Source organism: Aplidium turbinatum, chromosome 4 (assembly GCF_918807975.1).
Source record: "Aplidium turbinatum chromosome 4, kaAplTurb1.1, whole genome shotgun sequence".
Lineage (NCBI taxonomy): Eukaryota > Metazoa > Chordata > Ascidiacea > Aplousobranchia > Polyclinidae > Aplidium > Aplidium turbinatum.
This window is the reverse complement of record NC_137475.1, coordinates 20,364,403-20,436,491: the sequence shown is the minus strand read 5'-3', so window position 1 is coordinate 20,436,491 and position 72,089 is coordinate 20,364,403. Positions and strand designations below refer to the sequence as shown.

Here is a 72,089-nt window from a genome sequence, read left to right as displayed (position 1 = left end):
GTACGCGTCATTGAAATAAATTGACGGCGTCAGCGTCAGCGCAAATTGCCTAAAAACTTTACGGCGTAAAGTACTGCGTAAGCTCTTAAAGAAATTGACGGCGTCAGCGTCACCGCTATTTTTTGCCAGCGTCTCATAAAACGGAAATATTTCAACCAAGTTTAGGCTAACAATAGCTAAAAATAAAGAGCAGATATTATGTTTTGAGACTGTATTGTAATTAGCTGCTTAGCCTATTAGTTATTTCCTTACAGAAAAAGCAAGCATTTCAAAACGTTTGTCTGACAATTTGCTGCGTTTGGGACGCATAGCCTAGGCTATTGTCCTTTCCAAGTGAAAACATGCGTTCCACAGCAGCGCTGGTTGGTATTGGTGTGTTGTATTTCAAAAATAAATTGAAAACGTTTACTCGGAAAGGTATCACTGTTCCTAACGTGCTGTGATAGTTTAGCATGTATAAATCTTTTAACCAGGTTCACTGCACCAACATCGCTCTTTTCAGAGGCATAAAGCTCTTGAAATGAAGTATCTTCAACGTTCCGCGAAGCCGATCATGGATTTTTCGCTTTCTGTCTCTGATCTCTCGTTCTCAATACATGGGTGATCACTAGAGGGCCCGCAAAAGTCAATAAAGTCAAAAATTTTTAAGGACCTCGTCTATCCACGATCCAAGAATAAATTTATTTTTAGCACCTAGGGGACTGTTTCTAAGAAGTTTATAGGTCAAAATAAAGTCAAAATTGACAATAAAGTCAAAATTTTCAATAAAGTCAAAATTTGTCAAATTATGGCTTTTGACAAACTTTTTGTGTTTCTTGATAGTAATTGTTGTCAAAATCATCGTGGAAGCATTGCAAATCAGGAACTGCGACACAATTAAACCATATTAACCCATGAAAGCAGGAAATATGTCACAATCCTGACGGATCAGCAGTACCTTTTATCGCAAATTGCCCATTGTTTATTCATTGTTACGTATTTAAATATTTTTTATAAAAAGCTCCATCTTCAGAAACGTAGTCTTTTCGAAAATCAACAGTTTGGATTTTAGGAATAGCCAAGCTAAATCGTCTTCAGCAAAAGTTAGAAAGATTTGTAGAGATTTTCCTATCGCCGAAAAACACGACGCACTTTTTATAATCCATAAAAACCTTGACTTTTCGACAAAATATTACGTTTGGGTCTGAAATCGACAAAATATTATGTTTGAGTAACTGGTATCAATTCAAGGAAGAAATGTGACCTTTACAAATAAGCAATTTCGTTAGGTCAAAATAAAGTCAAAATTTGATAAAAATAAAGTCAAAAAATTTTTTTTTTAGGTCAAAATAAAAATGGCCCTAGACTGATCACCATTTGGCGAACTTCTTCCGCGTGTATTCCAGGGAGCCATTCCAACCAACGCAAAAGCCGGTAATTCGGATGAGTCGCGCTGGCCAGAATACATTGTGAAACCATAGGTGAAACTCTAATTGTGAAACGAGATTTTTCATTTTTTTTCCATGAAAATAAAAAATGACGCATAGCGCTTGACGCTTAAAATCGGCAAAATATTTGACGGCGCTATCACTTCCGTCAACTGAAAAATAAATTGACGGCGCTAGCCTCAGCGTCAACAAAAAGTTGACGGCGTCAATGTACAACACTGTAGATAGGATTATTTCAAGGAAGATTTAGCTTGTTCATTTTTGATTTAAAGCTTTTTACAGTTTTGCATTCATTTCTTATAGTAGGGGGAAGCTTGTTCCAAACTGTTGGCCCCATGTACCGTATTGATTGTTTGCAAGTGTTAATTCTGCAATATATCGGAATATAAGGAGAATTAGGGGAGACTGGGGTTAGTTGGAAAGCGGGGTTAGTTGAAAAATCAGCATTTTTGCAACTCCCGAAAACTTTTTAAAATATTTACTGCCACCATGTGATGTAGTTTGTCAAAACACACAATCCATGTTAGTTTCGATTTGCTGAGTCCAGTAAGGTTGCCAGATTGGGCGCTTTTACGCCCAATTGGGCTACTTTTGATTTCTCCAGGCACCAAAAATTCGCGTTGGGCGCGCTTTTTTGGTTGGCGCCCAATTGGGCTACTTTTTTTTACAAATATAATATAACTTTTTATGTAAAAATTGTATTATGTTTAGGATTTTTACCTAATTCATAGTTACTTCATTGAGAAGTAGCGTTTTTGGAGGCCTCGGTCAGGCGGGGTTACCAATTTGGTACGTATAAAGATGCTAATTTTCAAAAGTGTGCATGTTTAAGCTTTAATATCTGGCAATCCTGGCAACTTAAAGTGATCCAGATTTTCATGAAAATGCAGTGGACATCAGTTCAGCTTGTTTTTATTTCTGACGATCACAACGAAAAACAATATATTTCAAACATAGCAAGGTCTAGAAAAAGGTAGAAGCAACAAAACACGGACGCTATAACGTGCATGACGCCAAAGCAGGACAATCAGTTATGGCATGGTCGCAACACCTTAATAAAGTTTTTACAAATGTAGAAAGATGAGAAAAGAAAGGCTAGTGAAATTTTTTTAACAATTTATATGAGTAAAAAAAAAGATAGTTTCTACGTTAATCGACCAAGGTGGGTTATCAAAACTGTTGATGGTCTTGAGGGGAACACTCTTGATGCGTTAGCTCATCACGAAAAGCAATTAAACCATTTTTTGTGTTGCTTGGTGTGAAACCGGTACTTGTTTGTAGTTATTTTAACAAACAGTTGAGTGAATGCATGGTTGCCAATCTGTCTGAAAGATGTGAAGAACTGGAAAAACACTTATAATTTGGGACTGATGATCAAGCGTTCTTGAAGAATTTTGTATAATAGCCTATTTTTTTGCTTGGGCTCCAATTTGGGCTCTATTTTAGAACCCCCCAAAAAATTGGGCTACTTTTGGGCTACGTTTTGCATAAGCTTGGGCTCTTTTTTATATTAACCTCTGGCAACCCTAGAGTCCAGGTATGCCTGCTTGAGCGAACATTTTTTATTTTTTTAGCTATGAAGTAAAATTTTTGGCTCTTTGGGAAACATCTTATGCGTCCATGGCGTTAAAGATAGACACACGTTTTTTGGTGTGTGTTAGCTGTAGTTGTTCCACAATACTGAGAAATAAATAAATTTTGGTCAAATGAACCATGCTTGAATATTTTAGGAAAATTGTTAGTCATGTCCTGATGGGGCTAGTTGGAAAATTGTAGATGGGGTTAGTTGGAAAATGTTTTGAATACTTTTGAATTTTTAAATTGTGCTTTTGAAAGTAGTATAAGCTCTAATATACTTGTTTTTAGCACATTGTAAGGTTTTAGTTTGAACTTTGAATAACTTGGAAAGTACAAAGGACATAGAGTACGGTAAATAAATTAAAAAAATTATTTTTTTTCAATGGCGCCCTTGAAAAAGGCTCATGGCCTACTAGAGTCCATGGCCTCCAGGATGAGAAACCCTGGTTTAAAGTAATTGGTTGTTGAATTTATTGCTTTTTACTTGAAAGAAAGTAATTTATTTGCTTACAACGACATGTAAATGTTAACCTCATGACGTTTTCCAACTAACCCCATGATGTTTTCCAACTAACCCCAGACATGGGGTTAGTTGGAAAATCAATTGTATGTTTGTTTATTTTAAATTTCCATTAAAAGCTGAATTGACTCAATACTTATTTTTGGTTGTAAGATACAGGACACCATAGGTGATAATTTAAGCCGCTTCAAGTTGTCAGGTTATGCACCAGTTGTTTTAAATTTCACTTTAAAAGAAAAACTTTCCAACTAACCCCAGTCTCCCCTACTTCTTGTTGTTAGGCTATTTGATTGTTTACACATAACTATATCATTAAACGTTGTGGGAAGTAGGTTTTTTGAATATTTAAACATGAAAGTTGCGGAATGGCCCGATTCGGTGAGTCCGATTCGGTGAGTCCGATTCGGTGAGTCCGATTCGGTGAGTCCGATTCGGTGAGAGCCTTTTTCGGTGAGAGCCTTTTTCGGTGAGAGCCCTATTCGGTGAGATTTTTTTTTTAAATTATTGCGCGCCGTAGCCTAATTATCATTGCCGTTATAGGGTTAGGGGATAGAGGTTAGGGGGTTGGGGGTTTTTGGGGTTAGGGGATAGGGGGTTTTTGGGGTTAGGGGGTTGAGGGTTTTTGGGGTTGGGGGTTTTTGGGGTTAGGGGGTTGGGGGTTTTTGAGGTTGGGGGTTTTTGGGGTTGGGGTTTTTGGGGTTTGGGGGTTTTTAGGGGTTGGGGTTTTGGGGTTAGGGGGTTGGGGGTTTTTGGGGTTGGGGTTTTTTGGAGTTTTTTGGGGTTTGGGGTTTTTTGGGGGTTAAGGGATAGGGGGTTTTTGGGGTTAGGGGGTTGGGGGTTTTTTGGGGTTGGGGTTTTTGGGGTTGGGGTTTTGGGGTTGGGGGTTTTTGGGGTTGGGGTTTTTTGGGTTTGGGGGTTGGGGTTTGCGGTTTTGGAGTTTTTGGGGGTTTGGGTTAGGGGTTTTTGGGTTAAGGGGTTAGGGGTTTTAATTAGGCTACGGTATCCGATAATTTTCAAACAAAAATTAAAAAAAAAACACAAAAATCCCCAACCCCAAAAACCCCCAACCCATATCCCCTAACCTCTATCCCCTAACCCCTATCCCCTAACCCCTATCCCTAACCCTATAACGGCAATGATAATTAGGCTACGGCGCGCAATAATTAAAAAAAAAAAACTCACCGAATAGGGCTCTCACCGAAAAAGGCTCTCACCGAATCGGACTCACCGAATAGTAGCAGACCCTGAAAGTTGCAATCTCTGTATTTTTCATGTGGTTAATTGATTTTAAATTATTGAGTTCCATTACACCTTTTATGCTTTCTCTGCGGTCAATGTCAAATACAATACGAAGAAAGTTATTGCATGTACGTTGCAGCTTTTGCAATGAAGTTTTGTTTTCATGACACCATGTTGAGATACAATATAATATCTGACTCTCAACTAGAGAATGGTAAATGGAGAGAAGTGCTTGTTTGTTTAGGAAAAGCTTGATTTTTTTGTCACGCAGAGTGTTGATCTTATTTTTTGAAGCAAGATTTCCATGTGAGATTTCCATGACAAATGCTCGTTTACAATTATTCCCAGAAACTTTACTGAGGCAACTTGTTCTATGTTGTTTTTTCGAATATTTAAGGGTGGGTTGCATGATAGTGTCTTGCTTCCTTGACTTGAAAATAATATATGTTTGGTTTTGGTGACATTTAGAGACAATCGATTTGTTGATAGCCATTGATCTATGCATACAAGCTCTTGATTTGCCAAGTCATATACAGCAGAAACAATTTTATTTTTATATATAATGGTGGTGTCATCTGCAAACATAATTGCAGTTCCGTGTTGAAGGCAGTTAGGAAAGTCATTTACATAAATCAGGAATAGAAGAGGGCCTAAGATAGACCCTTGTGGGACACCCAAAGATATGTTGTTAACGTTAGAAGATAGTGTGCCATTGAAAACAACTCTTTGTTTTCTATTACTCAGGTAACTCATGAACCAATCATAGGCCACGCCTCTTATTCCGAAATGATATAATTTAGCTAGCAGTATTTTATGGTCGATGGTGTCAAATGCTTTAGATAAATCAAGAAAGATTCCTAATGCAAGATGGTTGTCATTGAGTATACTGGTGATACCATAGGCGCCTAACTATTTTTTTGGCCGTGGGGGCGAAAGCGTGTTTCACCAGCAGCAACGTAAATTCAGCGAAATGTCATGCAGATGGATGACGTAATTATGTCGTCACACTAGAATTGCTTTTATTGCCACACTCGGAGTTATCGCTACGTTCGACCTACCGTTAATTATTATAAACAAAACTCGACCAAAACACATGCTATGCGTCTGCGTTGGCTAGCGGTTGATGGACTGCGATTCTTTAAGCTAAGCACAACATAAAGTTTAGCAACGAACTAGATTTATTAGCATGAAACAAGAGACGAAAAGGTTTACTAAAAGGTATTGTCTGTAAATGGAATGAAAATACTAACTTGATCATACGCTTGAAAATATACCTGTTGAAAGCAAAACCATTCATGTTTACATCAATTCAACAGCACGTCACCTTGAATAAATTTAAAAGTTTCTGACATCCGTAAACAGCCCTTGAAAAATAGTTACGGAGAGACGTTTGATTAAGTTTTCGACTTGACATTGCTCCCTTTTCACTACAATATCGCAACTTATCGCAGACCTGCTTTCAAGTTTCAATTCGCTGTGATACGCCCGTTTTCGTGTTGCAGATGAAACAAAAGATGCGCATATTCCCCGCCTTTGATCGGGTTTCTATGGCAACGGTCGTGTGTGCGCCATGCAGTTTGCGCGAGTCCATTGTTGCGTTGATTATGCCACGTGTGCGCAATGCGGTTTGTACCAGCCCTTGTTACGTTGGTTAGTGGTTACCTCGGGCCGAGACTTCAAGTTCATTTTCACAGCAAGCGATTCACTGCCGCGACAATTCTCTGCAGAGGTTTCGACTTTCGAAAGCGACATCGAGTCTGTTTGCATGCGCATAAAGCTAAACGCACGCTGCGTCAACGTAGCAAATTATGTTGTTTTTGGGTGCATTCAACATCTGATGACATTGAATCGACGCAATATGGTAGATTCTTGCTATATCTCAGGCAGCAAAATCAGTCATTTTACATTGATTCAACGTCTGCAGACGTTAAATCAATGTAAAAATGACAGATTTTTTTGTTTGGTGTGGGATTGTAGCATCGCTACTCGTTCTAGTGATTATTTAGCGCGAAGCTGTTGCGGTTTGCATTTAAAAATGTTTTCCTGCTGCCGATCGCTAGTTCATCTATTGTTTTATGTATCAATGCAGCATAAAAAGTTGCTCCCACGCATAAATATGCGTGGGGGCCTGGCCCCCACGCCCCCACGGGTTAGGCGCCTATGGGTGATACTTTCTATTAGCATTGAAGCAGCATGGCTTGTGGAATGATTTTTTCTGAAACCAAATTGATTGTTATAGAAAAATGTATGTCTAATTAAAAACGAGTATAATCTGTTGTACATGATTCTTTCTAATATCTTTGAAAAAACAGGTAGTATAGGCTGACTGGTCTGTAGTTGTTTGAATCTTTGCAGCTACCCTTTTTAAAGATAGGTATCACCTTCCCCAACCTAAATGAATTTAAGAATTTTCTACTTGTTAAAGATAAGTTAAATATATGAGTTAAAGCATGCAGTATATTGTTTTGGGTTGACTTTACAACTATGGATGGTATTTCATCGATGCCACTGCTAGTTTTTTCTGGCATAGCATGAATAATATTGTTAATTTCATCCAAAGTAGTTTGAAAAATATAAATTGTCTCAGAGCATGGAGAATCAAGATATGTTGAAAATATTGTATTTGATTTGGGAATTTTTTTTTAAAGGGAATGGGCAGCACAGGAAAAGTGATCATTGAAGTGATTTGCAATAGTTAATCTGTCAATGACTGTACTATCATTTATTTTGATGCCATGGTTAGTCTTAGACTGGGATTTACCTAATAAATTGTTGATTGTTTGCCAAGTAGCTTTCACATTAAACTTTTGCTTTTCAAATTTAGATTTATAAAATTCCTTCTTTTTTTGTTGAACTGTATGGAAGTATAAGTTTCTTGCAGAGGTGTAGTTCTTTTTGGAGTGAATAGTTTTATTTGATATGTACTTTTTAAACAAACGCTCTTTTCTTCGTAATAGATGTAGTAGTTCTCTATCAAACCAAGAATTATTCTTTTTTAAAGGTGTTTTTTGTAAAGGAAAATGCTTATTAAATTGACTAGTATATTCTCCTATGAATGACTCATAAGCTTCATCAGCATCAGTTTGATTTAAGCAACAAGTGATGTCCATATTTTCCAGAGCATTTGAGAAATTTTGTATGTTTGAGAGATTAAATGATCTGGTATATTGATGACATGTAACTGAGGGTTTTCCAATATTTGTACAACGCATAACTGGGAAATGGTCTGAGATTGCATTAATTAGAATTCCACACCGACTTTCATTACCTGTTTGCACATTGGACCATATTTGATCTAAGACTGTTGCACTGGTGTCAGTTATTCTAGTAGGTTTATTAATTAGTGGGTAAAAAGAATTTGAGAACATCAAGTCTGTAAAATTGCCTACATTGATGTTTTCATAATCCAGTAAATTATAATTAAAATCTCCCATTATGTAGCATTGTTTTGATGTACCTATGTTATTTGTAGCGGACGCTGCTTTCAGCATATCCACCCATACACAGCCATCAGTGGGATGGCAACATTCCTGGACAAAGTCGGCAAGGAATGATAGGACACGAGGTCGATTACGCTGCTGTATTGTTTACTAACTCAACTCAGAAGATCAATGCTTGCTCACAACGTAATTGTTTATAGTTTCTAATCTTCGATCCAGCAACACAGAAAGTAAAGGAAAACACCGGAATATTAAAGCTCCACCACCAACAACTGGATACGAAATGCCGTCGCTGCTACATTAACAATAAACTGATCCAAACGTCATCCTAGCAGTGCCAAAAATAGAAAACGGTAGCAACAACGAAACTGATATATTGCTTTAGAATTACCAAGACTGATTTCTTGATACCGGTTTTAAGTTCTGACTTTTGATATTGCATTCAACTGATTTCCATATTGAAAGAACCGACTTTTCATATTGAACAAAAACTCAACAAACTATTGATTTTCACATAGCAAAAACTTAACACACTCTGATTTTTACATGTTGTAGAACTCCACAAAAGACTAAACTTCACATAGCAAACGACTGATTGATTTTAAAATCATGAGCTTAACTTCTTTAAGAAGGTACTGGTGTGAGATTGCGAGTTTTACATATGATCACACAACGCAACACGACTGCAATTCTACATAACGATGAACCAAGGTAGGAATTCGGCATAGTGACGTTGATTACAGAAGTTGAATTCCCGATTGCTGAATTGAATTCCCGAGACGTGCGGTTATGCGCTCAAGGCGGAGTCTTCTGGAAGATTCTAGTGACGTGTACGCGTGACGTCAGAGACGACAGAGCTCTCTGGCGCTACATTATTCATGCACTCACTAAGCAAATCAAGAAATTCCAAATTTGACTTAGCATCCAATGCAGGTGCTCAATAAATGCTACCACAGGTCACTTGTTTACCACCAACAAAAATATCAATAAAAATAGACTCAAATACTTTTTCTTTCATAATGGTTAGGTCACCACGCTTGGTATACATAATATCACTTTTTAAGTATATTCCTACTCCTCCGCCGCGACTGTTTATTCGAGCATTTGATATGAATGTATAGCCCGGTAGGTTTAAGTAAGGACCCTTTGAATTAGGCTGAATCCATGTTTCGACTACAGAAATTAAATCAGGGCTGATATTTATAGACATCAGCAGGGCCTCAAGTTTGGTGAAATTTTTTACATTAACAATAGACCGAGCATTGATACATAATGAAGTGAAGACTGGCCCTAGTGAGCAGTCCACTTTTAGTTTATTGACAGTTGTTGAGTCTACATATGTTGCAGATATATTAGGCATAAAAACTTTCTTAGACAATTTTTAATGACGTTAGTTCCAAACTAAAAGAATTAGATAGTTTTGCAAAAAAAAATTATTTTTTACTCCATGAAATATCTTGGAAAAGTTTTTGAAAAACTTTTGAAAAAGACAATTTTTTTCAATAATGTTCACTTTTAGTACGTAAAAAAACTTTCTTAGACAATTTTTAATGACGTTAGTTCCAAACTAAAAGAATTAGATAGTTTCGCAAAAAAAAAAGTTTTTCACTGTATGAAATGTCTTGGAAAATTTTTTTGAAAAGACAATTTTTTTCAATAATGTTCACTTTTAGTACGTAAAAAAACTTTCTTAGACAATTTTTAATGACGTTACTTCCAAACTAAAAGAATTAGATAGTTTCGCAAAAAAAAATTATTTTTCACTGTATGAAATGTCTTAGAAAAGTTTTTGAAAAATTTTTTTGAAAAGACAATTTTTTTTCAATAATGTTCACTTTTAGTACGTAAAAAAACTTTCTTAGACAATTTTTAATGACGTTAGTTCCAAACTAAAAGAATTAGATAGTTTTGCAAAAAAAAAATTATTTTTCACTGTATGAAATGTCTTAGAAAAATTTTTGAAAAATTTGTTTGAAAACACAATTTTTTTTCAATAATGTTCACTTTTAGTACGTAAATAAACTTTCTTAGACAATTTTTAATGACGTTAGTTCCAAACTAAAAGAATTGGATAGTTTCGCAAAAAAAAAAAGTTTTTCACTGTATGAAATGTTTTTGAAAAATTTTTTTGAAAACACAATTTTTTTTCAATAATGTTCACTTTTAGTACGTAAATAAACTTTCTTAGACAATTTTTAATGACGTTAGTTCCAAACTAAAAGAATTAGATAGTTTTGCAAAAAAAAAAAGTTTTTCACTGTATGAAATGTTTTTGAAAAATTTTTTTGAAAAGACAATTTTTTTTCAATAATGTTCACTTTTAGTACGTAAAAAAACTTTCTTAGACAATTTTTAATGACGTTAGCTCCAAACTAAAAGATTTAGATAGTTTGGCAAAAAAAAATTATTTTTCACTGTATGAAATGTCTTAGAAAAATTTTTGAAAAATTTTTTTGAAAAGACAATTTTTTTTCAATAATGTTCACTTTCAATACATAAATAAACCTTCTTAGACAATTTTTAATGACGTTAGTTCCAAACTAAAAGAATTAGATAGTTTCGCAAAAAAAAATTATTTTTTACTGTATGAAATGTCTTAGAAAAGTTTTTGAAAAATTTTTTTTAAAAGAAAATTTTTTTTCAATAATGTTCACTTTTAGTACGTAACAAAACTTCCTTAGACAATTTTTAATGACGTTAGTTCCAAACTAAAAGAATTAGATAGTTTCGCAAAAAAAAATTATTTTTTACTGTATGAAATGTCTTAGAAAAATTTTTGAAAAATTTTTTTGAAAACACAATTTTTTTTCGAAAATGTTCACTTTTAGTACGTAACAAAACTTCCTCAGACAATTTTTAATGACGTTAGTTCCAAACTAAAAGAATTAGATAGTTTTCAAAAAAAAATTATTTTTCACTGTATGAAATGTCTTAGAAAAGTTTTTGAAAAATTTTTTTTAAAAGACAATTTTTTTTCAATAATGTTCACTTTTAGTACGTAAATAAACTTTCTTAGACAATTTTTAATGACGTTAGTTCCAAACTAAAAGAATTAGATTGTTTCGCAAAAAAAAAATATTTTTCACTGTATGAAATGTCTTGGAAAAATTTTTTTGAAAAGACAATTTTTTTTCAATAATGTTCACTTTTAGTACGTAAATAAACTTTCTTAGACAATTTTTAATGACGTTAGTTCCAAACTAAAAGAATTAGATAGTTTTGCAAAAAAAAGTTTTTCACTGTATGAAATGTTTTTGAAAAGTTTTTTTGAAAAGACAATTTTTTTTCAATAATGTTCACTTTTAGTACGTAACAAAACTTCCTCAGACAATTTTTAATGACGTTAGTTCCAAACTAAAAGAATTAGATAGTTTCACAAAAAAAAATTATTTTTCACTGTATAAAATGTCTTAGAAAAGCTTTTGAAAAATTTGTTTGAAAACACAATTTTTTTTCAATAATGTTCACTTTTAGTAGGTAAAAAAACTTTCTTAGACAATTTTTAATGACGTTAGTTCCAAACTAAAAGAATTAGATAGTTTTGCAAAAAAAAAGTTTTTCACTGTATGAAATGTTTTTGAAAAGTTTTTTTGAAAACACAATTTTTTTTCAATAATGTTCACTTTTAGTACGTAACAAAACTTCCTCAGACAATTTTTAATGACGTTAGTTCCAAACTAAAAGAATTAGATAGTTTTGCAAAAAAAATTTATTTTTTACTGTCTGAAATGTCTTAGAAAAATTTTTGAAAAATGTTTTTGAAAACACAATTTTTTTTCGATAAAGTTCACTTTTAGTACGTAAATAAACTTTCTTAGACAATTTTTAATGACGTTAGTTCCAAACTAAAAGAATTACATTGTTTCGGAAAAAAAAATTATTTTTCACAGTATGAAATGTCTTGGAAAAACTTTTTTAAAAAGACAATTTTTTTTCAATAATGTTCACTTTTAGTACGTAAATAAACTTTCTTAGACAATTTTTAATGACGTTAGTTCCAAACCAGAAGAATTAGATAGTTTTGCAAAAAAAAAGTTTTTCACTGTATGAAATGTTTTTGAAAAGTTTTTTTGAAAAGACAATTTTTTTTCAATAATGTTCACTTTTAGTACGTAACAAAACTTCCTCAGACAATTTTTAATGACGTTAGTTCCAAACTAAAAGAATTAGATAGTTTTCAAAAAAAAATTATTTTTCACTGTATGAAATGTCTTAGAAAAATTTTTTTGAAAAGAGAATTTTTTTTCAATAATGTTCACTTTTAGTACGTAAAAAAAATTTCTTAGACAATTTTTAATGACGTTAGTTCCAAACTAAAAAAACTAAATTGTTTCGCAAAAAAAAATTATTTTTCACTGTATGAAATGTCTTAGAAAGATTTTTGAAAAATTTTTTTGAAAAGACAATTTTTTTCAATAAAGTTCACTTTTAGTACGTAAATAAACTTTCTTAGACAATTTTTAATGACGTTAGTTCCAAACTAAAAGAATTAGATTGTTTCGCAAAAAAAAATTATTTTTCACTGTATGAAATGTCTTAGAAAAATTTTTGAAAATTTTTTTTGAAAAGACAATTTTTTTTCAATAATGTTCACTTTTAGTACGTAATTAAACTTTCTTAGACAATTTTTAATGACGTTAGTTCCAAACTAAAAGAATTAGAGAGTTTTGCAAAAAAAATTATTTTTTACTGCATGAAAATTCCTTGAAAAGTTTTTGAAAAACTTTTGAAAAAGACAATTTTTTTCAATAATGTTCACTTTTAGTACGAGTCATTCCATTATAATACAGCAAATTTTCAAAAAATATGCAACCATGGTATCCCACTTTTTGCTGCATTTTTGATATGTTACTCTCTTTTAAATTTGCTTTTAAATCTTTTAAAAATCCAACAAAAAAAAATTTTCAAAATCGGACAAGCGGTTACCGAGTTAAAGACTTTTGAATTTTTGGACCGTCACTAGGTGGCGCACTCTTTTGTGTAACCAATTTTTGGTTTTGGAGGGTATACTCAAACTAGAACGATGGTTGAAGTGTCTATTCTACCATTTTCGAGGATGCAGAATCCAAAAATGGCATTGTTTTTGGTCTAAACCAATTATTTTAAGAGTTATTGGACTTTTTTATGTTTTTGGGGTAAACCCCAAAAGCCCCATGTGGGAAACGAGATACTAAAAAAAAAAAACTTTTTTACGGTTGTTCATGAACCACATTAACTATAGATAAAGTAATATAAGATGACAGTTCTACCCTTTTTGCAATACAAGCTGCAGATGTTGAACTTTGATTAGTAAAAGTCATATCAAATTCTGCTCTTGATGATGAATACATCATTATTATCAAAAATGATGAATTTTCAAGATTATTGCCAGGCTCCAAGGATTTTGTTAGTGTGGGCTACAAAGTTCATCAACAAAAGAGACTTCTTCTGTGTAACTTGAAAGAGTTGTTTGTCGAATTTAGAAATCTCAACCAAAATGTCAAAATAAATTTTTCCAAATTTTGTTCTCTCCGGCCTAAGTGGTGTGTTATATTAGGATCTTCAGGTAGCCATGCAGTTTGTGTATGTGCTCTTCACCAAAATGCTAAGTTGTTGGCTATTACTTGTGAATCGGATTATAAAGAGATGATGCAGATTATTGTTTGTGACATAACTAACAAAATCTGCATGGTCCATCGATGCCCTGATTGTCCTGGAAAAGCAACACTGACTTCCAAATTGAAGCAACTCTCGAATGCTTGGAGGAAAAGTCTGAAATAAAATTCAAGCAATGGCAGTCGACTGACCGGACATCATTGGACACTCTGACACTTCCCACTGATGAATTTATTGAATTGGCTGTATCAAAACTGGACAAATTAACTTCTCATTCTTTCATTGCTAAAAGCCAGGCTCAATATTTGAAAAATAGAAAAGAATCCATTCAGTTTGAAACTGCAATCGTCCTTGGAGATTTTTCAGAAAATTATTCCTTTGTTGTTCAGGATGAGGTACAAGGCTACCATTGGAATAAAGATCAATGCACTCTGCATCCTGTTGTTGTTTATATTAAAGATCAAAATGACCAATCATCGAATCCTTACTGTTTCTGTTTCATCTCCGAAGATCTCAATCATGATACTGGCTTTGTCTATGCTTTGCAACAAATTCTAACAAAGTACATCAAAGAAAATTTTCTTTCAATCAAACGTTTGGAATACTTTTCAGATGGCTGCAGCGGGCAGTACAAAAATTTCAAGAATTTTCTCAACTTAACATATCACTTGCAAGATTTCAACTTCGAAGCTTCGTGGTCATTTTTCGCCACCAGCCATGGCAAGTCTCCCTGTGATGGAGTGGGTGGAATGATCAAACGAAAACTGGCCCAAGAAAGTCTCAAGCGACCAACAAACAACCAAATTCTTTCAACAGAGGCAGTTTATTCATTTTGTGAAGAAGAAATTACAAGTGTAACTTTTTTTTTAATTTCCAAGGATACACTCCAAAACACAAGAGATTTTTTACAAGTAAGATACGCTGCAGCTGGCACTGTGCCTGGAACAAGATCATTTCATCATTTTGAGTCTGATTCAGTTGGAATGCTCAAATACAAACGTGTGTCAGACGATTTAAATTTTTGTGGAAGTCACAACTTTTTAGGCAGTACATCTGCTTTCAATGCTGCAGATATATCCATGATGAGCTATGTTTGCTGTGTCTACGATTCTCACTGGTGGATTGGACTTGTAGTTGAGATTGATTCCCATGAAAATGATTTTCAAATCAACTTTCTTCATCCTTGTGGACCTTCTAAATATTTTTATTGGCCTTCTCATGAAGATATTTGCTGGGTCCCTTTATCACATGTGCTTTGTAAAATTGATCAACCAAAATTGGCTTCAGCTGCTGCAGCTATACGCAGCACCAGCTTAAAGTATGTAATTCTGGAATCGGAGCAAAAACACATCAAAAAATGCTACAACACTTTCAAGCACTAACAATTTATGTTTTTTTTTATGTACACATTTTGTAGCTGCAGTTTTTGGCTATAGAACAGTTAAAATTAGCAATCCTGGGTTAATTTGAGCTTCAAGTTGTGTCCCTGTTATAGTATTGTGTGATGTTTTCCTGTCAAGTGTCCTAAAGTTACAAATCTACACAACTACACCATAATGTCTGTCAACTGTCAATAATAATACAGGTGCCACTTAATGTGTTGCACATCACTTTTTCAAGACTGGGTGTGTTTTTATTTATATCGTTGTCATAAGACTATAATTATAGTGCTAGTCATTGTGTTGAATGTTTAGTATAGCCTTTCAAAATCAAGATAAATGATTCTTTTTCTTTCAGCAACAGTTGAATAATGTAGTTTCTGAACACAACATAGTCATGGTCATCATAAAACTATAATTAACAAACATACGTGAAGAATTTATTATTTCTGCTAACAACTGGCATCATTTATTCTGAAAATATTTTCTTTGAAATTGTGCCTTTTGTTTCTGTTTATTATGATTTTAGAAAGCTATGCTTTTCAAAGTTCTTTAAACGTGCTCGATAATGTGAATTAAAGGACAGTAATGCAGTTTATTTAAGCACCTCACAGATATGGTTAAAAGCCCAACAGATTACCTTTCATACAAAAGTTTTGGGAGTAATGCTGGTAACTCATAAAACCATATGGTTTTTATGGCATCTCCAGTTACCAATGTTTCAATAGTACGGTAACAAATATTTAAATGAACCTATGTAAGCCATATCAAATTGAATCTATATGGGGTGAAATAGTCTGTGAGGTTTCTAATCATATCGAAGATATATCAGTACCAGTGAATGTGGTTCTCATTGTTTGAATTTTGAACTAATATTGAGAAAATTGCTAGCCAAGCACTACCTTTCAGTTGGAGATAAAGGAAATCTATAGAGCAACTTTTTTTTCGAGAGCAACTTTGCAATGCAATAAAACGAAAAGGATAGAACTGTCATCTTATATTACTTTATCTATAGTTAATATGGTTCATGAATAACCATAAAAAAGTTTTTTTTTTTTAGTATCTCGTTTCCCACATGGGGTTTTCGGGGTTTGCCCAAAAACATAAAAAAGTCCAATAACTCCTAAAATAATTGGTTTAGACCAAAAACAATGCCATTTTTGGATTCTGCATCCTCAAAAATGGTGGAATAAACACTTTAACCATCGTTCTAGCTTGAGCATAGCCTCTAAAATGAAAAATTAGTTACACAGAAAAGTGCGCCACCTAGTGACGGACCGAAAATTCAAAAGTCTCTAACTCGGTAAGCGCTGGTCTGATTTTGAAAATTTTTTTTTTTATGTACTTCAATTTTTGAGAGCTACAACATATGTTTGAACCATCTTATTCTGAAACCTAGTGGTTGCATTGATTTGTTGTATTATAATGGAATGGCTCGTACGTAAAAAAACTTTCTTAGACAATTTTTAATGACGTTAGTTTCAAACTAAAAGAATTAGATAGTTTTGCAAACAAAAATTATTTTTCACTGTATGAAATGTCTTAGAAAAATTTTTGAAAAATTTGTTTGAAAACACAATTTTTTTTCAATAATGTTCACTTTTAGTACGTAAATAAACTTTCTTAGACAATTTTTAATGACGTTAGTTCCAAACTAAAAGAATTAGAGAGTTTTGCAAAAAAAAATTATTTTTTACTGCATGAAAATTCCTTGGAAAAACTTTTGAAAAAGACAATTTTTTTCAATAATGTTCACTTTTAGTACGTAAAAAAACTTTCTTAGACAATTTTTAATGACGTTAGTTCCAAACTAAAAGAATTAGATAGTTTCGCAAAAAAAAATTATTTTTCACTGTATGAAATGTCTTAGAAAAATTTTTTTGAAAAGACAATTTTTTTTCAATAATGTTCACTTTTAGTACGTAAAAAAAATTTCTTAGACAATTTTTAATGACGTTAGTTCCAAACTAAAAAAACTAAATAGTTTCGCAAAAAAAAATTATTTTTCACTGTATGAAATGTCTTAGAAAGATTTTTGAAAAATTTTTTTGAAAAGACAATTTTTTTTCAATAATGTTCACTTTTAGTACGTAAATAAACTTTCCTAGATAATTTTTAATGGCGTTTGTTCCAAACTAAAAGAATTAGATAGTTTTGCAAAAAAAAAAGTTTTTCACTGTATGAAATGTTTTTGAAGAATTTTTTTGAAGAAACAATTTTTTTTCAATAATGTTCACCTTTAGTACGTATCAAAACTTCCTTAGACAATTTTTAATGACGTTAGTTCCAAACTAAAAGAATTAGATAGTTTCGCAAAAAAAAGTTATTTTTCACTGTATGAAATGTCTTAAATAAATTTTTGAAAAATTTCTTTAAAAAGACAATTTTTTTCAATAATGTTCACTTTTAGTACGTAAATAAACTTTCTTAGACAATTTTTAATGACGTTAGTTCCAAACTAAAAAAATTAGATAGTTTTGCAAGAAAAAATTATTTTTCACTGTATGAAATGTCTTAGAAAAATTTTTTTGAAAAGACAATTTTTTTTCAATAATGTTCACTTTTAGTACGTAAAAAAACTTTCTTAGACAATTTTTAATGACGTTAGTTCCAAACTAAAAGAATTAGATAGTTTTGCAAAAAAAAAAAGTTTTTCACTGTATGAAATGTTTTTGAAGAATTTTTTTGAAAAGACAATTTTTTTTCAATAATGTTCACTTTTAGTACGTAAAAAAACTTTCTTAGACAATTTTTAATGACGTTAGTTCCAAACTAAAAGAATTAGATAGTTTTGCAAAAAAAAAAAGTTTTTCACTGTATGAAATGTTTTTGAAGAATTTTTTTGAAAAGACAATTTTTTTTCAATAATGTTCACCTTTAGTACGTAACAAAACTTCCTTAGACAATTTTTAATGACGTTAGTTCCAAACTAAAAGAATTAGATAGTTTTGCAAAAAAAAATTATTTTTCACTGTATGAAATGTCTTAGAAAAATTTTTGAAAAATTTTTTTGAAAACATAGTTTATTTTCGATAATGTTCACTTTTAGTACGTAAAAAAACTTTCTTAGACAATTTTTAATGACGTTAGTTCCAAACTAAAAGAATTAGATAGTTTCGCAAAAAAAAAAGTTTTTCACTGTATGAAATGTCTTGGAAAAATTTTTTGAAAAGACAATTTTTTTTCAATAATGTTCACTTTTAGTACGTAAATAAACTTTCTTGGACAATTTTTAATGACGTTAGTTCCAAACTAAAAGAATTAGATAGTTTCGCAAAAAAAAATTATTTTTCACTGTATGAAATGTCTTAGAAAAAGTTTTGAAAAATGTTTTTGAAAACACAATTTTTTTTGGATAATGTTCACTTTTAGTACGTAAAGTTCAGTTCAGTTCAGTTGTTTTTATTTCTGACCATCATATCAAAACAATACACGTCAACATAGCAAAGGTCGAGAAAAGGGTAGAAGCGACAAAACGTAGACGTTAAAACGTGCTTGTCACCGAAGTAAGTTATTGAGTTGAAAAAAAATTTGGCACGGTCGCAACACCTTCAGAAAAATTTAAGATATAAAGGGAAAATAAAAAAAGAAAATGTTACAAAACAAAAACAATTAAAATTTAGGCTATAGCTTTATTAGCCCACATAGCTTTAGCTGATATATTTTAAGATTTGTATGGACAGTTGCTATGAAGATCGGCCATGGTGCGTTATCAAGAGTGCTGATGGTCGTAAGGGGAACACGTCTTGATGCGTTTAGCTCTTAGCAAAAAAGAGCAAGGCAGGCAAAGAAAACCCCTCAAAGAAATCCTACCACGGGCAAAGCCATTTCAAGCGCAACGCACCATAGGCCTTGCACGACTCACAAAATAGATCGGCTATAACTTGACGACATTGAAAACAATGACAAAAACAAATAAAACAAACTAGCAAGAACAACATCATCATCTTTCGGAAATTCAATTATACCCAGGGAAGTTATGTCTTGAAGATATCAAGCGTGCTTTGATAAAAGTTGCGTTGATAAAGCGATAATTTTAGACCCCAGTCAGCTAAACTCGTCACCTCCACACTGATTTAACGTTGGCAAACGTTGAATTAATGCAAAAACGACAGGCATCGCCAGCTGGGATGTAATAGTGGCATGTCACAGTAATATGATAAATTTGGGTTACCGTATGTTTTACACGTTAAACCATAACAAAATAGAAAAAAAAATCCAATTCGGCATGTTAGAAAAATAGATAAACAATCAGACAATAGCATGACGATCCAGTCCAAGATATTGATATAAAAACAACTGGTTGGAGCACATGGCCATCGCTTCACCGAAAGATGGCGATTGGTCGGAGTGGATGGAAAACTTCTGAAGACTCTGTAGAACTTCTGTGGACAAAAACCACAAGAACCAGAAGGCCAGTAGGTGTACTAACATTCTAACAACCTTACTATTTTGCTAATGAATCTACACACATTGGCCTATCATTTCTGGGCAAAAAAAAAATATATATATATATATATATTAGTATGTTTGGTGCATGTAATACTTAGATAGGATCATTTTAAGGAAGATTTAGCTTGTTCATTTTTGATTTAAAGCCTTTTACAGTTTTGCATTCATTTCTTATAGTAGGGGGAAGCTTGTTCCAAACTGTTGGCCCCATGTACCATATTGATTGTTTGCAAGTATTAATTCTGCAATATATCGGAATATAAGGAGAATTACTTCTTGTTGTTAGGCTACTTGCTCGTTTACACATAATTATGTCATTGAATGTTGTGGGAAGTAGCTTTTTTGAATATTTAAACATGAAAGTTGCAATCTCTGTAGTTTTCATGTGGTTAATTGATTTTAAATTGTTGAGTTCCATTACACCTTTTATGCTTTCTCTGCGGTCAATGTTAAATACAGTACGAAGAAAGTTATTGCATGTACGTTGTAGCTTTTGCAATGTAGTTTTGTTTTCATGACACCATGTTGAGATACAATATAATATCTGACTCTCAACTAGAGAATGGTAAATGGAGAGAAGTGCTTGTTTGTTTAGGAAAAGCTTAATTTTTTTTGTCACGCAGAGTAGGGTGCACCATTTGCCCCAACTTTTTACAAGAAAGCCTAACTTTTTTTTGCTTGTGAGGTTAGCTTAAAAAATAACCATTCCAAAATTTTGAGTTGATTGGACAAGGTTTGACCCCCCCAGCCGGCCATTATTTAAGGCCACCTACAACACTTTTTGGCGATTTTTACCACTAGAGGGCGATGTGTAAAATACACAACTAACAATTTAGTTTCAACAGATGCCTCTCTTCTTACTAAATCATTTAAAAAAAGGTTGGTCAAAATTGGATGAGAGGATGCAGAAATATAGGCAACTTTATACATTCTTATGCTTAAGAGCACCTCTAGTGGTGACAATACATTATCAAATATCTTGCTTTTTTCTCATCCAAATCAAATGAAACTGGTGTTTAAGCCCTATTTTTGAGGGTGGAGAATTCATTTTTAATGCTTATTTTACAAATTAGTCACTATAGAGCACTATATCCTCATTCACTCATATATCACTATATCCTCCATCACCTTCAGATCTTGGTGGAATCTTTCTCCATACTCATCCCTGACCACACCAATGTTTTCCTGGAAATTAGCAAGATGGCAATGCAAAAAATGCATCTTGATGCTCATGTTGCAGCCAAGTTCTTTGTAGCTTTCCAATAGCCTCTGAACAATTTCAATATAATTCTCTGCCCGTGTATTCCCAAGACATCCCTTGACAAGGTTTTTAAATGATAACCACGCATTTTCTTTCAATTCTGACATTGAACCACAGAATCGTTCATCTTTGATGAGTTGCCGAACTTGTGGACCATCAAATACACCAGCCTTAATTTGTTGTTTTGACAGGCCAGGAAAAGCCAAAACGAGGTGATTGAAACAGTTGCTTTCAGTTGACAATGCTTTAACGAATTGCTTCATTAGGTCGAGCTTTATATGCAGTGGGAAAATAATTTTTTCTTTGTCAACAAGGGGCTCATGTATAATATTGGGATCACCAGGTTTAAGGTCAGATCTCGGAGGCCAATTCCTCTCCATCCAGTGCTCATCTGGGCTCTGCTGTTCCACATACACAAATAGCGGGGGTACTTTGTGTATCTGTGTTGCTGACCAAGAAGAAAACATACAATTTTAAAGTCAAAACATATGATCCAATTGTGCTTGTGATATTGCAACGATTCCATAACTCTTTTTATGTTTCCGTATTCTTCACGAAGACTAACTGAATGTGCAATTGGTACTGCACCTAATAAATTGACATTATGGAGAAGGATGTACTAAGCTCCTCTTTGAGCTGTCAATGAACATTCGCCATTCAGTTAAGTTGTAGATCGGAATTCCCAACTCCTGTAGTAAACCTTTTACATCATGGCAATACACAAAGCCACTGTTACTACAGTACGGTAAAAACACACTTTCTCTCGATCGAAAGTACGATACCGTCGCTCCTTTTCCAAGTAAATTTTTCTCATTTAGACTGGATGCTAAGTTCCGAAGCTTTTTTCCTAGTCTCAAATCATTCAACTCATGCCGATGGAATACTCCAAGTTCTGAATCATCTTCAATTTCAAAATCTTCATCATTAGGCCTGCCATCAATAAGACATTCATCATGATCCAAATCTTCGAGCGTAGGTGTTTCGAATACCAATTTGAATACCAAACTCTCGATACACTGCTTGCATACCTTGTGGGGTGCTCAAGACTTATCTTTATCACCAAGTTTTATTTTAAAATATGCAAAGTAGGCTTATTTGACAGATGCACTGACATGTTTTCTTTGGCTAGGAATAGCAAAACTGACGCAAATATATATAGCAAAGGAAACCAGGTTATTTACACACTGACGACGAGAAACAGCAGACGCAGTAGCAGACATGATAGTATTCTAACAAACAAACGGTCTATATACATGGTTGAAAGTGGCAAGCAACTAACTTCAATTTTACCATTCTAATCTAGTTTTGTTGGATGATTGCATCCTCCAACCAAAAATGTGGGAAAAAGCATCGACCTAAATCGATGCCTGTGCCTTTGTTGCTTAATAATTCAGTTGACCCTTCTTGTATATAACTTACTATATGATTTGCTTGTGCATTCCTATTACGTACATATAGAAAAGCTATATGGCTAAAGTCGTGTAAAGTTGCATATTTTGGATGTATGCTGTAGACCAAAAACTTAGCGTGATAGAAAAAAACTGGCCACATTTTTGAAATCAGCACACCGGAATTAGCCTAAATCAAGTGTGAAATCAAAGTCAACAAAACTTTTTTCAAAATTGTTCCCCAGTGTAATTTGCCTCAATTGAAGTGACAATGATATAGGCAAATTCTTTTGTAAATTTATTAGGCTAGTTTATTGCAATAAATAAGCCATTGCTTTAGTTCTCCATTAAACATCTCATTTTGTGTAAGCTAATATAAAAAACCGCAATTCTCCGTAATAACACAATTTCATCTTTTGCATACAGTAGTGTAAAATAAAAAAATATGATGTTTTATCATTCAGTACCAAATCTGTTAAAACCAAGCATCAAAAATAAAATCTCCACCTATGTTTTATGTAGTAGATTATGTAGTATCACCACTAGAGGCGCTCTTAAGCATAAAATTATATAAAATTCCCTATATTTCTGCACCCTCTCATCCTATTTTGACCAATTTTATTTTTAATGAATGAGAAAGAAGAGAGGCATCTGCTGAAACTAAACTGTTAGTTGATTATTATCCACAGCGCGCTCTAGTGGCAAAAATCATCAAAAAGTGTTGTAGGTGGCCTTAAATAATGGCCGGCTGGGGGGGTCAAACTTTATCCAAACGATACAAAATTTTGAAGTAGTCTTTTACTAAGCTAACCTCACAAGTAAAAAAAAGTTAGGATGAAATGACAGAAGTTTTAAATTTTTTGGGGCAAATGGTGCACCCTAACGCAGAGTGTTGATCTTATTTTTTGAAGCAAGATTTCCATATGAGATTTCCATGACAAATGCTCGTTTACAATTATTCCCAGAAACTTTATTGAGGCAACTTGTTCTATGTTGTTTTTTCGAATATTTAAGGGTGGGTTGCATGATAGTGTCTTGCTTCCTTGACTTGAAAATAATATATGTTTGGTTTTGGTGACATTTAGAGACAATCGATTTGTTGATAGCCATTGATCTATGCATACAAGCTGTTGATTTGCCATATCATATACAGTAGAAACAGTTTTATTTTTATATATAATGGTGGTGTCATCTGCAAACATAATTGCAGTTCCGTGTTGAAGGCAGTTAGGAAAGTCGTTTACATAAATCAGGAATAGAAGAGGGCCTAAGATAGACCTTTGTGGGACACCCAAAGATATGTTGTTAACATTAGAAGATAGTGTGCCATTGAAAACCACTCTTTGTTTTCTATTACTCAGGTAACTCATGAACCAGTCATAGGCCACGCCTCTTATTCCGAAATGATATAATTTAGCTAGCAATATTTTATGGTCAATGGTGTCAAATGCTTTAGATAAATCAAGAAAGATTCCTAATGCAAGGTGGTTGTCATTGAATGTACTGGTGATACTTTCTATTAGCATTGAAGCAGCATGGCTTGTGGAGTGATTTTTTCTGAAACCAAATTGATTGTTATAGAAAAATTAATGTCTAATTAAAAACGAGTATAATCTGTTGTACATGATTCTTTCTAATATCTTTGAAAAAACAGGTAGTAGGCTGACTGGTCTGTAGTTGTTTGAATCTTTGCAACTACCCTTTTAAAGATAGGTATCACCTTCCCCAACTTAAATGAATTTATGAATTTTCCACTCGTTAAAGATAAGTTAATATATTATATGAGTTAAAGCATGCAGTATATTGTTTGGGGTTGACTTTACAACTATGGATGGTATTTCATCGATGCCACTGCTAGTTTTTGCTGGCATAGCATGAATAATATTGTTAATTTCATTCAAAGTAGTTTGATAAATATAAATTGTCTCAGAGCATGGAGAATCAAGATATGTTGAAATATTGTATTTAATTTGGGAATTTTTTTTGTAAGGGAATGGTAAGCACAGGAAAAGTGATCATTGAAGTGATTTGCAATAGTTAATCTGTCAATGACTGTACTATCATTTATTTTGATGCCATGGTTAGTCTTACACTGGGATTTACCTAATAGATTGTTGATTGTTTGCCAAGTAGTTTTCATATTAAACTTTTGCTTTTCAAATTTAGATTTATAAAATTCCTTCTTTTTTTGTTGAACTGTATGGAAGTATAAGTTTCTTGCAGAGGTGTAGTTCTTTTTGGAGTGAATAGTTTTATTTGCTATGTACTTTTTAAGGTGCTGGTTTAGGATCGGCCGCCTTGGTTAGTGACGTCACGAAAATATGTGACGTCATGCAAAAAAACGCAACTACTTTTAGGAAGGGTGCAAAAATGCGGAATAGAAGTAAAAACGGAATGACTATTGATTTTTAAATATTTGTAGGCATTATTATTGATCTAGCGCTAACTTAAACTGTTACTATTTTGTACCAATTCTCAGCAATTCATTTTTACAATAAAAATACTTGCTTTATTAACGTAACAACTTTCACGTTTATATGTTATCTACAAAATGAGCAATAATGAATACTGCCTCCACCAAATATGCTGTAGCTTTCTCATTTCTGCTCGGATTTAATTTTCCTATCGTTGGATGGCATTATGCTTCATCTACTCGAATGCATTAATTGCCCATCTAAAGTAGGCATTATATTTATGTAGCGCTAACTTAAACTTTACCATTTTGTACCAATTCTCAGCAATTCAATTTTTACATTAAAAAATACCAAACCAACACAAATTAAAAGAGTATGTCTTGCTTTATTAACCTAACAACTTTCACGTTTATATGTTATCTACAAAACGAGAAATCGTTGTTCAAACGCAACCGCTCGACGAAGCTTTTTTCCAATGCATTTTTCAAGGCGATTCGATCGTGGTTCAGCATAAGCCGCCCACAGTTTGCTGTGATCGATGAATACTGCCTCCACCAAATATGCTGCAGCTTTCTCATTTCTGCTCGGATTCTAATAATTTTACTATCGTTGGATGGCATTATGCTTCATCTACTCGAATGGATTAATTGCCAATCTAAAGTAGGGATTATATTTATGTAGCGCTAACTTAACCTTTACTATTTTGTACCAATTCTCAGCAATTCATTTTTTACAATAAAAATACCAAACCAACACAAATTAAAAGAATATGTCTTGCTTTATTCATATGTTAACTTTCACATTTATATCTAATCCACAAAACGAGCAATCGTTGTTCAAACGTAACCGCTCGACGAAGCTTTTTACCAAAACAATGCAAACACAAAGCGATCAGTTTCGAGTGTTCATTACAAGCCGCCCACAGTTTGATGCGATCGGTGAATAGTGCCTCCACCAAATATGCTGTAGCTTTCTCATTTCTGCTCGGATTTTAACAATTTTCCTATCGTTTGATGGCATTATGCTTCATCTACTCGAATGGATTAATTGCCAATCTAAAGTAGGCACTATATTTATGTAGCGCTAACTTAAACTTTACTATTTTGTACCAATTCTCAGCAATTCATTTTTTACAATAAAAATACCAAACCAACACAAATTAAAATAGTATGTCTTGCTTTATTAACCTAACAACTTTCACGTTTATATGTTATCTACAAAACGAGAAATCGTTGTTCAAACGTAACCGCTCGACGAAGCTTTTTTCCAATGCATTTTTCAAGGCGATTCGATCGTGGTTCAGTATAAGCCGCCCACAGTTTGCTGTGATCGATGAATACTGCCTCCACCAAATATGCTGTAGCTTTCTCATTTCTGCTCGGATTTTAACAATTTTTCTATCGTTGGATGGCATTATGCTTCATCTATCCGAATTCATTGGTTGCAAGTTTAAAGTATGCATTATATTGATCTAGCGCTAACTTAAACTTTACTATTTTGTACCAATTCTCAGCAATTCATTTTTTACAATAAAAATACCAAACCAACACAAATTAAAAGAGTATGTCTTGCTTTATTAACCTAACAACTTTCACGTTTATATGTTTATCTACAAAACGAGAAATCGTTGTTCAAACGTAGCCGCTCGATGAAGCTTTTTTGACAATTTTACTGACGTTGGAATGCACGATACTGCATCTACCCGAATCAATTGGTTGCATGTCCATTGTCCAAGGCAGTAGCGTATTTAGGGGGTAGGATAAAGGGCGATGGCCTCCCCCTAATGATCAGGTAAAAAAATAAAATACAAATTTTGCAAAAAAAAAAGTTGTAGCGCAATAATTGCTTGGATGATTCATCCTAGCGCGGGGGGCGGGGTATACTTTTTGCAATGTAATTTATCAACAGTTTTTCTTCCTTTTCTTGACAATTGCATGGCACAAATTTTTCAGTAAAATGTGCAAAAAACACTTCTTTAATAATCAAGAGTTATAAAAACGACATCCACTACCTGACTTTATGTCCATTGTTCTTATTTTTTGTATTTCTTGCGTCTGTATCTGTATTTGTTTTTTTTTCTGTTTTTCCTTCCTTCTTCTTTTTTTGTGTCAATTTGCTATTAAAAAACGCAATACTTTCTTTCGTAAAATTGTTTGAATGAGAGAGTGCAGACTCGACGACCTCCTACGCCTTCAGGGCTACGGTCTTTCGCACTCTCTCATTGGATGCACACTGTACGTTTGTGTTTTATGTACGTTTCGCATCCAAACAAAAATAAAATGACCATCCATCCATCTTTGACACTTAATGTATAATAATTTTCGTTGTTGCTGTTAATAAAAACAAAATTTCTTTGTTTGAGATCTCACGCGTGGAATTTGCTCAGTTCTCATGTTGCGGTAACCTCTCCAATATAGCTGTAAAAATATTTGGTGGAGGCAGTATTCATCGATCACAGCAAACTGTGGGCGGCTTATAGGCTACTGAACCACGATCGAATCGCCTTGAAAAATGCATTGGAAAAAAGCTTCGTCGAGCGGTTACGTTTGAACAACGATTGCTCGTTTTGTGAATTAGATATAAATGTGAAAGTTAACATATGAATAAAGCAAGACATACTCTTTTAATTTGTGTTGGTTTGGTATTTTTATTGTAAAAAATGAATTGCGGAGAGTTGGTACAAAATAGTAAAGTTTAAGTTAACGCTACATACATATAATGCCTACTTTGGATTGGCAATTAATCCATTCGGGTAGATGAAGCATAATACCATCCAACGATAGTAAAATTGTTAGAATCCGAGCAGAAATGAGAAAGCTACAGCATATTTGGTGGAGGCAGTATTCATCGATCACAGCAAACTGTGGGCGGCTCATACTGAACCACGATCGAATCGATTTGAAAAATGCATTGGAAAAAAGCTTCGTCGAGCGGTTACGTTTGAACAACGATTGCTCGTTTTGTTGATTAGATATAAATGTGAAAGTTAACATATGAATAAACCAAGACATACTCTTTTAATTTGTGTTGGTTTGGTACTTTTATTGTAAAAAATGAATTGCTAAGAATTGGTACAAAATAGTAAAGTTTAAGTTAGCGCTAGGTCAATGTAATGCCTACTTTAAACTTGCAACCAATTTAATCGGATAGATGCAGTATCGTGCTTTCCAACGATGGTGAAACTGTTAAAGTCCGAGCAGAAATGAGAAAGCTACAACACATTTGGTGGAGGCAGTATTCATCGATCACTGCAAACAGTGGGCGGCTTATAGGCTACTGAACCACGATCGAATCGCCTTGAAAAATGCATTGGAAAAAAGCTTCGTCGAGCGGTTACGTTTGAACAACGATTGCTCGTTTTGTGGATTAGATATAAATGTGAAAGTTAACATATGAATAAACCAAGACATAATCTTTTAATTTGTGTTGGTTTGGTATTTTTATTGTAAAAAATGAATTGCGGAGAATTGGTATAAAATAGTAAAGTTTAAGTTAGCGCTACATAAATGTAATGCCTACTTTAGACTGGCAATTAATCCATTCGGGTAGATGAGGCATTATGCTTTCCAACGATAGGAAAATTGTTAAAGTCCGAGCAGAAATGAGAAAGCTAGGAGGCACTATTCACTACAAATATTAAAAAATCAATAGCCTTTCCGCTTTTACTTTTGTTCCGCGTTTTTGCACCCTTTTTAAAAGTAGTTGCGTTTTTTTGCATGACGTCACACATTTTAATGACGTCACTGACCAAGGCGGCCGATGCTAAACCAGCACCCTTTTTAAACGAACGCTCTTTTCTTTGTACTAGATGTAGTACTTCTCTATCAAACCAAGAATTATTCTTTTTTAAAGGTGTTTTTTGTAAAGGAAAATGCTTATTAAATTGACTAGTATATTCTCCTATGAATGACTCATAAGCTTCATCAGCATCAGTTTGATTTAGGCAACACGTGATGTCCATATTTTCCAGAGCATTTGAGAAATTTTGTATGTTTGACAGATTAAGGGTCGGATGCACCAAACGTGGTTAAATTAACCGGCGGTTAACTTTAACCGGTGGTTAGCTGACCACCGGTTAACTTAACCGCCGGTTAAAGTTACCACCGAATGCTCCAACCGCTGGTTAGGTAACCGCGCGAACAGTCGGAATTTGCTGAGTCATCAACAGCAGTCAACCAGAATACAGTTTGTTATTGCGTTTTTAGAGGCATTACGTGTTTTGTTAATATAATTTTAAAAGTTACACAGTCACTTTTATCTAGGGACAAACTTTTATCAAATACAAGAAAGCATGGCAGCGAGTCGTTCCGTTTGATACCGTAGGCTATGTTCTTACATTTAACATGATGTAGTAGCTTTAACAATAGGCTAATTCATTTGCACAGCAGACCTAAGGCGTTCACTTCTCTTGTCTACAGCTTCACATTAGTCTAACTGATAGTTGCATACAGCTTGTACGTTGACAGAAAATAGCCTTTTCTGTTTCTGAATAGTTCGGCTTGCTCTCCACCAGGAGAAACAATTGGAACATGAGTTCCATCAATGCATCCGACCACATTGGGAAAGCCTGCAACTTGGAAAAAATCTTGCTTTACACCCATCAGCTGTTCACCACTCGGAAATATCATGAAGCTTGATTTACGTTTGGCAATTGCTCTAGACACTCTGTGAACAATCCGACACGCAGTTGACTGTTCAACCCCCACTAAGTGGCCATCTGTCCTTTGAAAATTACCAGTTGCGTAAAAGCGGAACGTAGTGATTAATTGCAGAATAGGAGGAACAAACTTGTTTCGTTTGGATGCAAACTGTAAATCGCATTCAATAAGGTGTAAAATACTCAGTGTACATTCCTTGCTGAATCTAAATCGTTCAAAAAACTCAGTTGCATCAAATTCTTCCATGGGATTTGACCATGGATTTGACCGATCCCGTATAACACGTTGTATGATGGTTGTAACGTCATTAACTTCTGCTATGTCAGCAACATGAAGAGCATTCATGATTAACTTCAGAGCGTACCGGTAGTCTTAATTTTGTATGAAGCTGTAATGCAACAACATTATAGTACTACAGCAATGCAAAATACATGTCTTTAAACACTCACAAACAGGGAGGTAGGGCAAGCCAAGATCTTGTCCATAATATACAAAACCTTCATATTAGCATTGTTTATAATTGTTTTATAAATATATAGTATTGTTTATAAAGGGGGCCAGAAAATGAATTGGCACGACCTGGAAAATTCTGTCAATGTCCCTGCTCACAAACTCAGTACGTAGATCCTAACTACTGTACTAAAGTTTCACCCTATTAATCTAACACACCACATCGAATAGCAAAATAACATAGGATTGCTTGATTTCTTATTGTTGCGCTATACGACAGAAGCTTGCAATTTCAAAGAAAGACAATCGATAGCACACCCGACTTGTTAAGTTGTTATTTTTGGTGAACTTTACTTTAACCACCAGTACTGTACAATGTACATAGGCTATTTGACAAAGTGAAAAGTGTTAAGATAAGCTTGCCAAGTATTGCCTTCCCTATGCTATCAAAACAGCTAAGAAACAAACGCTTTCATCAAGTTAACCAATGGTTAACCCAGTTCGTCTGTTGGGTTAACTTTTCGGTTAAGTCAGCCAAGTTAACCTGCGGTTAACTCATTGTCAGCGTTGGTGCATATCACATTTTGGTTAAATGAAAGTTAACCGATTGGTTAACTTAACCAGCAGTTAACCACGTTTGGTGCATCCGACCCTAAATGATCTGGTATATTGATGACATGTAACTGAGGGTTTTCCAATATTTGTACAATGCATAACTGGGAAGTGGTCTGAGATTGCATTAATTAGAGTTCCACACCGACTTTCATTACCTGTTTGCACATTACCTGTTTGCACATTTCATTACCTGTTTGCGATGGCTGCTTGAATATTCATTGTAGCGTGTTCAATTCGTCTGTTCGGTAGACCACATTTTTGGTTGGGTTGAATCAGTGTTTTCATTAAAGGGGTAATTCTATTGGCTAGGATTTTGCTTAAAATTTTGTAATCAGTGTTCAATAATGAGATTGGTCTCCAATTTTTGAGCAATGATTTATCTCCTTTTTTGTGAAAAAGTTTAACTATGGCTTCTCTCATCATTACTGTCATGGTGTTTTTTAGAAAACAGTTAGTATACATTTCAAGCAAATCATATTTCAATATGTGCCAACATTTTTGATAAAAGATTGCGCTGAGGCCATCCGAGCCGGGGCTGAGTTATTATTTAATGTATCAATTGCGTTCTTAATTTCATCTTTTGTTATTAGTCTTTCATTTTCTTGTGCTTCATCTGCATGTATTGTGGTGTGGTTCAAAATGTTTAGATATTCATCTTGTTCAGTTGGATCGATTTTTCCATCAATTTCCCATAGCTTATGGTAAAAATTGTGTGTTTCTGTTAAGATACCATGTTTGTTGGTTATGACTTTATTGTCATCTATATGTAGTTCGGTGATAGTATTATTTTTACCTCTTTTCGTTTCAAGATGAAAGAATCCTTTGCTTGTGTGCTCTGAGTCGTTTTGAGGTATTTTGCAGCGAATTTGTGCTCCTCTTTGCGTGTTATTGTGAAATTGTTCAATAACATCGGTAAATTTTGCTCGGTCAGATACTAGTTTGGATGAAATTCGTTTTCAATCTTAGAGTTTAAGATCTGGAGTTGTTGGTTTGCTGTGTCATATGCTTCTCGTTGCATCGTTGCGAGTTGCTGTGAGAGCTCTATCAGCTTATTTTTAAGTATTTCTTTTCCTTTATCCCACCATTCAAGAGTATTTTGAAAATTTGGTTTTCTTATTGTCCAGTTGATCCATGTTGTTTCTATTTCGGATATTACATGTTGATGTTGAAAGATGGAATTATTTACTTTATATGTGTGTTGATCCCATTTTATGTGTGTGTGATAGTTTAATGATAAGGTTGGTGCATTATTATGGTCTGAGTACAAATTTGTGTGATGTGTAATGTTTTCAAAGTGCTTCAAGGTATTGTTGTTTATATATATTCTATCTATTCTTGTTTTTGCTTTTGGATGTGAATATGTATAGATTGCTTTGTGTGGATGTTTGTATCGAAATATGTCTATTAGTTGAAAATTATTATTAACTGGTGTTTTAAAAGTCTTTTTGTCGTAGGTGTTTAAGAAGGATTGAGGGTTTACCGTATCTAGAGGGTCTGTGATCAAGTTAAAGTCACCAAGTAGTATTATTTTGTCATTCCATTTTTGTAAGTTTGTGGATAGTATTTTTGATAGTGATGTTTTGTCTTTATGATTTTGTGGAAAGTATGCATTGATAATATGCATATTTTCACCATTAATATTGATATGTAGCTGGTGGAGGTGGTTGTTCTTTAAAATAGTATGTCTGGGTTGACCCTTTTGATATATTTCATTTTTTAGTATTATCATAGTTCCTGCACGAAAACTTGGAGAATCAGGAAATATGTTTGAGAAAAGTTTTATGTTTAAAATTTTTCCCAATTTTCCAATTATTTAGGTAAAAGTCGATGAGTTTCCTGAATAGCTAAGGCAGAGAGTCTATGAAGCTTAAAGAATTTTATAATGTTGGTAAATTTTTTGGAAATTCCATTTATATTGATTGAGCAAATTTTAAGCTTTTTAACATGCGTGTGACAAGTTTGACTCTCTGCCTCAGAAAGCATTTCACTAGGTGTCAAAAGTATGATACACATTTAGGGGTGTTCAATTTCGATTTTCGATTCAATTTCGATTATGGTGATATTCGAAATTCGTTATTCGTGTCGGACATATTCGAAATTATAGCCGCCCTTTCGGCTGAACGCGGTTGAAAGTAACGCGAGTGGCGCGAAATCTGTCTTGTCTCATTTTGCAAGCGAAAAAAGACTTCGACGCATGCGCATCGTCGATCACGTGACTATCACACGCTCTCGCGGGTCCAACGGCCAGTCCTGCACCAGGGATGCCAGGTTGGCATTTTTATTGCCAAATTTCTCAAGAATAAAGATAGCTAGGTTGTGCAATAGCAGAAAGTGTAGGCTGAGCTTTGTCGCAGTTTTATCCATTTTTTACCGAATCCATAGGCGCCTAAGCCGTGGGGGCAGAGCCGTAGCCAGACCGCAGAGCAAGGGGGACAACTTTTTTAGGGGGGGGCCGAACAAATTTAAATATGCAAAATCATTATAATTGTAGTTTTTGCCCGAGAATATTGAGATTATGCCAAGGGAGGAGAAATTTTTTTCAGGGGGGGGCGAGGCCCCCCTGAAAAAAAGTTGCCCCCCTGCTCTGCGGTCTGGCTACCCCGGCTGGCTACGGGCCTGCGCATATTTCTGTGTGTGGGCAACTTTTTATGCTGTATTGATACATAAAACAATAGATGAACTAGCGATCGGCAGCAGGAAAACATTTTTTGAATGCAAACCGCAACAGCTTCGCTATAAATAATCACTAGAACGAGTTGCGATGCTACAATTCAACACCAGACAACAAAATCTGTCATTTTTACATTGATTTAATGTCTGCAGACGTTGAATCAATGTAAAAATGACTAATTTTGCTTCCTAGGACATAGCAAAAATCTACCATTTTGCGTCGATTCAATGTCATCAGATGTCGAATGCACCCCAAAACAACATAATTTGCTTACGTAGACGGAGCGTGCGTTTAGCTTGATGCGCTTGCAAACATACTCGATGTCGCTTTCGAGTCGAAACCTCTGCATTCTGCAGTGAAATGTCGCGGCAGTGAATCGCTTGCTGTGAAAATGAACTTGAAGTGTTTGGGATCCCAGCAACCTCGGCTCCAGCGGAGCGATCGTTTTCAAAAGCTGGCCTGATCGTCACGAAGTTGAGATCCCGATTGACGGGTGACCATGTCGATCAGCTTGTGTTCATAAACACCAACATGGGCCTGGAGCTGTAGACGTTATTTTGTGTTATTTTTTCGCAAATTTTCATGGCTTTTTTTCGCGTTTTCTAGCGAATTTGCATGTCGTTTCTTTCAATAAAATCACATTTTGCAGTTTGGTGAATAGTTGTGATATTCGAATTTGAAATTCGGAAATCGAAAATAAATTGAATTTCGAATTTCGAATATTCAAATAATCGAAATTGAACACCCCTATACACAATCACATTTGGCTATATTATAGGCTATTTAACACTATGATTATTATTACTTTTTTTTTGGTTTTTAGGCGATAAAGAGATTCAATAAAAGTTCGTTTTAAAATATTATAGTTAGTAAGTATTTTCGTTGTCTCTTGGCAGCTCTTCATCTTTGTTTGGTTCAAGGATAAATTTTTCATCATTTTCTGATGGTGTGAGAAGGTTTTCATCTGTCTGATTCTGGGATGATGTGTCAATCATCAGAGGCATAGAGTTTTGTTCTGAATCGGAGGATGGTTCTTTTGAGTAGTTTGAATCTATTTTTTGGGTCTTGTTTTTTAAGGGCGGACTATCTTCAAGAGGTCGCTTATTAGGTCTGATGTGGGTGGGTGTTGGTAAATGGTGCCTTTCAGGTGCATTTCTTGGTTTAGATATCGGATGTCTTTGTTGATTGTGTGTTGTTTTCCTTTTCTTTTTCTTCCTTCGTGTGCTTTTCTTTTCCCATGGGTGTGATGCTATGTCAGTGGACTCTATATCTGAAGATAGTCCTTCTGTGTTAGGGCTTGTAGTACCACTTTCAGTTTCGGCGTTTCTTTGTTGAGTTAGGAGGGCACGTTTTGGGCATTCCGTACCTTGATGTCCTCGGTGTTGGCAATACCCACACAATATCCTCATGGGACATGTTGCATCGAGGTGGTCCAGTCCTTTGCAGAAGCGACAAAGATGACGTTGAGGTGTATTGTTCATTTTTTGTGTCGTTCGGCATTGTTGGGCTGTGTGCCCCTTCTTTTTGCATATATCGCCCTGGGCGCAATCTGCTGCGCAATGACCTCGCTTTTTGCATATTCTCACAGGGAGAGATGCTCCTCTCCTGGCTTTGTGATATATATCCATATACCATGAACTTTTATTTTGTCTGGGATATTTTCCAGGTTTATATCCCTTAGATGGATATGGACATATTCGTTTTTTATGTTTGGGAAGTTTTTAAATCTCCCAAAGAAGATTTTTTCGGGTTTTCCCCATTTACAGTCGGAGAGGAACCTAAGCCAGGACATGTCAACTATATCAACATATCTCCAGAAATGGAAGCTACAGCTCAGCAAGGCAAAGACAGTGTCGGCGGCCTTCCATCTAAACAACAAGGAAGCAAAACGTGAGATCAACATTACCACCGATGACGAACACCTCCCCTACTGCGCCGAACCCACCTACCTCGGCGTAACCCTGGACAGGTCACTCACGTACCGACGACACCTGGAGTAGGGTGTTGCGTTTTTCAAAAAATTTTTGAATCTCTTTTTGGAAATATGATTTTCTGACCGGAAATGGCGTGAAACGACACCAGAAGAAAAAATTTTTGAAAAATTTTATGTTTTAGGTGTCCCACGCTCACCCCGAAAATTTTGCATTTTGCCGCAAATGAACATATTTTCAAACGCATGCAATTTCTACATTTTACATCATAACCACACCATGTTGGGTATCATTTTGATCAGAATTTTATGGAGAACATCACTAAACTATCAAAAGTTAATTTTCTGCAAGAATGTAAAAATTGAAAATTTGGCCTGGCGTAATAATTTGACAAAAATCCATTCGAAAAAGGTGGAAAAATTGGAAAATTAGACACAAAATGTTTTGAAACATACGGTATACACAATACTACAATAGTCTTATCAGTTAAATGCCAAACAGTGTCAAAACTAAGTGTCAAAGATCATTGGGCTTGTCAATCATCCTTGAAAATCACCATCTCATCTAAAACTTTGAAGCTATCCAACTCTTGTATCATGGGCCAATCTAATTGATGTTTGCTGGTACACCTTCTCTTTTTCTTTGAAGTGTCAAAACTGTGTCGTCGTCATCGTGTGAGCGTCTGGGGCCGAGGGTCTATCCTTTTACCACCCCAGATTCACGATGTTGCCAGACTACACTGGAAGGCTGCTAGAGAGCAGCCAGTCTTTGGTTTCATCATCCATGACACGCAGACCTTCCACTCCGTTAGGTGGCTTGAAGATGGAGCAGTCATTGATGATGTGGTCTGCGGTCTGTTCCTCGGCACCACGTTCACAGGAGGAGGAAGAGGCCATTCCCCATTGATGCATGGTTGAGTGGAAAAGCCTGACGCCCGTACGGAGACGGTTGAGGCGCACCCATGCCTGTCTTGATAGTGTTAGACCGATGGGGCGTGTGTCAGCGTCGGGGATGAACGAATAGAGTCTGGTGGCAGTTGACTTCCATTCAGAACTCCATTTATGGTCCGCCCAAGCAGCCGCAGAGATGTCTTGTACATCAGCTTTGTTGATAAGAAGTTGAGCGGCTGGCACGAATGGGTGTCTTGATTTCAGTCGACGGGGGTGCTCGTTTGGGAGAGCAGAGATCTTGTAGTGGAGAAGGTGGTTAGGCTCCAGTGCCCGTCGACCGAGTGACAGAGTGGCTTCTTCGCGACGAAGCTCAGTGGGTTGGATGCCAGCGAGAATGGGGAGATTGTCCAATGGTGTGGGACGCAGGCATCCGGTCACTGTGCGCAGGGCGCTGTTTATGGCAGTGAGCACTGCAGAACCAAACAGGTGCACAGTACTCTGCTGAAGAGTAGACAAGGGCTAGGGCTGCTATACGCAAAGTGTCAGCCCTCGCCCCCCAGCTAGAGCCTGCCAGGCGCTTGAGTAGCGCAGCGCGGGATGTGAGTTTCTTGCGCAGTGACACCAAATGGTGGCGGTATGTGAGCGATCTGTCCAGTGTCACCCCAAGATATCTTGGTTCAGGGCAGAAGGACAGAGATTTTCCGTTGTTCTGGACGTGTAGCTCACGATCAGCTTGCCGATTATGGAGGTGGAAAGCTGCTGCCACAGTTTTGGTTTCGCTGAATTTCAGTCGCCAGTTCTGGAGTTAGGCTGAGAGAGTTTTCATGTCCTGGCTCAAGGTGTCTTCTAGATTTTCCCACGACTTTGTGGAGTGGAGAATTGCCAGGTCGTCCGCATAAGCATATTTTGCGGAAACCGTAGTTGGCAGGTCGTGGGTGTAGATGTTGAAAAGAAGTGGAGCCAGTACCGATCCCTGCTGTGGGACGCCGTTTTTCAGGTAAGGTTTGTTTGCTCTCCTTGTTTGTCACTAGGCCAGCCTAATTATTGGTTGAATGGGTGTCCTTCAAAAACAACCAGATGGCGAATGAGAGGCTGATTGGCAACATCACCAGATGTTTGAATAACCGAAAGGTTGAAGACAGAAACGATGCAATGTCAGACGACAAAATAAAAGAAACTGATGACAAAATACGAGCTTATGTCACATCAATATGTTCGGATATCACACAGTTTTGACACTTCAAAGAAAAAGAGAAGGCGTACCAGCAAATATCAATTAGATTGGCCCATGATACAAGAGTTGGATAGCTTCAAAGTTTTGGATGAGATGGTGATTTTCAAGGATGATTGACAACCCCAATCAGCTTTGAGACTTAGTTTTGACACTGTTTGGCATTTAACTGATAAGACTATCATAGTAACCATATGTTTCAAAACATTTTGTGTCTAATTTTCCAATTTTTCCACCTTTTTCGAATGGATTTTTGTCAAAATATTACACCAGGCCAAATTTTCAATTTTTACATTCTTGCAGAAAATTAACTTTTGATAGTTTAGTGATGTTCTCCATAAAATTCTGATCAAAATGATACCCAACATGGTGTGGTTATGATGTAAAATGTAGAAATTGCATGCGTTTGAAAATATGTTCATTTGCGGCAAAATGCAAAATTTTTGGGGTGAGTGTGGGACACCTAAGCCTTAAAAATTTTCAAAAAAAATTTTTTTGGTGTCGTTTCACGCCATTTCCGGTCAGAAAATCATATTTTCAACATAGGTTGTAAAATTTGCAACACCCTAACCTGGAGTCACTGCGCAAAAAACTATCGGCGCGCGTTGCACTTTTGAGGCGGCTGGCGGGTTCCGGCTGGGGAGCTGATGCGAAAACCCTTCGCACAGCTACCTTGGCCCTCGTCCATTCTACCGCTGAGTACTGCGCACCAGTGTGGTGCCGCAGCTCTCACACCCGCCACATTGACACCGCCATCAATGACGCACTACGCACTGTGACTGGATGCCTGCGTCCCACTCCAACGGACTGCCTTCCCATCCTTGCAGGCATCCAACCTGCTGAGCTTCGCCGTAAAGGAGCCATGAATTCCCTTGCTCGTCGCGCACTGGACCCCGACCACCTCCTCCACAGTGCACTCCAGCGCCTACCTGGAGGACAGCGGCGACTGAAATCAAGACGCCCATTTGTGCCCGCCGCACAACAGCTTCTGAACAACGTTGAAGATCTTGGAATAAGTGCGGCACACTGGACGAACTACACATGGAACATGGAGTGGCAAAACAACACCTCCCGACTCCATGATTTCCTACCCGACGTCGATCCCCACCCTCCGGGAATGTCCCTCGCAAGACTTGCGTGGGTCCGGCTTAACCGCCTACGAACCGGCGTCGGTCGCTTTCGTTCAGACATGTGCAGATGGGGCCTGGCTCCCTCACCGGGATGCGAGTGTGGCGCCACAGACCAGACAGTAGATCATGTCGTCCATGACTGCCCAATCCATCAACCACCACATGGAACGCTTGGACTGAAGACCCTGGATGACGAGACTGTAGAGTGGCTGATGACATCATGCCCAAACATATAGTCCCGAAGAACAGCTCATACGACGAAGAAGTCGTTTGCAATGTCTCTTGATAGTTCCACCGGCCACTCTACTGGAACTGGGTAGAGTGTTACTATGTCACAGGGTGGTTTGGGCTTCCAAGCTGTGACTGTTATTGTAGCTCCTTGGTATTGATATGCAGTTGGGGTTTGGAGATCTATAGCTAGTTTATCCAAGTTTTCCTTTTCTGCTTCGGTGTGTGTGATTACGAATTGATGGTCTTTTAAGTTTAACGTGCACACTCCTTCAAGTCCTTTTGCATATTTGCTGAGAAAGCCATCTCCCATGAAGAAACTTATAAAATTGTCAATGCTCAGTCAACCTTGGCATTCAGCTTTTACTACAAGTCTTCGTTGAAAGTTGTAAGGCTCGCTTGGTATCATTGTTGCGAGCTACTATAGCCTACTGTTTGAATTCTCAGCTCACAATTGTATGTATTTGTTAAATTTTCAAAGCAAAAGTTAGACAGTTTGTGATATTATAGACTAGCACTTGCAGGTTTTACCACGTTTGCAGTGAGAACGCTGCTGGCGCTTAAAGGCATATTCAATGAAATTTTCAAACTGGAATTAAGCATTAAAATGCGTAAACTGAACACTCAAGAATACATTTTAAAAAAAATTACCGGAAAAAAATGGTTTTCAATGGCGCTGGCAAGGCCCAAAGTCCAATGTTTCATTTATTTTTTATTTTTTTCAAAATGACTAAAAAGTGGAAACACTGCTAGAGTATACGTCATAAATGCCAAGAGCTCCAGCAATATCAAAAGTCTTTTCGCGCGCTGGGTTGGAAAGTTCGGACGTGTTGCGTTGAAAGGAGTTTTGCAGGATAGTTTTACACGTTTTTTAAGTTTCTAGGATATTTCGTTGAGTAATAGTAGCAATGTTACGAGAAAGGTGAGGTACGGTAGTATAAATCTAGTAGCATTGCTAAAAATTTAATGTCCATGAAATCAATATTGCATCATAGTTTGACTATTGTAGAAACAATATTGCATCATAGCAAATACTATGCCTGACTTTTGTGTTGTGCTTGGCTGTGACACGACAGCATTGCATAAAGTTAGTATGTTTGGGTTTCCCAAAGTCAGTACACAAAAAAAGGAAATGGAATAAATTTGTCAACACCACAACTTGTCATTGGAGTGGACCAAAACCACACCACAGAATTTGTAGTCGGCATTTTCAAGAAGCAGACTTCAAAAATTTTCTTCAATTCCAAATGGGATATGCCAAAAGACTTGACTTGAAACCCGGTGCATGTCCATCTTAAATCTTTCCTTCTCCATCAGAAACTAGTGCAACAGCTGAAAGATCACAGCTTGATCAAAGAAAGATCAAAGCTTGACTTCTTCCTGGCGACCAGCTTATAGAAGACGCCAAGTTAATGAAGTAATGTTGATCTTATGGTTTATTGTATTTATTTAAAATTACAGAATTAGGTTTTGATAACCTGTACGGTACCCCAGGGCCTAATTTACAACAAGGCCATTAACCTAGTGCAGCGGTTCCCAACATGTGGGTCGCGACTCCAAGTGGGGTCGCCTGACAATTTGCCTGGGGTCACCTGAGGCCTTCTGAAAAGTTTAGAATTTCATTAGTTTAGAAACTTTGCCACAAGAATTCCAAGATACAATGAAAAGCGTTGTAAGTGTCGTGAATTTTGTAAAAGCTAGTGTTTTCAACAGCCGCCTATTTTCAAAAGTTCGCAGTGAATTGTATACATCCAGTAATGTTTTGTTATTTCACACTAGTGTAAGATGGCTGTCCAGAGGCAAAGTTTGGAAACGTGTTTTTGATCTTCGTGATGAATTAGGAACATTTTTAATCAAAAATCTAAACCACAGTTTGAAGCACTTTTCGGCGACAAAAACCAACTTCACAAAATTGCTTGGTGTCAAATTCGTATGTTTACTTTGTCATTCTGTACATGTTTGCGCCAGCAGCAAAAAATAAAATTGAATGAATTGAATTCACTTTAGGCCTATAACATCATTAAAAACAGAGTGAAAGGGTTCACCAGGCATTTGATAATTTAAAGTAACTTGCGTTCTTCTGGTGACTATAGGCTACTAGGTTACCAGAAAACCGCAACCTAGTATGGTAGCCTATAATCACCAGAAGAACGCAAGTTACTTTAATTATAACATCATTATTGTATGCGTGGTTTATAGCCTACAGTTGTCAATTTTTAGGTGCTTTAGGTTACTATAAATTTTTTATGTCATATTGGAGAATTTTTGACTCTTGGTTTCCAATACGAAGAGGAAGATAGTACGGTGGTTGAAGAAGTAAGTGATGATGAAGAAGAAAGTATGCTAGAACCTGAACCCTATCGTTTTGAGCCTGATTATACAGAGACAGAGATCAATCAGCTTTATCTTGCTGATGTGACTGACGTTTCTCAGCAGGAGGATCGAGTGGGAAACACTGATTGGTAAGCAAATTTAGATATTTGACGTCATTTCGTTTAGCTTTACTTAACATAAAATAATTAAATCACCGACCGTACCGGGATAAGTGCTCAGCTTTGCATTGCATTTCCCTATTGGTTTGTAAGGCCTTGAACCTACAACACGTTGAAAACAACTTTACAAATGCAACTGAAATTATAAGAAAATGAAATCTTAACGCTCTTAAGTTTACCTTGCCTAATACTAATTATATTGCAAAGTTGAATTTTCCCGTCCCGGTAGGCTATGCAATGAATTATTATATACTAGGGCAATTATTTTTTGGCCTAAAAATTGAAACTTTTGACATTAAATTTGTTTTGACAAATTTTGACGTATGCCGTATTTGGCCGCCTTTCCTGCAGCAATTATGCCTACCCAATTTATTACACCCTAGCTAGATGTGAGCGATGTTTTCAACAACCAGCTTAACCCTTACGAGGTTGGGCTCCCTGGAGTCTTGCTCAGTTTGGGGGGGGGGCTGTCGATTCTTCTTATGCTTTAGGAGTGATATCTCTGTTATTTTTTAAGGTACGGTTTCAAACTTTGGGATTCACTTTGTAAAATTATTTACGCTGAACATATCCGAAAATTAAACCTATGTGAATTTTAGAACTGCTCATAGACGTTGAAATGTTGAGGTGACTTATGACTTTTGGATTATTTTGCGATTAAAGCGATTGTAGCGTGAGTTTACACATTATTTTTTGATAGAGTAATGAAGAACATGCATTGCAATGTTGTGATTAAATTTTTTTTACATAATCTCAATTTGAATCTATATTTTTCATGCAAAATAATAACTTTTCCCACGCTCAAAATAAACCTCGCTACTTGACTAAAAGAACAATGCTTCATCTATTACATGCAGTAATGAGATTTCTGAACGCGTGTCACACCAATTTGGATTATGATCTTGTGACCTCGGTTCCAAGAACAGCAACTCCTACGCTTTATTAACAAATGTAGACCAGCTGAAGAAGCAGGGTCGCGTTTATCAAATACTATTATGTAATCCACGAAACGAATGGAAGATCATGCAACAAAAAACGCGGTTTAAATGCAATGTATTGTAGTTGCAACAGCGTCTCTCAATGTAAGTTCAATGTGAACTCGGCTACATACAAGGCTAGTACTAGGAGTAAGATTACCCGATAAAGTCGATGATGCTCTACGTAAACAGAAGTCAGAAAGAAATTCAAAATAAAACAGTCACGGTTCATTAATTAACAGAACGTCACAACGCTTTTCACCAAAAGGAAAATCTGTAATGCCTCGGGTCATTTTCTTGTGGATTCAATAAGCACTCTAAGATTCATATACCACACACTAAAATCCAAACAATATTTAGATTTATTCAAAGTAGTATTTATTATGCGTCAAATCATTGTGAACCTGGAGAAATACTTTACAAAGAATTAGCTGCCTAATGGGCGTTTATGCGATAAAAATGTCAGTTTGGCAGCAAAATATTGATAAGTATTTTGATTTGGTTACAGCAATACCGGACTGCAGCAATTGGCACAAGGCTCTTGCAGCAACGTTTTTCAACTTGATTCAATGGTAAAGCAACCTGTGTTCTGTCAGGTTATGTACACACAAGTTCAGAAATATTTAGGAATATGCAATGAGGCACATTGAAATTACAAGTGGCTGCACATTTACAGTTCGATAATACGAGGAATTGAATACAAGCTAATACAATCATTTCGACGTGGATTCAACATTGCAAGACGATGTAAACATGCGCGGGTTTGCAATTAGATTACGGTACTTCTCTTCTATCCTTGTTTGTATAAAAGTCATAAAATCAGTCGTTGTATCCGTGCTAAAATTCAGCTATGTTCAAACCGCATTATATTGATATTTTCTAAATAGAAAATGGATTTATAAAATATGAATACAATACTGTTTCAGCATATAAAAATGCTGAATTTTACATCCAGTATTACGATTAGTTTTATGACCCACTTTTTATACAAAGAAGGATAGATGATTTTGATAAGCAATCAAATTGCAAAACCGCGCATGTTTACAAATATTCAACGTCTTGATATGTTGAATCAACCTAAAAATAGCTATCTGTCTAATGAAAGGAAAAACTTTCATTGAGCTCCGCGTTTTATTTAGGCTGTGGTTGAAGCCAATGTTTATAAAACCGCAATCATTCAAATAGTTTATTCTGCCCAAAAGCAAGCTTGACATACTCGTGTGGAATGTGCAGGGCATAAAGGCTTTTCACAGCACTGACATTGGCCACGGTTTTTTGGTAATTTATTTTTTCTGGCTTTGGCACCTTCTCCCATAATAGCGTGTTTGCATACGTCGTGTCGACGATAGTTGGGGCAGAGTGGCCCTTCTGCCGCTTGGATTTGTTGTTGAAGGTTGTTTCCCTATTACTGCTTCAATCTTATGTATGGTGTGATAGTTCAGGCCCTGGAGAGATCGCGACTTTATGAATGGCTTCACGAGTTCCATGGCCAGTTCCCAACCGAAGTCGAAGGATTTTCGCTTGCGTGGATCAGTCCCTTCATTTAGTGCTAAAACTGTAGATGCGTTGACGCGGCAAGTATCCAAAAAATAAGCAAACGCAGTAGTTGTCCACCGTGGGGACTTCGCTTTGCACGTGAATGAACCCATCCTTTGGTCGATGATATCGGTGCCACCCTTTGTGAAGTCGTAAAGCTTATACAAGCCTGGCTTCTTTTTGCCGTCATCCTTGGTAATCCCCAATAGAGGTTGCATGGTCGTCAACATCAAAACATTCCGCATGCCAGAACTCTTCGTTTTTACTACATAAGAATGTAGACTAAGATCAGCCTCACTCGTCTGCCAATAAATTTCGTACGAAAATTTCTCCCTACCACTCACTTGCTTCACTTCCAGGGGTATTCCTCTACGTATAGCGTTGAGGGTTCCCACTGACGTTATACCCCTGTCAAGCAACCACTGCGCGAGTGGTATGGAGGTGTACAAGCGGTCATACGAAATATTCCGACCTTGAAGGTCACCGTGTTGTTCCAGGCTCATCACCATTCCTTTTACCACTTCTTCTGTTCCACGAACGTAAAAATGAAATGGCTCTTCCTTCTGTTTACCTGAATAGACCGATGCCGTAAATGTGTATGGGAATCTGCTGGCGTTTACCGACTTGAACAGAAGGCCATATTTCGCAGGCTTGTTTGGATTATATTGCTTGAAGGCAATTTGTGTCCTCATGGGGTATAGCGTTTCGTCCAACGACAAGTAGTCACCTGGAATGACATGTTTGCCACAGTTTTCGTTAAACATTTCGAAAATGACTCGAAATGCGGCAAACCGGTCATTCTTCCAACGTTGCGGCCTAGTATTTTGGTCGTCGAACGAAATGTTCGAAAATAAAAATTTAAAGCGGTTCTTGCTCATTGTTGCACTAAACACGGGATGCCCTTGCAGTTGATTGAACAATACATCCGTGGAATGACCAGCCTGTCCTAAAAGCCCCCGAAAATACCCCAATCCAACAAAGGCCAGCATCTCCTCGTTGTTGGTTGGGCCAAAATAGCAGTACCTGCTGTCATGTAAAATTCTCTCTGGCAATTGAGAAATGAGTGTGGCAATTTTTCTATTTGTTTCTTGAACAATAATGTTCAAAATGTTTAAAGAAAAAAATAGTTCCCATGCTTGCCGAGGAGTCTTGGCTTCTTTGGCTTCTCCTCTAACACCAGTCGGGCCAGATATAATGTTAGCCCGGCCCCTTCTCCCATTGTGCACCGGTCTCGCATTAGACCAAGTAATGCTGACGCCGCCCTCTTGTCTGTTCTTTGGTTTTTCTACAAAAGTTGTATAAGACTTCAGTGTGTCGGGAAACTCAACAGCATCGTAGTTGTTCATGTCGAGAGAGGAATCTATGCTGTTCACCAGTCTTTTCGATGTTATAATCCGTCGTGGTGGCGCAAACTCCGGTTGAACATCGCCCATGGAAGGTAACTGGTCGTCAATCTCGATCGGAATCGCTGTTGCGGAAGTTGACGGAGAAGAATCCGCTTCTTCATCTGAATCGGAGTGCCATAAATCCTCCAAATCATCCGCCTGGCTTTCGTCGTCAGAATCCAGTAAAACATGTTGCAATATTTCTTCAGCACTGAATCCTTGCCTTGCCATGTTTTATTTAAAAGTGAAAAGGACGTAATTTTTTTAATAATGGCGTTGAAATACTAAAGAAAATGTATAATGAAACAAATTGTTAGTCACGTAGAAACTAGTTAGAAAAAAACTTTTACACAGAATTATAAAAGTCAAGAATAAACCAAAACTTTGCAATATAATAAATTGTCAGACCGTTGTCAAAAATTGTGAAGTGCACTTTACATATTTACTGATGATGAAACTATATGAATGCTATGGTTATCTATGGTGATTCAGATTAGCTTCTTGAGCAATGTTTCACGTTTATGATAAACTACACGTAGAAGGGAAATCCAACAGGCGTTTGCACAATTTCGTCGTTTAGCGACGTAGATTCGACGAAAGCGGCGTAATGATTATTAGGCCTACCTGGTATCAATATTGGCTGTTTCTGCAATGTTGCGTTATGACCATGAACGCCACGTGGCTTGAAAAACAACATTATAACGCTGAATGAAACCATGTGCATGAAGCTGATAATTTATCTAATAAAATAATCTCTGATGTAAATTCAACGATTGGGCAATGGTATGTCTCAACAAAATTACCAAATATTCCATCATTTTGACGGCTAGAATGCATTGTTGAACCTAAACCGAAAAATATAGATGCGCTGTTCATCCATAATTTTTGATATTTGTTTATATGTTTAGTGAAAATAAGCTGTCATTCTTGTTATTATATTGAAAATTAAAAAAAAGTTTGCAAAACGTCTATATTACCATGAATGCGGTTTCATCTATTTTGATTGTCCCTTGCTGTAGGCGTACTTAGGCAAGTTGTAATTATCACAATCTAACTTTTCCCAACTATGAGCACTATATCTCGATGCGCATTTGTGTATTGTGTAAAATTTTGATGGTGTCCAAAAATCAAATATTATTTACAAAATAACTCGATCTCTTAGAATATCCTCATATGTCACATCAACAAATACTTTCCTGACTTACAAATAGGCCTAACTAAGGTAATAAAGAAACATTCTACTAACGGACAATTCAGTGATAAAAAAAAACCAAAAGTTTGATATTTCTTGCAAATGCAAACAATATAAGTTTTTCATAACAAGATGAAGTTCAATAGCATTACAAGAATTCCATCACCATAATTCAAAAAGAACCTTTCCATTACTTGGGTTGACCCTGGCGATTACTCCGCATATGGGTTATGTTATGTACCACTATGGTTCACCGTACTGCCGATTGCCTAAAGCATGAAAAAAGTTGCATCTGTCTGCGGTTATAAGTTATATTTTTTTCTAAATTCAACTAAAACAGCTATTCGCATTATGAAACAGTTGGATAAGTGCCATAAATCAAACTATGGAATAAGTTTGTTTCCCTATAAAAACGCCTGCCTGCAAGATGATACCATGTTCATAAAAATTACTAGATGTACATAACACAATATACTTTATGATATTATATTTTCTGATTATACATTTCCAGTTCTTGTAACAGACTGCATAATGCTCACTCATTCACTTTCAATGTAACTGAAAATAGTTGTTAGATAAAACCTATATATCACACGCGCTATCAAGTAAAAGCGTTCTATTTTACATTGATTCGATTGGCTCAATATGAGATGGCTACTTCTAAACTACACTTATGAAGGCAGAGTCTGCAATTACTTGAATTTTTGCAGGTGTGACCTACAATAAATAATGCGATTAATCGAATACAATTCTCACACAACTCGTGAATATGTCTAGTCAATCAGCGCTGACATAATGCTGGATGATGCATTATTGTTTATTGAATAATTTAGTAAATATGCGTAACTTCATCTGTTTGTTATTGTGAGACGAAACTAGGAAGAATGGAAATAGAAATGGATAAAATAAAGGTATTTTTATTCAATGTAAACGCGCTGCCGCGTGTCATTATCTAACTAAAATATCTCTCGCCGCTAGCCTATCTCGATTCACCGTTTTCTGACGTCACGTCCATTCGACAACAAACGATTTCTTTCATGCATTCTCAGTTCAGGTTGGCAGTTACCCGCCTTTCCGTCGATTCAACATTGCAAGACGTCGCATAAGTTCATATCTTTAGTTTGGTAAACAGAGATAATATTTCATTGTGACATTGCTATGTAAACTTATATTTCACATGAGACAACTTGACAAGTAAATATACAAGTTTTCACAATTTACGACGAGTTATAGCACATGGAAATGTTACGCTACAATTGCTTTGGGAGGTACTGCATTGTGGTTTAGTTTATCAGTGACAGTGAACCTGGTACAAGAAGCCTCGAATATATTGATTCAACTAAGCTGCATCACGTATAAACGTGGTGGAACGATCGTCCTTTTCACAAAAGCGTGATGTTCTGGTTTATTCTACACAAATGAGAAGCGTATTGCATTTCAAATCTTTACATGTCGACTTGGAAATAAATGTTTACAAGTATATGTGAGAAGCTTTGGGAACATCGACGCCTTTTCTGCTTTTGATAGTGTGTCGGACAAAAGGAAAGATTTGAAACCAAAATCATGATATGTTACAGCGCAGCTTCTACAGTAGCTAAATTTCTAATTATTCAAAAAAGCGTTGTGGCCCAAACAGTACAATCTAAAACCAGTCCACAACGTTGAATATGTCACGAGAAAGGAAAATGCAATCAAAAGAAACCAGCCAATCACTTTCAATACTTATCTCACATTTTATATCAAATCTACTCCAAATGACGCTGAGTCATTGCAATAACGTTGTAGCCTATGCTTTGTTTGATTGAAAGGACATCATTTTCTGCGAAAAACAATTGTCGCGCTAGATGTATTGTCACCAAGTCTTATGTTTAATTTTACGCAATTTCAACCGCAAGCGACGGTAAATCATCGTATCAAAATTGAAGCTTTTCCTGTATCGACGTCGCTTGTAAGCCGTGGTGAGAACAAAAGATCCACGCATTCTGCCAATTTCCTTCACGCTGTGAAGCAGTTAGGATTAACGAGACATGGACCAAATTAATTACTTTCATCCAACTGGTGGGAAAGTTTTGAACAATAGAATATGAAATATTTCAGAGGATGTGCTGAGAAATGCCTTATATCTCTCAATTTATAACCTTTATTCGCTCAAAATTTCAGCTCAATAGAGGTGAATGAAAGTTAGGAAAAGTCAAGAAATCTCGTAGTCGCAGCCTCAGTGGTTTTAGAGATACAACTGTTGATGCAAAAAAGTTGAATTGACAGCCCCCCCCCCAACCTTCAAACAGTTAAGCCGGGAGTCGAACCAGGTTTGGTTGGTTTTAAATCTTTATCCTCGGACTAACAAAGCCTTGATACGTTATTCCTGGTAGTTTCGCATACTTGTACATGTAGAGGGTCTGCTACTATTCGGTGAGTCCAATTCTTATCCATTACACCATTCCTCTGCGCCAAAGTAGGCTACAAGGTGTAAAATAAAAAAAATTCACTGACAGTGTAACCTCTACGACACCACGACAATGCAGTTTGTAAATAATTTTGACTTTGTGAACAATTTTGACATTTTTTAATCTAACGCTACAATTTTGATGAATTTTTGAATTTTTTTGACAAGTGAAAAAGTAATCGCCCTAATTATTACCAATTTTATATCAACAGGTGTTCATGTTGTCGCTGTGTGGCAATGGATGAGCAACATCAAGCTTTGTGCTACTGTGAGATAGATACAGCACGGATGAAAGACATGCTAGATGGACAATTGGACATGCATGATTACATTTACTCTGCTTGTTTGTTAATATATGGCGCTGTTGAAACAAAATAAATGCACTTGACTTGCTATCGCCTTATTTGTTTCCAAGTTATCAATTCCGTTCAGTAAAAATAAAGTAAAAAAGATTTTTTTTAGGTTAAATTAAAATGGCCTTAGTAATATGTAAGTCTGCACCTGGTGAAAAATGCACTAAACTATGAAAAGCAATTCAATGTCCTGTTAAATCTACATAAAATCGCTCATTTTGTTGGTCCAAGAAATGTAGCCTATGTGATCAGACGAGCGTGAATTTACACAGTAGCCTATGTAGATTTGGTTGGTTGTGTAAAATCATGTGTATGCCATTTCTTTGAATGCAGTATTTGAACTAGACAAAACATTATTTCATTCTCCAAGTATAAAAACTACCGCTTGTAATCATAGAAACTCTGGTTAATGAGAGAATACATACAGTCAAATCGCCCGCAGTAAGAAATATTGCTCGATCAGCTTTTATGACGTAGGCTGTACAGTCGCACGCTTCGCTGCTCACGCAAATTCCCGTTTTGACAGCTCTGACAAAACCACGCGCGCAATGGTGGTCAGACCGCAATGGGGCAAAATTTTATTGAAAATCGTTTTATGGTAGCCTGTTAAACACAAAGAAGGGTCTGCTACTATTCGTTGAGTCCGATTCGGTGAGAGCCTTTTTCGGTGAGAGCCCTATTCGGTGATTTTTTTGAATTTTTTTTTGAAAATTATCGGGTACCGTAGCCTAATTAAATCCCTTAACCCCTAACCCAAAAACCCCAAACCCCCAAAAAACCCCAAACCCCCAAAAAACCCCAAACCCCCAAAAAACCCCAACCCCCCAAAAAAACCCAAACCCCAAAAAAAAACCAAAACCGCAAACCCCAACCCCCAAAAACCCCCAACCCGCAAACCCCAACCCCAAAAAACCCCAAAAACCCCCAACCCCCTATCCCCTAACCCTATAACGGCAATGATAATTAGGCTACGGCGCGCAATAATTTAAAAAAAAAATCTCACCGAATAGGGCTCTCACCGAAAAAGGCTCTCACCGAATCGGACTCACCCAATCGGGCCATTCCGCACAAAGAACATGGAAAATCGCCAAGTCAGGTTTTTCCTTAAGTATTCCTTTAATCAGTTAAAAAAAACTGCCTACCTTTTCGAAAGAAACTACCTAAGGTGTTTCTTTCTTTTTCACATCAACAAATTAAAAGTTTTTCCTTTTTGAAGAAATCAGCAGAAACCTTAGGTAAAAGAAGCCAGCTGATTGCCTCAAAAAAGAAAATTATAAGTAACCACTCTAGATCAGTGGATCCTAAGGCAGAGTCCACTGATCCAGCTGACGTAGGCTACTCTCTTTACTTCTGTATATTTACTATCCTAGGCAAAAGTACGCAAAACACAAAAGATTATATGTATATATCTCCTTTTACTATACTAAATCTACTTTAAACACGAGTTTCTCCCATGAGGCTGGTTTTTTTTATTTTTTTTTATTGAAAAGTAAAAACAGTTATACAGTAAACAATACAAAAGAAGCAATTGGTGAATGCAATCATATTATTGATACCAATCTGTTGCACAGTATAAGTTATACCTGAATTAAGAGATCAAAGGCATGCGATAGATTTGGAAATTCATTGTAGCTATGATATCACTTTTATGTTTGAGGCTAGTGTTTTATCTCCACTATAACGGTCATCTAACAAGTACGTTCATACAGTAGTAGCCCAAAAGATATTCTTATCTTGCATATGCCAAAAGGCGTTGTTGTGTCCGACACTAAATCAGATGCATTGCGCAGGCAGGTAGGTAACACATTACCAGTCACAATAAAAGTGTCTATGTTACTGTGCGTCCCACAACGCACATTTGTAGCCAAAAAATAAACAAATCAATAAAGTAGGAATATAATGTAATGCATGCAATTGCATAAACGAAGAAGGATCTGCATGTTGCCTCATTGCTCTCTTGTAGTGCAATGATGCTACATGCAGATGGTATGTGTAAATAAGTATCATTTACTATGGCGCATTTCATAAAATTCACAAGTCAGGTACATACACTGCAAATGATAACAATTAATAGCAGAATTCTTTCGAGGACAGTGGGTTCTTGGTTGTCATGTTCGACTTATGCTACAGTGTGGGGAGTTTGTAAGGGGCGTCGGTATAACAGAGGTGTCATTTTGAAGATATTCTTTAATTTTTGTTTTAATAACCCAGAGGGTTGTTTTGGTAAATTTTTTGTTGTCCCACATATATTTATCCCCAATGTCTAGTGAAACTTTCTTTTTAATTATGGTACTCTTAACTGTATTTAGGATCAGTAGGTTGTCTGCTTGGAAAATGGTTGTATAGGATTATATCAGTTGTAAGTTTAATCTTTTGTTTTGTTATTGAATGATATAGGTTTTCTATTTTTTTCCAAATTGATTTCGTGAAGGTACATTCAGTTAACAGGTGTTTTATATTGTCAACAGCCATTTTGCAAAATTTGCACTGAGTAATTTTGTTCTGGCTGCAACGCCATGAGTTAGATTGTTTGTAAAAATCGCCCCATTTAAAAGCTGAATGTGCTATTCGATAGCAGATCGATATGTCAGAGTTTGAAAAGTATGGTTTGATATTTTTCTTCATAAGGAGCATTTCTGACCAGCTTATTGGTTCATTGTTTTGGCTCTTAATTTCAGTTTTAGTTTCTTTTTGTGTTTTTAGGGTTGTGTATATTGTATTATATGATATATCAGTCCAGTCAAGATTGTGTTTTCGGAGTTGGAGAAAAGTGCGGAAAATATCAGAATAAAACGAATTTGGGCAATCAGAGTGTGGTTCACTTAGGTTATATAACTTTTGGTTGATGTGCCTTATTTTATAGTTTAGATTGTACTTTGCCCACTCATGCCATAGTTCTGTAGCTTTATCGAGTGTGGACAGGTGTCTAATTCTGTCAGCTCTACTGGTTTGAAATTTTGTTTCTATGTCAATCATTTTTAATCCTCCGTTTTTAACTTCTGCAATGATTTTTGTTCTGCTTAATTGCTCAATTGGAGATGGATACCATAGAAAATTGTATAAGATTTTGTTTAAGGATTGGATATGCTTTTTTTGTGGGTAAAGAACCCTTCCCATATGAAGAAATATAGGCACGAGGAGAGTATTTATTATGGTGATTTTTCCTAGAAGGGAGAGTGGTCGAAATTTATGAATGTTGGCAGTCGTTTCAGTTTGTTTTATCCCTTTTTCCCAGTTAAGAGTGTCTAGTTTTTTGTTGTTGTTTCCTAACCAGATTCCAAGGATTTTTATTTCATTTTGAATTTGAATATGTGGGTAATGTTGCTGTACTTCACTTTGTAACTCAGGTTGTGATACAAGCATTTGTGTTTTATTTTCGTTAATTTTTTGTCCTGACATTTGTTGGTAAAGTTTTAATTCTTTAAGTATTTCAGTAATAGAATTAAGGTTATTTGTGATAAACGTTGTGTCGTCTGCGTATTGTTCGATTTTTACTGCTTTTTTATTTATGGAGAAGCCTTTTATTGATGCATTGCTCTCTATGCGGCGTGTGAGTACATCGGCGCATATTATAAAAAAGAGCATGCTCAGAGGGCATCCTTGTCGGATGCCTCGCCTAATGTCGATTTTTTTTGTCAGTGCTCCATTCATTTCAACTCGACTAGAGATGTTTGAGTATATAAGGGTTAAGTATGAAGTCATCACTGGCTTAAATCCAATTTTTTGGAGTATTTTGTACAGAAAAGAATGTTCCACTCTGTCAAAGGCTTTTTCAAAGTCTGTTACCATTATATATAATTTTCTGTTTTTTAGTTTTGCTGCTTCGATGGCTGCTTGAATATTCATTGTAGCGTGTTCAATTCGTCTGTTCGGTAGACCACATTTTTGGTTGGGTTGAATCAGTGTTTCCATTAAGGGCGTGATTCTATTGGCTAGGATTTTGCTTAAAATTTTGTAATCAGTGTTCAATAATGAGATTGGTCTCCAATTTTTGAGCAATGATTTATCTCCTTTTTTGTGAAAAAGTTTAACTATGGCTTCTCTCATCGTTACTGTCATAGTGTTTTTTAGAAAACAGTTAGTATACATTTCAAGCAAATCATATTTCAAAATGTGCCAACATTTTTGATAAAAGATTGCGCTGAGGCGATCCGAGCCGGGGGCTGAGTTTTTATTTAATGTATCAATTGCGAGCTTAATTTCATCTTTTGTTATTAGTCTTTCATTTTCTTGTGCTTTATCTGCATGTATTGTGGTGTGGTTCAAAATGTTTAGATATTCATCTTGTTCAGTTGGATCAATTTTTCCATCAATTCCCCATAACTTATGGTAAAAATTGTGTGTTTCTGTTAAGATGTCATTTTTGTTGGTTACAACTTTATTGTCCTCTGTATGTAGTTCGGTGATAGTATTATTTTTACCTCTTTTCGTTTCAAGATGAAAGAATCCTTTGCTTGTTTGCTCTGAATCGTTTTGAGGTATTTTGCAGCGAATTTGTGCTCCTCTTTGCGTGTTATTGTGAAATTGTTCAATAACATCGGTAAATTTTGCTCGATCAGATACTAGGTTTGGATGAAATTCGTCTTCAATCGTAGAATTTAAGATCTGGAGTTGTTGGTTTGCTGTGTCATATGCTTCTCGTTGCATCGTTGCGAGTTGCTGTGAGAGCTCTATCAGCTTATTTTTAAGTATTTCTTTTACTTTATCCCACCATTCAAGAGTATTTTGAAAGTTTGGTTTTCTTATTGTCCAATTGGTCCATGTTGTTTCTATTTCGGATATTACATGTTGATGTTGAAAGATGGAGTTATTTACTTTATATGTGTGTTGATCCCATTTTATGTGTGTGTGATAGCTTAATGATAAGGTTGGTGCATTATTATGGTCTGAGTACAAATTTGTGTGATGTGTAATGTTTTCAAAGTGCTTCAAGGTATTGTTGTTTATATATATTCTATCTATTCTTGTTTTTGCTTTTGGATGTAAATATGTATAGATTGCTTTGTGTGGATGTTTGTATCGAAATATGTCTATTAGTTGAAAATTATTAACTAGTGTTTTAAAAGTCTTTTTGTCGTAGGTGTTTGAGAAGGATTGAGGGTTTGCAGTATCTAAAGGGTCTGTGATGAGGTTAAAGTCACCAAGTAGTATTATTTTGTCATCATTCCATTTTTGTAAGTTTGTGGATAGTATTTTTGATAGTGATGTTTTGTCTTTATGATTTTGTGGAAAGTATGCATTGATAATATGCATATTTTCACCATTAATATTGATATGTAGCTGGTGGAGGTGGTTGTTCTTTAAAATAGTATGTCTGGGTTGACCCTTTTGATATATTTCATTTTTTAGTATTATCATAGTTCCTGCACGAAAACTTGGAGAATCAGGAAATATGTTTGAAAAAAGTTTTATGTTATAAAATTTTTCCCAATTTTCCAATTGTTTAGGTAAAAGTCGATGAGTTTCCTGAATAGCTAAGGCAGAGAGTCTATGAAGCTTAAAGAATTTTATAATGTTGGTAAATTTTTTGGAAATTCCATTTATATTGATTGAGCAAATTTTAAGCTTTTTAACTTGCGTGTGACAAGTTTGACTCTCTGCCTCAGAAAGCATTTCACTAGGTGTCAAAAGTATGATACACAATCACATTAGGCTATATTATAGGCTATTTAACACTATGATTATTATTACTTTTTTTCGGTTTTTAGGCGATAAAGAGATTCAATAAAAGTTCGTTTTAAAATATTATAGTTAGTAAGTATTTTCGTTGTCTCTTGGCAGCTCTTCATCTTTGTTTGGTTCAAGGATAGATTTTTCATCATTTTCTGATGGTGTGAGAAGGTTTTCATCTGTCTAATTCTGGGATGATGTGTCAATCATCAGAGGCATTGAGTTTTGTTCTGAATCGGAGGATGGTTCTTTTGAGTAGTTTGGATCTATTTTTTGGGTCTTGTTTTCTAAGGGCGGACTATCTTCAAGAGGTCGCTTATTAGGTCTGATGTGGGTGGGTGTTGGTAAATGGTGCCTTTCAGGTGCATTTCTTGTTTTAGATATCGGATGTCTTTGTTGATTGTGTGTTGTTTTCTTTTTCTTCCTTCGTGTGCTTTTCTTTTCCCATGGGTGTGATGCTATGTCAGTGGACTCTATATCTGAAGATGGTCCTTCTGTGTTAGGGCTTGTAGTACCACTTTCAGTTTCGGCGTTTCTTTGTTGAGTTAGGAAGGCACGTTTTGGGCATTCCGTACCTTGATGTCCTCGGTGTTGGCAATACCCACACAATATCCTCATGGGACATGTTGCATCGAGGTGGTCCAGTCCTTTGCAGAAGCGACAAAGATGACGTTGAGGTGTATTGTTCATTTTTTGTGTCGTTCGGCATTGTTGGGCTGTGTGCCCCTTCTTTTTGCATATATTGCCCTGGGCGCAATCTGCTGCGCAATGACCTCGCTTTTTGCATATTCTACACAGGGAGAGATGCTCCTCTCCTGGCTTTGTGATATATATCCATATACCATGAACTTTTATTTTGTCTGGGATATTTTCCAGGTTTATATCCCTTAGATGGATATGGACATATTCGTTTTTTATGTTTGGGAAGTTTTTAAATCTCCCAAAGAAGATTTTTTCGGGTTTTCCCCATTTACAGTCGTTTGCAATGTCTCTTGATAGTTCCACCGGCCACTCTACTGGAACTGGGTAGAGTGTTACTATGTCACAGGGTGGTTTGGGCTTCCAAGCTGTGACTGTTATTGTAGCTCCTTGGTATTGATATGCAGTTGGGGAACGTTCAAATATTACGTAACGCTTTTTTTCCAAATTTTTGACCCCCCCCCTCCCCCATGTAACGCCAACGTAACGCTTTTTTCAATCCCCCCCTCCCCCATGTAACGCTTTTTCACTACGAATTCAGCACAAAAAACTACCATTCCGTACTCGAAAGCGTTACGTAACGTTTTGCTTGAACCCCCTCCCCCCCGATGTGACGCTAACGTAACGCTTTGCATAAACCCCCCCTCCCCCTCGAAGGCGTTACGTAATATTTGAACGTTCCCTTGGGGTTTGGTGATGTATAGCTAGTTTATCCAAGTTTTCCTTTTCTGCTTCGGTGTGTGTGATTACGAATTGATGTTCATTTAAGTTTAACATGCACACTCCTTCAAGTCCTTTTGCATATTTGCTGAGAAAGCCATCTCCCATGAAGAAACTTATAAAATTGTCAATGCTCAGCCAGCCTTGGCATTCAGTTTTTACTACAAGTCTTCGTTGAAAGTTGTAAGGCTCGCTTGGTATCATTGTTGCGAGCTACTATAGCCTACTGTTTGAATTCTCAGCTCACAATTGTATGTATTTGTTAAATTTTCAAAGCAAAAGTTAGACAGTTTGTGATATTATAGACTAGCACTTGCAGGTTTTACCACGTTTGCAGTGAGAACGCTGCTGGCGCTTAATGAGTTAAAAACAACTGCCTACTTTTTCGAAAGAAACTACCTAAGGTGTTTCTTTCTTTTTCACATCAACAAATTAAAAGTTCCTTTTTGAAGAAATCAGCAGAAACCTCAGGGAAAAGAAGCCAGCTGATTGCCTCAAAAAAGAAAATTATAAGTAACCACTCTAGATCAGTGGATCCTAAGGCAGAGTCCACTGATCCAGCTGACGTAGGCTACTCTCTTTACTTCTGTATATTTACTATCCTAGGCAAAAGTACGCAAAACACAAAAGATTATATGTATATATCTCCTTTTACTATACTAAATCTACTTTAAACACGAGTTTCTCCCATGAGGCTGTTTTTTTTTGTTTTTTTTATTGAAAAGTAAAAACAGTTGTACAGTAAACAATACAAAAGAAGCAATTGGTGAATGCAATCATATTATTGATACCATTCTGTTGCACAGTATAAGTTATACCTGAATTAAGAGATCAAAGGCATGCGATAGATTTGGAAATTCATTGTAGCTATGATATCACTTTTATGTTTGAGGCTAGTGTTTTATCTCCACTATAACGGTCATCTAACAAGTACGTTCATACAGTAGTAGCCCAAAAGATATTCTTATCATGCATATGCCAAAAGGCGTTGTTGTGTTCGACATTAAATCAGATGCATTGCGCAGGCAGGTAGGTAACACATTACCAGTCACAATAAAAGTGTCTATGTTACTGTGCGTCCCACAACGCACATTTGTAGCCAAAAAATAAACAAATCAATAAGTAGGAATATAATGTAATGCATGCAATTGCATAAACGAAGAAGGATCTGCATGTTGCCTCATTGCTCTCTTGTAGTGCAATGATGCTACATGCAGATGGTATGTGTGAATAAGTATCATTTACTATGGCGCATTTCATAAAATTCACAAGTCAGGTACATACACTGCAAAGGATAACAATTAATAGCAGAATTCTTTCGAGAACAGTGGGTTCTTGGTTGTCATGTTAGTGCTATATAGATATAGTGATATAGTGCTCATAGTTGGAAAAAGTTAGATTGTGATAATTACAACTTGCCTGAGTAGGCCTACAGCAAGGGACAATCAAAATAGATGAAACCGCATTCATGGTAATATAGACGTTTTGCAAACTGCTCTTTTCATTTTCAATATAATAACAAGCATGACAGCTTATTTTCACTAAACATATAAACAAATGTCAAAAATTATGGATGAACAGCGCATCTATATTTTTCGGTTTACGTTCAACAATGCATTCTAGCCGTCAAAATAATGGAATATTTGGTAATTTTGTTGAGACATACCATTGCCCAATCGTTGAATTTACATCAGAGATAATTTTATTAGATAGATTATCAGTTTCATGCACATGGTTTCATACAGCGTTATAATGTTGTTTTTCAAGCCACGTGGCGTTCATGGTCATAACGCAACATTGCAGAAACAGCCAATATTGATACCAGGTAGGCCTACTAATTATTACGCCGCTTTCGTCGAATCTACGTCGCTAAACGACGAAATTGTGCAAACGCCTGTTGGATTTCCCTTCTACGTGTAGTTTGTCATAAACGTGAAGCATTGCTCAAGAAGCTAATCTGAATCACCATAGATAACCATAACATTCATATAGTTTCATCATCAGTAAATATGTAAAGTGCACTTCACAATTTTTGACAACGGTCTGACAATTTATTATATTGCAAAGTTTTGGTTTATTCTTGACTTTTATAATTCTGTGTAACAGTTTTTTTCTAACTAGTTTCTACGTGACTAACAATTTGTTTCATTATACATTTTCTTTAGTATTTCAACGCCATTATTAAAAAAATTTCGTCCTTTTCACTTTTAAATAAAACATGGCAAGGCAAGGATTCAGTGCTGAAGAAATATTGCAACATGTTTTACTGGATTCTAACGACGAAAGCCAGGCGGATGATTTGGAGGATTTATGGCACTCCGATTCAGATGAAGAAGCGGATTCTTCTCCGTCAACTTCCGCAACAGCGATTCCGATCGAGATTGACGACCAGTTACCTTCCATGGGCGATGTTCAACCGGAGTTTGCGCCACCACGACGGATTATAACATCGAAAAGACTGGTGAACAGCATAGATTCCTCTCTCGACATGAACAACTACGATGCTGTTGAGTTTCCCGACACACTGAAGTCTTATACAACTTTTGTAGAAAAGCCAAAGAACAGACAAGGGCGGCGTCAGCATTACTTGGTCCAATGCGAGACCGGTGCACAATGGGAGAAGGGGCCGGGCTAACATTATATCTGGCCCGATTGATGTTAGAAGAGAAGCCAAAGAAGCCAAGACTCCTCGGCAAGCATGGGAACTATTTTTTTTTTTAACATTTTGAACATTATTGTTCAAGAAACAAATAGAAAAATTGCCACACTCACTTCTCAATTGCCAGAGAGAATTTTAGATGACAGCAGGTACTGCTATTTTGGCCCAACCAACAACGAGGAGATGCTGGCCTTTGTTAGATTGGGGTATTTTCGGGGGCTTTTAGGACAGGCTGGTCATTCCACGGATGTATTGTTCAATCAACTGCAAGGACATCCCGTGTTTAGTGCAACAATGAGCAAGAACCGCTTTAAATTTTTATTTTCGAACATTTCGTTCGACGACCAAAATACTAGGCCGCAACGTTGGAAGAATGACCGGTTGGCCGCATTTCGAGTCGTTTTCGAAATGTTTAACGAAAACTGCGGCAAACATGTCATTCCAGGTGACTACTTGTCGTTGGACAAAACGCTATACCCCATGAGGACACAAATTGCCTTCAAGCAATATAATCCAAACAAGCCTGCGAAATATGGCCTTCTGTTCAAGTCTGTAAACGCCAGCAGATTCCCATACACATTTGCGGCATCGGTCTATTCAGGTAAACCGAAGGAAGAGCCATTTAATTTTTACGTTTGTGGAACAGAAGAAGTGGTAAAAGGAATGGTGATGAGCCTGGAACAACACGGTGACCTTCAAGGTCGGAATATTTTGTATGACCGCTTGTACACCTCCATACCACTCGCGCAGTGGTTGCTTGACAGGGGTATAACGTCAGCTGGAACCCTCAACGCTATACGTAGAAGAATACCCCTGGAAGTGAAGCAAGTGAGTGGTAGGGAGAAATTTTCGTACGAAATTTATTGGCAGACGAGTGAGGCTGATCTCAGCCTACATTCTTATGGTGGCCGGTCGATTGGTCGAAAGACATTTGGTCGACAGTCAATTGGTCGACAGACATTTGGTCGACAGGACGTTTGGTCGACAGACAATTGGTCGACAGACATTTGGTCGACAGGACATTTGGTCGACAGGACATTTGGTCGACAAGACATTTGGTCGACAAGACATTTGGTCGACAAGACATTTGGTCGACAGACATTTGGTCGACAAGACATTTGGTCGACAGACATTTGGTCGACAAGACATTTGGTCGACAAGACATTTGGTCGACAAAACATTTGGTCGACAGGACATTTGGGTTAGAGTTAGGTTAGGGTTAGTTAACCCTAAAATGAATCGTTCTTTCGACCAAATGTCCTGTCGACCAAATGTCTTGTCGACCAAATGTCCTGTCGACCAAATGTCTGTCGACCAAACGTCCTGTCGACCAAATGTCCTGTCGACCAAATGTCTGTCGACCAAATGTCCTGTCGACCAAATGTCTTGTCGACCAATTGTCTGTCGACCAAACGTCCTGTCGACCAAATGTCTGTCGACCAAATGACTGTCGACCAAATGTCTTTCGACCAATTGACCGGGTACCATTCTTATGTAGTAAAAACGAAGAATTCTGGCATGCGGAATGTGTTGATGTTGACGACCATGCAACCTCAATTGGAGATTACCAAGGATGACGGCAAAAAGAAGCCAGGCTTGTATAAGCTTTACGACTTCACAAAGGGTGGCACCGATATCATCGACCAAAGGATGGGTTGGTTCATTCACGTGCAAAGCGAAGTCCCCACGGTGGACAACTACTGCGTTTGCTTATTGAGAAGGTGCCAAAGTCAGAAAAAATAAACTACCAAAAAACCGTGGCCAATGTCAGTGCTGTGAAAAGCCTTTATGCCCTGCACATTCCATGCGAGTATGTCAAGCTTGCTTTTGCGCAGAATAAACTATTTGAATGATTGCGGTTTTATAAACTTTGGCTTCAACCACAGCCTAAATAAAACGCGGAGCTCAATGAAAGATTTTTCTTTTTTCCTTTCATTAGACAGATAGCTATTTTTACGTTGATTCAACATATCAATCCGTTGAATACTTGTAAACATGCGCGGTTTTGCAATTAGATTGCTTATAAAATCATCTATCCTTTTTTGTATAAAAAGTGGGTCATAAAACTAATCGTAATACTCGATGTAAAATTCAGCATTTTTATATGCTGAAACAGTATTGTATTCATATTTTATAAGTCCATTTTCTATTTAGAAAATATCAATATAATGCGGTTTGAGCATAGCTGAATTTTAGCGCGGATACAACGACTGATTTTATGACTTTTATACAAACAAGGACAGAAGAGAAGTAATCTAATTGCAAACCCGCGCATGTTTACATCGTCTTGCAATGTTGAATCCACGTCGAAATGATTGTATTAGCGTTGTATTCAATTCCTCGTATTATCGAACTGTAAATGTGCAGCCACTTGTAATTTCAATGTGCCTCATTGCATATTCCTAAATATTTCTGAACTTGTGTGTACATAACCTGACAGAACACAGGTTGCTTTACCATTGAATCAAGTTGAAAAACGTTGCTGCAAGAGCCTTGTGCCAATTGCTGCAGTCCGGTATTGCTGTAACCAAATCAAAATACTTATCAATATTTTGCTGCCAAACTGATATTTTTATCGCATAAACGCCCATTAGGCAGCTAATTCTTTGTAAAGTATTTCTCCAGGTTCACAATGATTTGACGCATAATAAATACTACTTTGAATAAATCTAAATATTGTTTGGATTTTAGTGTGTGGCATATGAATTTTAGAGAGCTTATTGAATCCACAAGAAAATGACCCGAGGCATTACAGATTTTCCTTTTGATGAAAAGCGTTGTGACGTTCTGTTAATTAATGAACCGTGACTGTTTTATTTTGAATTTCTTTCTGACTTCTGTTTACGTAGAGCATCATCGACTTTATCGGGTAATCTTACTCCTAGTACTAACCTTGTATGTAGCCGAGTTCACATTGAACTTACATTGAGAGACGCTGTTGCAACTACAATACATTGCATTTAAACCGCGTTTTTTGTTGCATGATCTTCCATTCGTTTCGTGGATTACATAATAGTATTTGATAAACGCCACCCTGCTTCTTCAGCTGGTCTACATTTGTTAATAAAGCGTAGGAGTTGCTGTTCTTGGAACCGAGGTCACAAGATCATAATCCAAATTGGTGTGACACGCGTTCAGAAATCTCATTACTGCATGTAATTGATGAAGCATTGTTCTTTTAGTCAAGGAGCGAGCTTTATTTTGAGCGTGGGAAAAGTTATTATTTTGCATAAAAAATATAGATTCAAATTGAGATTATGTAAAAAAAAATTAATCACAACATTGCAATGCATGTTCTTCATTACTCTATCAAAAAATAATGTGTAAACTCACGCTACAATTGCTTTAATCGCAAAATAATCCAAAAGTCATAAGTCACCTCAACATTTCAACGTCTATGAGCAGTTCTAAAATTCACATAGGTTTAATTTTCGGACATGCTCAGCGTAAATAATTTTACAAAGTGAATCCCAAAGTTTGAAACCGTACCTTAAAAAATAACAGAGATATCACTCCTAAAGCATAAGAAGAATTGACAGCTTCCCCCCAAACTGAGCAAGACTCCAGGGAGCCCAACCTCGTAAGGGTTAAAATGTTCTAGGTTTTTTTGAAGTTGTTTTTATGCTTTAACAGTAAAATTTTAAAGTAGTTTTGTTTTTTGAGCTTTAGTGACCTGGTACCGAAGTTTCTTTAAACGACAACTACTAGAAGGAAAAATGAACGGCAAACGAAATAGAGGCAGACCACCAAGAATTGGGACTAATGATATTGAAGATTGGTCAGGACTTAATTACAAAGCTGCAGTAGAAAAATCTCACAACAGAGAAACTTGGCGTCTCATTGCCTCCAACCCTCGACGAGAGGAAGGAACTTAATGATGATGATGATGGAAGCTACTACAAGAAGTGTAGATGTTATAGAAAAAATAAAAACTTCCTTTCATTTAGCAAAGCTACAATGGAAAAATGTTTGTGGAGTTTGTACTAATGGAGCACCAGCTGTGTTGGGTTCACATTCAGGCTTTCAAAAAAAATTAAAAAACTTGCTACTCAACCAAAAGGTGCACATTTTGTTATTCACAGATGTGCGCTGGCTAGCAAAACCTTACCAACCTCTCTGCAAAACATATTAGATTCTGCGATAAAAATTGTGAACTGCATCAAATCCAGTAGCCTCAACTCGCGTCTGTTAAAACTATTCTGTAAAGACATGAATTCGGCACATGAAGTTCTTTTATTTTACACGTCTATACGTTGGCTATCCAAAGGAAACGTTCTGAGTCACGTTTTTGAGATGACGGACGAAATAAAATCATTTGCAGAAACTAAAAAAAGGAGTTTTTGTCTTATTTTAGTGATGAGCTATGGATGAAAAGTCTTGCTTATTTAGCAGACATTTTTGAAAAATTGAATAGCTTGAACCTGAAACTATAGGGAAAGGGTACAAACATCATTCAATTACGTGACAATCTGATTGCTTTTACCTCAAAGTTGCAAAACTGGCGTGGAAAAGTAATGCAAGGAAACATTGCCAGGTTTGAAAATTTGTCCAGTGTTATTGAAGAGCATGAAGTACTTGATGAACGAATGAAGACATCGATTAGGCCTACACAGCATCTTCAATCCCTTGAAGTTGAGTTCAAGCATTTCACTGAGCTCAAAGAAAAATATACCGCATTTGTACGAAATCCGATCTCTACTACTTTGGATGTTGCTCATATTCCAGATGACTTACAAGACCAATTTTATGATCTTCAAAATGATTCTTCCGCATGTGACGTTTTTCATGAAATGCCACTCTCTCAGTTCTGGTGTGCTATGCGTAAATCATACCCACAACTATGTGAACTAGCTTTTCAAATATTATTTCCAATTTGCCACAACATACCTCTGCGAAAGTGGTTTTTCAGCTCTTGTCCATATCAAAACGAAAGCAAGAAATCGAAAGAAAGTTGAAGATGATATGAGATTGGCCTTATCAATCACTCTACCACTAATTTCGAACTTGGCCAAGCAGTTGCCTAGTCAACCGTCGCATTAAAAGTTGTGACATTCAGCAGTTCTTTGAAATTAAATGTTATTGAAATGTATTTTTGTGCTAATTTGTATATCTATAGAAAACAGAACAGAAAGGGGGTCGCAGGCTGTATGAAACACCTAAAAGAGGTCGTGAACCACAAAAGGTTGAGAAACACTGGGTAAGAGCAGTAATCTTACTTTTGCTAGATGCCAAATTGATTTGATGATTGTTTAATCAATAGCCTATATTATGACCTCTAGATGTATTAGATATCACTGAGTGTGTGCGGTCATATCAATACAAAGCAGCAGAAAAAGCGTGCAAATGTAGTAATGAGCTATAGTAAAGAAAGATCCGTGAAAACAGTTCAGTGTGTGCATGGCAGTGTAGTGTTCTATTAAAAACGTTCATAGCATGATATTATACTGTAGTAGGGTCAGTTATGCACATTTCGGTGCAAACTTGGGTAGACATTTTTCACCTATATTTTTGAAGTTCTCAGGTGCAGTGGATGTAAAAACCGTCGGGAGCCCGAAAATTTCGGGGGTGGAAGGTGCCCAAACGCACGTTCCCACTTTTGGAGCTACAAGACAATGAAGTGTATACAAGAAAATGTCAAAGTGTTTTAAAATATAGCATGTGGGCAGGGGCTCCGAGAGGGGTGAAGTCGGGCAACTTTCTCCCCTATCATAACATTGTAAAGGAAAAACGAGTAGTTTTTATGTTTTTCACTTTTGAGGGGGGCCCATTTTTTGCTACTAAAATAAAAATGTACCAACTTAAAAATGAATAAATGTTTGAGTGAAATGGGCAGTTTCAAGTATTTTTCTATAATTGTAGCTTAGGCCTACTGTGGATGCTACTTCATTTGTTTCTCATCGAGAACAACTCGGCAGGCTATGTTCAACTGCTTCAATACCAGTAGGTCTATAGTCTTGCTACTCGCAAGCTAAATTTGTTAAGGGAAGTATGAATTAAAAAGAAAAAGATTTTCTGGAAACGGAACACTCCTACAAAACCGCTTCATCGATCATACAAACAAAAATAATTTCTATCGCAGGCTATCTGTGTTGGAAAAGATTCGTTAGCTGTTGATAGTCTAGTAACAAATGTATCAAGAAACTCAAACACATCATCGCTTAGTTTGGAGTTTTATGGAAATTTTATCGTATGTCTGATGTACAGTTGCAAGCATGTAGAACAATTTAAACAAGTTGTAGCCTACAATAATGACATTTTGGATGAGTTGGTACTTTTGAAAGAAAGCTACCCAGCAAACTTGAGCTTCAAACCGGAACTCATCACCTAGGATCTTTATTCAAAGAAATCATCAATCGCAATTTTCAAAACACTTTTCTAAATATTTTGTTGCTTTGAGAATTTTTTGCATAAACCGGTACCTCCAACGGTTGTGTGTTGAAAACGTGGTTTTAGCCCACTGAAATTTGTGCAGAATTGCTTGTAAACCATGACTCAAAACCGATTGAACACTAACAGCCAGTAGCCTGCATGTTGTGCACCAAATCAGACGTTGCATTTGATGGTGTTATCCGTAACTGCATTGCTAAAGGTCATGCCTGGATTGAATTCTTTATTGAGCTTTTTTATTGCTTGCAGCCTATACTGTGTGCTCACATTTTTTTCTCCATCTCCGTTATGCTAAAATTACCACCTACAACAATTTCAATTCACACCATGATTGGAACCAATACTGGCCTGGCACGCAGACTTCTTAAGAGAAGGACACGGTATCACTGACCAATTACAACGGCTCTTCCAGGATTTCAAACAACAAACAGACAAGAATGGGTAACAGCTAACAGGATCGTCAGCAAACACTACATAAATGTGGTACTCTCAGCAGCCCTGAATGCTCACACTGCGAATCCAACATTCAGGACGTCGATCTCCAGGTCAAGGGTTTCCCAATGCCCATCCACTAACATCAGAGGCGGATATGGAGCAGTAGCTTACTCGCAGGTGACGATGTTTTTAAACACTGGTTAAAACGTTAAAAGCACCGCATATGCGATGTGCGCACAATAGTCTACGACTATAGACCTACTACAATTTTTTTAGACAAAATAATGGGGAACAATGGTAATTTTGGTGCAAGTGTAGTCGATTGATCTTGGTTGATTTTCAGATTGAAAGTAGTTTCTTTTCATAACAATACGTTGTGAAACCCTAAACTTTAACTAAATCCAGATTCACATTGAGGAAAGTAGGCCAAGTTCAGCATAAGAGATGTGATAAAATGCATGATTCAAATTTGTTGCTTTTATTTTTGCTGGAAATTGTTTTTGGGGCCCATTTTTCGTAACCTATTGTTTCCCGACTAGTTCTGATTTCTCTCGGAGGCCCTGCATGAAGGTCATCAATTTGGGGTAATTTGGCCCAAAAAATCGTTTGAAAGCACCTATTTTTATCTAAAATCATCACAAAGCCATTTATTAACATTAAAATGGCCAAAAATTACAAAAAGTAATCAAAAAGCACGATATTTTGCAAATTGTTACCGTGTATACAGTTGTTGTTTGTTTTACTCAATAAAATGATCTTCTTAAATACCATGCTACACTACACATTGTCTCTTACAGGCACAAAAACTAAGGCATTGCAACCCCTATTTTGCACATTGACAGGTGTTACATTTAACCATCTTACACTTGCAAATCTTGTCAGTCTTTCCAAATGTTGTGCTCTTGAATCTGTTGTCCTCCAAATGCTCAGCTTATTCTGCAATTTAACCCAACCCCAATGTTCAACAGATGGACAAACAGACTGATTTACAGTGTTTCCCCATATTCATCCTGTTTGTGAGATAAGAGCCAGATAAGTTTGGCAGTAAGAGATTTTTTTGAACTTCAATCCTGAGCTAGTGTCCGACCCACGTTGTTTCCTTGTAATGGTCTTTATGCTTAAGGCGTGGTATTGATCTGCAACCAAGTCAAGTTTGTTTGCCACAAGCTTTTCTCCCATGCTGACTGTCTCATTTAGAACCATTAATGCAAATTCCTCAAATGTAAAATTCTTTTCCACAGTAGCAGCTATGGCTCGAATGATGACAAAAAGATCAACCACAAGCCCATCTGCCTGACTGACTTACTTCTCATGCAATCAATTATCCTTGATTTTTGGGTTGTGATATAGGCTAGTAAGCCATGTTTAGTTGTCAGGCACCCTGGTACCCCTAAAAATACAGACATTAAGACAGTGAGACATTAAGAATTATGTGCATAGCACGAAATATTTTCAACTAATTTGCTGGCTAACAATAAAACTAAACTACAGAAAGAGCAGACATAAAACATATAAAAGGCCTTCTTTCTAACCTGTAAATTCGAAGCAGAAAACGTTCATTGCAAGTTCTTTCCTGTTCCAACAGGCATCACGAAGCTTATTCATTATTGCAAGATTAAACATCATTTTGGGGCATTTTATTTCAATTTTACCAGCAGTGCTTGGCAACTTCAAAGCGTTCTTTCTGATTGATGATTTTATTACATCATCTGTCCCTTCAACAAAACGGGTCTGCTTGATCTTATTGTACTGTGCCTTTTCCAAGTCAGAGATTGATTTTTTTTGATTGATTTGAATCTTTATCCTCGGACTGGGAAACTTTCTTGCAGAGCTTAATCCTGGCAGTTTTGCATACTTGTAGAGGCTTTGAATCACTGACGCAGGCCCGGTCACCGAGATTGACAGAGTAAAGTTTCCGATTGTTGAAGTCTTGTTGCCGGGAAATTATTCCATCCATTAAATCCCGCTGAATGGAGAGCAGTCCTTATCGTGCGTTGCTCTGTGACGTTTGGCTTCGATCACCGCAAGCCCGCGCGAGAAACTAAATTAGTCTCGCGCTTGCCTTCAGATGATCTCACATTTTTTGTAAGTTACACGTTTCATTTTTTGACTAGGTTGAGAAAAATGCATCAGTTTTAAGTTGGTTGAGTTACAGGACGGTTATTCATTTTTTGCTTATCACGAGAGAGAAGAAACTGAATTAATAAAACAAAAGTGCACAATTATTGTTTCTCTTCATTTCACCAGTCGTTGAAAACTGAGATCGAAGAAAGAAAAGTGAACAAGTAGCCCGTTCCGCGCACATTGGTGACCCCGACGTGATCCTTTTCACGTGATTTCAGTTTATAACAGAACTGCGATCGATTGCTATATACTGGCAGGAAGTAAGGAATAGCAATCCTGGCGGCATCACACCAGTCAGATTTATAATTCCAGATCGCTGTGGCACATCCAGAAAGAATGGATTTGTGGCCGATGAGATCTGAGCTGACAAATAAAAACATTCGAGGGTTGTCTTCGACAGTCTCTTTGATTTCGTTTTCTCTTTCTGCAGGAAGGTTGCATGGCCGTTCTTAGTTGGTGGATCAATTTGTCTGGTAAACCCCGATAACAACGAAACATTCTATCTTTATTCATTCTATTGGTAATCAAGAGTTGATAAATTTGTTTAGTTTTTTCTTTAAAATTCAAGAGTTCAGGCCTCAAATGTCTTTTATAACCATTCCTGATGGTTTTGATGGATATGCATGTGATTTATTTTAGATTTATGCTTTAAAATGTTTACCATACTGTACTGTAATTGGAGATGTTATGGCAATATTTATGCTAGTTTCAAATAGAAATCTTCTACATAAAGCAATGTCATCCAACTTGCATGTTGCTGATCAAAACTGATGCTTTGTGATTGGATTTTGTTGAAAAATTCATTGTTATATGTACGCACTGACACAAATACACATTTTAACAAAGTAAAGTTCAGAGAAAATAGTTTTCTTTTTTTGAAAAAGGATTTACTTCAATGATTGAAGATTCTTTTTGATGTCAGTGCTATTTTGTGTCACAGTAGTTATATATATTGCGTTGGTTTTTGTTTTACATTGTGTTCTGCGTCCTTCGCATAGCATGTTAGCTAAAGTAAGAATTGTGTAGTTAGATTTCATGTTGACTTAGTGTAATCTTATGTTGTCTGAAGGTTTTTGCGTTTTTTGGCAAAAGCTCATGTAGTTCATCATTATTTTTGTAATATGAGATTGTTACTTTTTAGTGATTATTTAAAGTCATGGGTTTTGATAGAAATACTGTATCTTTTAGCATGTGTTAATTAAACATCAATTTCTTGCTGATTCGCAGGACAAAAAACGTTCTCAAAAGTGATTTATGTAATTCGCCCAAGAAACCAATTTGTCCGTAGCAACAACAACAAAAAGTGATAGGTAATGGAAGTACCTTGTTCTTTCGTGCAAAAGTACCATGGTCATCTCTTCTGTTCATCCAGTGATTTCATTTGTGCACATCACATATGTTTTGTCGAATCACCATTTTTGTTTGGAATATCACATGGTTCATCTGGGGGGAGGGCTGGTGTGACGTTTGGCTTCGATCACCGCAAGCCCGCGCGAGAAACTAAATTAGTCTCGCGCTTGCCTTCAGATGATCTCACATTTTTTGTAAGTTACACGTTTCATTTTTTGACTAGGTTGAGAAAAATGCATCAATTTTAAGTTGGTTGAGTTACAGGACGGTTATTCATTTTTTGCTTATCACGAGAGAGAAGAAACTGAATTAATAAAACAAAAGTGCACAATTATTGTTTCTCTTCATTTCACCAGTCGTTGAAAACTGAGACCGAAGAAAGAAAAGTGAACAAGTAGCCCGTTCCGCGCACAGCTCAAGCGCACCTACCGAGAGTCGAACTAGCGCGGCTTAATCTTGAAACTTCTTCGTTCCAGAAGTGACGCGCTAACCAACTGAGCTAACGGGGCGGACCGGGGATTTTCTTAAATCAACAGCAACCTCTAGTGGAAAAATGGCCGACGTGTTCAGCTTTGTAAACTGTTGTTGACTGCTGCATGGGTTAATGTGGAGCTTTCTGTATAGCTTTTTACAGTCCTGTACAAACTGCTCGATAAATGCCGCTGAACATTCTTTGTGTTGCTTGGCCATAGTCTTACTATCGACTTTCTTCAGGTAGTGAAGCATCTCTGGAACGATCTCTAGAAAGTCTAGATCTTCCTTGTTGACCAGATTGATATATCCTCCTTGGGGTGCTTTTGTCTAACGCTACTTTGGAGAATTGCTGTCCTACATAATTTACAGCAAAGTGGTCAGCCATAAAGTGTTCCAACAATGGACTATGTAACACTTGGATTTCCTTTAAATCTTGTAGGAAGATTGAAGACAGTCATTTTTTATCGTTTTCAAGCAGCAAATTGGCAGTGGATGTTCTTAAATGAGCAAAATGATTTAAACCTTGGTTTTTGTGGAGTTCATGAGTGTAAGACCATAATGATGTAAACTTTAGGTTGGGGTTTTGGGTTACGACCAAGGTTAGAGCAACAGAGCTGGGCTAATGAAGACCTGAGATCTGCCTTTTTATGTATCAGAACAGTGACGTGACTACAAAAAAGTAATAAACGGGTATAATAAGTCCAATAGCTAATTAGAAAGATGCAAAAAATATCTACCACTTTTTACATACCACTGACAGCTTGAAATGGTGTAACAACGTTAAAAACTTGTGTTTCTCGGCAGTAAAAACAGTTGTACAGTACCACGGCGAACTAGAGAATACGGCCTAAGAAAGTTATTTTACATACTAAAAGTGAACATCATTGAAAAAAAATTTTCTTTTCAAAAAAATTGTTCTAAGACATTTCATACAGTGAAAAAAAATTTTTTTTTGCGAAACTATCCAATTGTTTTTGTTTGAAACTAACGTCATTGAAAATTGTCTAAGAAAGTCTTTTTACGTGCTAAAAGTGAACATTATTAAAAAAAAACTTTCTTTTCAAAAAAATTTTTCAAAAATTTTTCTAAGACATTTCATACAGTGAAAAATAATTTTTTTTTGCGAAACTATCCAATTCTTTTTGTTTGAAACAAACGTCATTAAAAATTGTCTAAGAAAGTTTTTTTACGTACTAAAAGTGAACATTATTGAAAAAATCAAAAATCGTTTTCTGAATTTTTTCCAAGACATTTCATAACTCATTGCGTACATTAAACAAAATTTTTTTTCAAAACTTTTTAAAGTTTTTTTCAAACTGCAAAAGTTTGTTTTTATGCTCCATAATATTCTTTGATCATTCTAAAACGTGTTAACACCGCAATAGTTTTGTTTAAAGGTAAAAAGTTTTCAATTAACCAAAGTTCATTAAACAGCCATTGAGAGCTGCGTAGCTGCTTTATTTAACGAGATAGCTTGTATTTCTAGTTAAAATCGCAATCTAATTATTTTTTTTGACTGAAGTCATTGTAAATTGTATAAGAAATTTTATCCTACACAAAAAGTTTAAATTATCAAAAAAAACATTTTTTTTTCAAAAATTTTTCTAAGACATTTCATACAGTGAAAAATAATTTTTTTTACGAAAGTGTCCAATTCTTTTTGTTTGAAACTAACGTCATTAAAAATTGTCTAAGAAAGTTTTTTTACGTACTAAAAGTGAACATTATTAAAAAAAAATTGTCTTTTTAAAAAAAATTTTCTAAGACATTTCATACAGCGAAAAATAATTTTTTAGCGAAACTATCCAATTCTTTTTGTTTGAAACTAACGTCATTAAAAATTGTCTAAGGAAGTTTTTTACGTACTAAAAGTGAACATTATTGAAAAAAAATTTACTTTTCAAAAAAAATTTTCAAAAATTTTTCTAAGACATTTCATACAGTGAAAAATAATTTTTTTGTGCGAAACTATCCAATTCTATTTGTTTAAAACTAATGTCATTAAAAACTGTCTAACAAAATTTTTTTACTTACTAAAAGTGAACATTATTGAAAAAATCAAAAATTGTTTGGTGATTTATGTTTTATGTTCAATGTTCAATTTATGTTCAATAATATTCTTTGATCATCCTAAAACGTGTCAACACCGCTAAATCTTGGTTTAAAGGCAAAAAGTTGTCAATTAACCAAAGTTCATTAACCTGTTCATACAGCCATTGAGAGCTGCGTAGCTGTTTTATTTAACGAGATAGCTTGTATTTCAAGTTAAAATCCCAATCTAATTATTTTTTTTGATTGAACTCATTGTAAATTGTCTAACAAATTTGATCCTACACAAAAAGTTTAAATTATCAAAAAAAAATTTTATTTTTAAATAATTTTCAAAAATTTTTCTAAGACATTTCATACAGTGAAATCAAAATTTTTCTTCGAAAAAGTTCGAAAGTGACACTTTCGAAGAGAAACTTTGATTTAACTGTATAAAATGTCTTAGGAAAATTTTTGAAAAATATTTAAGAAAAAAAATTTTTTTTTGATAATTTAAACTTTCTTTTTGTTTGGAACTAACGTCATTAAAAATTGTCTAAGAAAGTTTACTTACGTACTAAAAGTGAACATTATTAAAAAAAAATTGTCTTTTCAAAAAAATTTTTCCAAGACATTTCATACAGTGAAAAATAATTTTTTTTTGC

General features: G+C 36.1%; 1 protein-coding gene and 1 long non-coding RNA gene across 2 annotated transcripts; both read left to right on the top strand.

Annotated features, from left to right (window-relative positions):
• Positions 1-40,726: 40,726 nt before the first annotated feature.
• LOC145768288 (uncharacterized) lies at positions 40,727-48,918 on the top strand. The gene is made up of 2 exons (XR_014288929.1): positions 40,727-40,959; positions 48,738-48,918. It is a non-coding gene; the product is annotated as an uncharacterized LOC145768288 (long non-coding RNA).
• A 14,222-nt stretch (positions 48,919-63,140) lies between these two features.
• LOC145768966 (zinc finger BED domain-containing protein 5-like) lies at positions 63,141-63,581 on the top strand. Its single transcript, XM_082580568.1, has one exon. It carries the CDS (start codon positions 63,141-63,143, stop codon positions 63,579-63,581), a length of 441 nt encoding a protein of 146 aa, XP_082436694.1.
• The last annotated feature ends 8,508 nt before the right edge of the window (positions 63,582-72,089 follow it).

Excerpts from the sequence above, each read along its gene's own strand:
- LOC145768966 (XM_082580568.1), top strand. The coding sequence starts at position 63,141 with ATGCAAGGAAACATTGCCAGGTTTGAAAATTTGTCCAGTGTTATTGAA.